Source organism: Danio rerio, chromosome 18 (assembly GCF_049306965.1).
Source record: "Danio rerio strain Tuebingen ecotype United States chromosome 18, GRCz12tu, whole genome shotgun sequence".
NCBI classification, from domain to species: Eukaryota; Metazoa; Chordata; class Actinopteri; order Cypriniformes; family Danionidae; genus Danio; species Danio rerio.
In genome coordinates, this window is record NC_133193.1 from 32,177,031 (window position 1) to 32,249,119 (window position 72,089).

Sequence of the window (72,089 nt, forward strand, 5' to 3'; positions counted from 1 at the left end):
TTAGCTGGCATGTAAATTAACTTTGAGAATAGAAAACAAGAAAATGTAGGCTAACTAAACCCTAATATGATTTTTTTTAACTAAGACAGAGGATCTTGGTCTCTGGATTTGTGACTGGCAGAAGTTGTGAAACTCACATTCTCATCGTACAAGTGTGGATAGCGTTAAGATCTTCTCCTGTTGGTTGAATCGCATGCAGCAACAAACACAATGCTTCTGTGAAAAGGAGCATGTAAAAACACCAATGATAAATGTAAAAACATTAAAGATACTTTTACAATATCTATTAGATATTGTTCTGGGGATATACATTTAAACATTGTAGAAGCTAAGAGTCTGTAAAAAATAATAGCACACACAAACTCCCATGTTCAGTGTTTATAATAAACATATGTAGCGGTAAAAATGCACAAACTTACATTTCAGTGGAATGCACGTACTGTATGGTCTTGACGGCAAACACGCCACATACTGACCTACATATAAAATAAAATATATATATTAATTACTACAATATTACTACTCAATTAATCATTCTAATTACAAGCATTAAAACAATATAATTGTAGCCTACCTCATATAGCTGAATGTTACAGGCCTACAGGAATTTTAATGGAAATCTCACCAAAACAATCTAATATTATTAATTTTATTATGTTTAAAACTGAACACCTAAAAGACTTACACCTTTATTGACAATAAGATGCTAATACACTTTTTTATTTAAAAATTTTCTTAAATTTAATGTCATTTAAAAATTTTGAAAATTAGATGAAACTGTCAACAGTCAACACAACAAAACAAAACAAACTGATTAGCAAGATCTCATTTTGGAACTTATTGTCGTCCACTGCCACCATCTCTGTCTGGAGCGTAACGTAACCATTTTTTTACTACTTCGCTAAAGTCTGTTTTTGATGCTTCTTTCCCCTGGGAAGTATTTCTTAATGCACCTGAAAGTAAAAAAAGAACAAAAACTAACATTGTGTTATTTTTTTCACATTTATCTAATATATTTAATCATGTCTACATTTTTTAGAGATTGTTTGTATAGAAAACCAACTATTACTTACGGAACATTGTCTTTTGCAAATTTGAGGCTTCAAAGCTCCTTTTCTTTCCACGTCCAGCCCAATTAAAATGGGATGCCAACCTGTTTGTTAAAACATGGCTTAACATGCGTCTCACAGTGTCCTGCAAGTTGAGTCCACCAAGTAGTGACAGCTGGCAAATCTAATGAGAATCAACATCAGCATTAACATAAATGTTCATCTAAATCCACACAAAACCAGACAAAACATTCAGTTAAGTTATCTAGATGGAATATTGCAAATTTTGATTGATATCTGAGAGGTTGCTTGACATTTTTATTTTTTATTTTTGGCATTATCTGTTGACTTCAATCATCAATAACTTTTGTTCACAAATTTACCAAAAGAATCTAGATAAACAAACCATAATTTTAATGCAAATATATCAAAACAGGTTTCTTAGATGCTTTATGGTGTAGTAGTGTAGATTATGATGAAGATAAAACTTAGCATTTGATTAAGGATCAAATGGCTATTAAATATAAAATGTTTACTAATCCCATGAGCCTATTAGTTCCTCTGTCCCATGCCACCACATTAACAAAATCCTAAGAGCACTCTTGCTGTAGTGATGAGGAACTAATAGGCTAATGGGATTAGTAAACTTTTGTTTTTACTAATGTAACATTTACTAATGTTATTATATGTTCAAATCTTAAACTATTATTTAAAAATGTATTAACATTTTCAAATAATATTTAAAGATATGAACATCATGTGCAAGGATTACCAATCTCGTTACTGAAGATCCGGTGCCCTGCAGGGTGAGAGGGGTCTGAATGCAGAACTGGTGCAGTGCAATCTGAGCTGCATCAATGCTTTTTAATGTGCTCACCTAACCCCACTCTTAACCCTACCTGTCACAGTGACGTCACTCACTCCATTGAGTGCATTGTGTCTGACATTGCATCGCTAAGTGATGCAATCTCAACTTACATCATAAAAAGCTGCATCCAGATACTATTGTGCAAGGTTTAGCTCCAACTTGCCTCAACACACCTGCCTGGATGTTTCAAGTATACCTAGTAAGACCTTGATTTGCTTGTTCAGGTGTGTTTAATTATAGGGTTGGAGTTCAAATCTGCTGGACACCGGACCTCCAGGAACAAGTTTGGTTATCCCTGATCTAGTGTGTCCTAGACCTAAAAAAAGTGAAACATAATTGTAACTACATTACTAGACATACCAATCTGTTTGTCTCAGCATCATTTTGCAGCATCTTCTCAAGGGCATCAAAGTCATCCAGTGACTGTGCTGGGAAAGCAAAGCTGCTTTCGGCTTGAAGTGGAATGGGTATTGGCGCTCCCTGTAATTGCTGTATCATTGCCCTCTGTTCTCGTTGCTCATTTTTTATTTCCAATAAAATTTTCAAAACGTTCCTTTTAAAAGGAGACAACTCTGCAAAGAAAACAATTAATCAATTAGTTAATAAATATTGTAGAGGGAGAAACTCAAGCTAATTTCTGTCATTAGTAATTGAAAGACTAAGATTAAACAAACAAACCAAAACACTACATACATACACACATATACACACACATATATATATATATATATATACATACAGTTAAAGACAGAATTTTTAGGCCCTTTGATTTTTTTTTCTTTTTTTAAATATTTCCCAAATTATGTTTTACAGATTCAGGATATTTTCACAGTATAATATATAAACAGTATAAAATAATATTTTTTTTATTCTGGAAAAAGTCTTATTTGTTTTATTTGGCTAGAATAAAAGCAGTTTAAAAAAAAAACATTTTAAGGTCAATATTATTAGCCCCTTTAAGCTAATTTTTGATAGTCTACTGAACAAACCATCACACATTAACTTGCCTAATTACCCTAACCTGCCTAGTTAACCTAATTAACCTAGTTAAGCTAGTAAATGTCACTTTAAGCTGTATAGAAGTGTCTTGAAAAATATCTAATGAAAAATGATGAACTGTCATCATGATAAAGATAAAATAAATCAGTTATTAGAAATGAGTTATTAAAACTATTATGATTAGAAATGTGGTGAAACAATCTCTAATAAACTTTGAGGGGTTACACTTAGAAAAACATACCACTGGGAACAAGGGCGGAGGCAGTCTGACTTGAGGTTTGGTCCATGTATCGCTCTTTAAAAATGCAAGGAACATGGATGTCAAGATGTATTAGTGGATACAGTTTAGCCTGTTTAAGTCCAAACTAAATAAAATGCATTACAAAGTGAGGAATGAGCATGAAATTAACATAAAGGTGTAGTGTAGATGTATTTGCTTAAATCATTACCATTAACCAGTTCACTCAGTGTTCCCTGGTGATCTCTGTAGTATGTACTTTGGTGAGCTCTGTACTGTGGGTCCAAGTGAGGACTATATCTTGTGTCCAGCTGAGCTCTATATGTGTCCTGGTGGGATTGGTGGTGTCTGTCCTGGTGTGCTTGATGGTGTCTGTCCTGGTGTCCTTCGTGAGTGTCTTCATGTGCTCGGTAGGCTGTGACCTGGTGTGTTTCATTATATTGTGTGTTCTGGTGTGCAAGGTAGGCTGGGTCCTGGTGAGTTTGGTGCAATTGCAAAGTAATTAGTGACTATAATTATTTCATTTAAAGGCTGAGAAAATGAAGATTACTATTAATTTTGTAGAAATTTTATTGCAGTTACTTATAATATACCTGCCTAAAATATTGCAAATAAATTTGACAGTAGTTTTTTATATAAGTATGCTTCACAGAATTATCTTATTTTCATATGAAAAAACATTTTTATATGAAAAACATAAAAAGTTACAAATTTGATATTGGAAATATAGCAGAGTAAAAACTAAATAATTTTCTTTTTTATTATTTTAAATAAATTAATTTGATTTAGAAATTTAAGAATGAACACACATTTTAAGTATGGAATATGAAGTCATTGTTTCGAAAAAATTTGTTGTTTTGATATATTTATATATAAAAAAAAAATATATATATATACCCTATGTATGTATATATATATATATATATATATATATATATATATATATATATATATATATATATATATATACATACATTATATATATATATATATATATATATATATATATATATATATATATATATATATATATATATACATACATTACTTTTTTGCATAGTAATTCTGTTTGCTAGCTAAATATTGTTATGTGTGCTATTAAAAAAACTTAATTTTTAAAGATATAAGACTATGTTTGACTGAATAATACAATTAATTTCTAATTAATTCATAGAAAATTAATCAAAATAACAACGAAAATAATGTGAAACCAATTTTAATAATGCAATTAGTAATAAAAAATATATACATTTTAAGTAACTTACTTACCCAACACTCTTGGTGTTGTACATGGCTTGTCCCATGGTGCTCAATATGTCCTCTTTTTGGATTGACTAAAAACAAATGAAAGTTTTTTTAGTTCTAAAAAATAAAAATGCATGTTTTTTTCTGGACAAGATCCCACAAATATTAACCAATCATTGATATGTTCCACCCAATAATTTAATCGCATTCAAAATAAAATAATACTCTGTTAACAATTAAGATAAAAAGGTTCCAAAAGGGTTAACCGACGGGAGTACTCCCCTTCCCAAACACTGAGACAATGCGATTGGTTGCTTTTACCTGCCTCAAGTGACTGACGCCAAAACTTCCAGGACATTCATTAGAGCTACTTGTGCAAGACTTGGATGTAGGGAGAAACGTTTCAAAGTGTAAGTCATTTAAAGTTAAGTTAGTTACGACTTCGCCATAATAGCTAATATTACAGGACTGTGCAATTAATCAAAAGTAATTTTCAATTTCGGCCTCCAATGATTATGAAAAATCAATAGGCTAATAGAGAAAATAGGTTAAAAGGTAAAAAAAAAGAGTGTTTAAGGTTTATTGATGGTTTTAAATATCACGAAAGAGAACTTGTGGTGTTCAATGCATGCGCTCATGTTTTAACTTATGGTAGGGGTGCCCAAACCCCTAAAGGGCCGGTGTTCTGCAGATTGTAGCTCCAACTTGCCTCAACACACCTGCACTGATATTTTTAGAAAGCCTTGCTGTGGTCACACTAGAGTTTGAGCATGCAAAATGTTGTCGTACGGCGCTGTGAAAAGGGGCAGTAGCTATTAAACTAGATGATTAGACATTTAAAAAAGCAAGCCATTGGTCAATGTTTAAAATTTATGTTTAGAGAAAAACAATCAAAAGATCAAAGCATGACATCCCTGGACAGAATTTTAAAACATGAAGCAATCGCTCGCTTTTTTTTAAAATGTCTAATAAACTTGTTTAATCCCGTCCCTTTTCGCAGTGCCGCACGACAGAATTTGGCATGCTCAATCTCTAATGTGACCGTAGCTTTAATCCTCGATTGGTCTCACGCAGTCAAGTGATGCGATTTCGCAGGTCAGAGTTCACCAAGCTTGAACTTTGCACCGCAGCAACCTGCGAAACTTAACGCATGACCCTGCGTTTCCGGTCTGACGCATTCGCGTGCGTATGAATGGGAGTCTATGCGAGGAAAAGCCCAATGTGACTGCAGCTTAAAGAGGAAAAGATGCCTAAACTGGGGAATAACTTGTGGAGTATTCAGAAAATTAGTGAATTTACTGGGGGGAATGTGCATTTTTACCATGGCAGCCTGAATCAGTCTGTCCTGAAGCCAGATTTGCTGAAGCATTCATAGCTACAAAAATGTCAGAATGAGCAGGATGTTAAAAAGACTAAAACAGAAATGCTACTATATTATTACTAGCAATGTAACTTTAATGTAACTTTTTCTATTATAATTACTTTATCACCCTTAACAAGATATTGTTACTTCTGAAAAAAGTAACAATTAATAGTTACAATAAAAAAGTTCATTACCTGTAAAATCTATTGGGGGTGCTGCAGCAAGCCTCAATTTATGTGATGTTATGTCCTGATCAGAATCGTTTTCTGAGAAGTCAATAAATCGTGGATTAGGCCTGTGAAGTGAAACACTCAAATTAGTTATCAATAAGACATCACTTTAATAGTTTTTTTAGTATATAAAGTTAACCTTTTCTTTCTTTTTATTTTGTTTCCACTTCCCTCTTCATCAGAAGTTAATTCAGATGTAGGGAGATTGGACTCCACATACATTTTTAGCATCTTCTGTGCTTTCTCTAAGGTATCTAATAATATATAGACAATAAATAATATTTATTTAAAATAAATAAAAATCTTCAGTGAATCTTGAATAGTAACAAGTTCATGGAGATAATAAATAATTTAATATTTGCATACAACTCTTACCACACTTTTTAAGTAGACGAACAGGCTCAAATAGTTTCCATCCGTCTTTGACAGCTTCTTTTTTCTTCACAGCTGTCTTTATTTTTGTAGGATTGTAATTTGGCCAATAACATTTTTGACCCAAAAGCCAATTTTCAGGGACAACATCTGTTCCCTTGTCAGGGAATTCTACCAGTGCATAACACTGGTTATCCATCACTGTTTAGGACAGGAAAAAAAGTAACTAAAAGATCTCTTATCTCTAGATCTCAGTGTGAATCAATATGTGTGGTTTGTTATGGGTTGCTGCGTGTTCAGCTCCCATACCCATTACAAACCTGTGATGTGTGATATGTAAAAGGGATGTGTAAATGCATTTATCTTTATGTAATGTCAGTATGGGAAAATAACAGGAATAGAAAAAAAACTGTTTACATACATACACTTTTAGAAATAAAGGTATGAAAGCTGTCACTGGGGCAGTACCTTTTAAGGTCTGAGGGTATAAATATTATATAAGATCTGTGTATGTGTATATATTTAGTATAATAAACATAACTATTTATATATAAAATATGTATTGTATGTTTAGTATTGTAATAAATTCAATTGATAAAAAATATTGTAATAGTGCAAAATATACATACAGACATACATACAGGTGTGTGTATATATATATATATATATATATAGGCACATGTATGATATGTGTATTATAATGTGCACACACATAAATTACGCAATACAGACTGTTACTTTTGATGCAATTAGTCTGTGGTTAGCATTATTAAAAAAATCCCAAAAGAAGCTGACACTACATGTAAGTATTTACTGTGTTTTCTATGCTTAGGGAACTTTATCTACAATGGATGAGGGGTAGCGCAAAAAAACTGTTTTCATTTTCTGGAAGAAGGACATATTTTTGTTTTACACTAGACAAAGGTACCAAATCAGTCTTTTCTTGCAAGACAGAGACTCTGTGACAGCCATTTGCAGAGGAGTCGCACGGGTAAGTGTAAAAAGATTCCATTTTCTTGAACGTCTGACACACTAAATGGACAGTTTCACCCTGTTTCATTATGTTCTTAATTACAGCAATGCCTGTGTCAATTTGAATGCAGTTGTCTCCTTGGTTTGGTGATAAAACACAATCAGAGAAATGCACCAGCTTTGGGTCTTTTGTACTTGAAGAGAGATGTGATTCTTGATTTGATTTGTGAGATTGTTTTGTGGGCATTTCTGATAGTCTTCTGACAACCTGCTGCAAAGGTTGATCTGGTTTTCTAACCAACCGTTTCAGTGTTCCTAAGTAGTTCTCATATGGAAATGCAGATATGTTGTCAAGAGGGCCAAATGCTTTATACTCTTCTGCAAGATGAATCACTTGGTGAACATTGTAAACAACTTCATCTGTGCCGTAAAGCTGGCTGTAATGTTTTACAAATGATGACAGAATCTTGTTGGCAATTTCTATCATTGAACCAGGAAGGCCAGGGCTGAGGAGCAGAAACATGCCAGCAGAAAAGAGCATAAAATTGTCGTAAATTTCATTTTCGACAAATCCTTTTAAAACAATCGGCCCAGTATAGATCATAAATTGACGGAACTCTGTGGCCTTCCATCTATCCACATCTCTCAACGAACGAGGCTTTCTGGCAAATTCTTTAGGCATAAAAGGACGGAGAGCAACAAGCCTGTCTGAGATCTTTTGAATTTGCTGTGAAGACAACCTTGTTCTGAGCTGTTTGCCTTTCATCCACATTTGAATCAGTCTTCTTGTCACTCCGAGACAGCAGGTGTGCATGTAATCAATTGGAAACTGGGTTATCATTTTTACTACTCCAGTCAAGGGGCCTAAACTGTTACCCAAATGGTGTTCTTCATTTTTCATTTTTTCAAAGTCATCGTCCGTACGTAAAGGTGCGTCAGTTTCAGGATACGTCATTTTATTGGACCAAACTCCAGTCTGGGAACACTTGTCACAGCCATAGTAGCCATTGTGAGACTTGACATGTTTGACAAATGCCCTTGCAGGGGCATCACATATGAAGGAGGAGACTACAACCTTAAACCGAGTTCCATTCCTCACAATACCTTCACGCAGAACTATCCTCAGTTCTGCAATGAAGTCTCTCAAGTATTCCCAGACTGAGCTTGGTTTGCTATTGCCACAAAATAAACCAATTATAAATGGCGATCGTGTTTTGTCACAGTCAATCGTTCCGAGAATTGGCCAAAATTGAGTTTTGGAGCTTTTGAAAAGGGGAATTCCATCAATGTTAAATTGCAAAGCAAGAGTTGTTATTTTTGGCAAACTGGCAATATGGTCCAATGTCTTCAGTAGACAACTGACCAGGCCAAAATGGTAATATTCCCCATTACATATCTTAGTTACAGGTACCTTTGTCTGTGTGCCAAGAAGAGTCCTTGCATCCTTGGGCAAATCAGGAAATTCGGACCTCAAGATTGCCAGTAGTGCTGTTAGAGCTATGAGAGGTATGCAAAAAGATGCTGCCCATGTTTGCAGTTTTTTTTGCAACTGATTAACTGAATCGTTGCTACTGCTGTCAGATTCTGCATTTGGTTGGTCTGTATCAGAGATACTACCACTGTCAGAAAGAGATTCAGAATCAGAATCAAGCCAACATGGGTTATCGTGGTCGGTCGCAAGAGAGGAAACTATATTGCAAGAAGGCAATTCATCTCTATTTTCAAAGTTTTGAGATGCGTTAACTTGTGCAGTAGATTCGGGATTGTTTTCTGTTTGTATTTTGTATTCATTCAAAATCTCCTGTTCTATCTCTTGCACAGTGGCCAAAGTCTTTCTTCTTTTTGTCCAGTAGGACATTGTGATGTGTGTAAATGTGTGCTATTGTCAATATTTTGTACATGTACTGCACATGTATTAAGCTATATTTGTATTTCTATACGAGCTAGGTCTATACATGTTTAGGTTCTAATGTATTGTGTATGTATTATTACTTGGATCTTGTGATGTTGTTGCTTTGGAAATTCTCCTGAAAGACAAAAAAATGTATGAATAAAAGAAGAATTAAAACCACATAGAAAATATATGTAATTGCCTTTAATCTATTATCTCCCTGAATAATTAGTTTACTAATCGCATGCAACCTTTTTTACTTTATTTCAGAATTCAACAACAACAAAAACCTCTTCATTTACACACCCTAAAGGGGTTCCACACCCCTTTGTATTTTTTTTTCACAAATGAAAATATTTTTAAAAAATTTAAACCAGTAGCCATTGATATCCAGTTGAAACTTAAAGTCCTATAGAAGTCAATGGCTTCTGGATTTTCAAATTTTCAAAATATCTTCTTTTGTGTTTAGCAAAAGAAACAAATTTTTGGGGACAATCTCCTAAAATTATCTTATTTTATGTTCAATAGGACAACCACATACATACATACTAAAACACACACACACACACACACACACACACACACACACACACACACACACACACACACACACACACACACACACAGTGTAACCCCCAGTTTATTTTTCCCCCCAATTTCTGTTTAACAGAGAGAAGAATTTTCTAACACATTTCTAATCATAATAGTGTTAATAACTCATTTCTAATAACTGATTTATTTTATCTTTGCTATGATGACAGTAAATAATATTAGACTAGATATATTTTAAGACACTTCTATACAGCTTAAAGTGACATTTACAGGATTAACTAGGTTAATTAGGTTAACTATATGCAGGTTAGGGTAATTAGACAAGTCATTGTATAATGATGGCTAATAATTTTATTTAAAAATATATAGTAGATGTCAGAATTATTTTTATTATTTTTTAAATATTTACCAGCGTTGTTTAACAAAGCAAGGGAATTTTTACTGTATGTCTGATAATGTTTTCTTTTTCTTCTGGAGAAAGTCTTATTTGTTTTATTTTGGCTAGAATAAAAGACATTTCTATTAAAAAAAACATTTTAAGGACAAAATTATTAGCTTCTTTAAGCTATATATATATCTTTTTTTTTTTCGATATTCTACAGTTCGTCGTTATACATCATTATAATCATCGTTATACAATAGCTTGCCTAATTACCCTAACCTGTTAACGTAATTACCTAGTTAAGCCTTTATATGTAACTTTAAGCTGTATAGAAGTGTCTTGAAGAATATCTAGTCTAATATTTTTTACTCTCATCATGACAAAGATAAAATAAATCAGTTAAATGAGGTATTAAAACTATTATGATAACAAATGTGCTGAAAAAATATTTTCTCCGTTAACCAGAAATTGGGGAAGAAATGAACAGGCGGCAAATAATTTAGGGGGGCTAATAATTCTGACTTCAACTGTGTGTGTGTGTGTGTGTGTGTGTGTGTGTGTGTGTGTGTGTGTGTGTGTGTGTGTGTGTGTGTGTATAAGAACATTTTCAACACATTTCTAAACATAATAGTTGTAATATCTATTTTCTAATAACTGATTTATTTTATAACTGATTTATTTTGTCATGATGACAGCACATAATATTCTAATAGATATTTTTCAAGACATAACTCTTTTTTAATAACTGATTTATTTTATCTTTGCCGTGATGACAGTTAATAATATTTATTAACTAATATATGGCTAACACATGGCTAATATATTAAAAAGCAAACTCATGTGCATGTGCATGTGTATGCATTATGACATTGATACTGATAAAGGCATGTTTTGCCAAAGCTTATAGGTGCACATGAGTATTTTCCTGAAGGTACAAAAGTTATATTTAATTTAGCTAGAGTGATATTTTGATTATATCTGTGTTTCCTAAAGTGTACTCTATCCAACACTACTTTTATGTCATCTAAGAATTTTTACATTTTATGTTCAACATAAAGTGATAGAAGACTTGATGCAAACATCTTTCAATCAGTTTAACTTTTAAGCTTTTATCATTGCCTTTATGTACCATGTATTTAAAACTGTGTGACGTGTTTAACTACCAAAAGTTATATATATATATATATATATATATATATATATATATATATATATATATATATAAGACCATCATGGACCAGCCAGGCATTTGTTAAATGCGTTGTTAAAGTCAGAACATGAGACTGGGATGATGGTTGCCGGTTTTTTGTACATACAACATTATGTAGCTTTAATTAATCTAACAGTATTATACAGTTAAAACATACTTACAAAGCTCAGATGTTCTGTGTTCTGCTGAAAAAAAGAAAAACATCACTGAATGCACTAGATATTACATGTCTGCAAATTAAAAATATATTTATTTAATTTTAATATAATTAATATTTATGACAAGTCAGAGATGCAGGATGACTGCGAAAATAGGCATTTAACAATTAAACACAGTTCTTAAACAAATCTTTTGTGTTATATGTTAATATGTAAAATAACATCTGAAATTGCATAAAGATATTAGCAAAGAATGTGAAACACAATGCCAGTGATAAGACCTTCCAATCCAGTAACAAACAAGAAGCCATGAGTAGACTTTACATTTTTATTCTTAAAGATGTTTAATTTCACCTATGACTTTTTTCTTGTATGCTGATTTTTAGCGGGCCAACAGCATCATCGACATTTGCAGTGCCCTCCATAATTATTAACAATCCTGGTTAAGATGTGAAAACTAATATTTGCACCTTTTGTGAAGTTGTTTTGGAGTAATTATGAAAAGTGCTATACAAATAAAATTTTATTGGATTATCATTATTAGGAAGTGTTTATTTAGTTATTTCCTAGGGACACTTTTGGTCTTGGAGTAAATTACCATTTTTCCGTTAGGCGGCGGTATAAACTAGCAGTGTGTCGTTCGCCAAAAACGTGCTAAAGAAAAAATTCCCGCCGAGATTCTCGCATGCTTCGGGGATTCGCAGTATCGTAGTTGCATTTGTTGTGGGCATTGTTAATGTTTTCAAACACCTAAAGGCTGACTAGGTAAGTATTTTATTGTCATTACTATATTCTAATGTGTTACAAATCAAGAAAATATGGACATCATATGAAGTCTGTGTAGGCTAACGTTGGCGAAAATATTTTACTTCATTCTTGCATAGGAATTAGCAATGTCAGTTTCTACATGTCCATGCGCTGGGTATTAGGGTTAAAAGCGAGTGATAAAACGTAAGGAAACGTTAACGTTAGTAAATAAATTTAGCGTTGCGTTGTAGTTTGTCAGATGATGAAGTAACGTTAGGTGGGACACTGAACTGTGGCTTCCGTGAGGCGTCGGTCATGCGCTTGCCATTATAGATTAAAAGAGAAATAAATCATAAGGTGATAAATAAATATTGCATTGTTTGGTGTGTAAATGGTGACAAATAATCAGCCTGACGCAAATTGCGCTCGCATTAGCGGACAGGTGAAAGTTTTATTTAGGGACATTCTATAAAAGTGGGAAAAAATGCTTTACATGGCTTCATGTAACGTTAACTATACATAAACTTAGAAAACCCACATTTGTCAAACTTTCTGCGTTTTCTCTCATCAAATAGTTCTCTGATTTGTGAAAACCTTCTTTTTACACGTGATCACATAATTCATTTCCGCTAAACGGTTTTCAACTTAAAATTAACTTGATAACGTCGACTGAAGCGTCAAATATAGGCCAGACTTTAGTGCATATTATATAAATGATATTTACATGAAGGAGATGGTTTAAGCTTTGGTAACCTGATGGTAACCTGCACACCCCACGGTTCAGTGTCACTGACTATGTCGCGATGCGTCACTTATGTCACATAATGTTCTTCGTGTGTTCAAGCTACATTAAACTTCGACAGGTGTCATAACTGCATGACATTGTAAAACACTTACTGGGTTAATGCATTAATTAAACAGTTAAGGATATTTTCGGTTTTTAATTTAAATAAATGTTTTCTGCATATGCAAAAGTGATCCCAGGCTAGGTTCTACGCAGAGATACATTACATTTAGAGACAGACTATTAAAAATATACAAAGATGTGTTAACTTAAAATGTTATAAAAATGTGAAAAACACATAGTCCAACTTTGCTGCTACTAAGCCTGTCGGATAAATACTGGATGAATCAACAAATTCACTTGACAACTAATTATTTCAAAATGATACCAAGCAACTAAACAGTGTCTCACCACAAACCTTTCAATGTCCTTCCCGGGTTTTGCCTACTTATCTTGATTTAAAAAACGATTTCAATTCATAATCAGTTCAATTTATAATTTATAATAATGATAAACGTTTTAAAAATTATAAAAATATATAAGATTATAATTTTAATTTGATGATAATAATAATTAAAGGTCCCGGGTCAAAACGGGTCTAAATTGTCTAAACCTAAATATTGAGACGTGTAAATATTGTCAGTTAAAACTTACATTTCCAAAGATATTTTTCGGCCCTTAAAAGAGCCTTTGGGGTAGCTGATGTTAACAAAATAAGGGAAAAAACAAGACAAAATTAGGTTTTATTGCAAATGTCTAAATTTAAAGTATTTGTAGTTTTAAATGTTTTTTTTTTAATTGATTAAAGTGTATAAAATCAATGGTACTTACAAGAAGCAGGGGCAGTCGGCACTGAAAAGAAAACAGATTACACAGTTAATAAAGACTGAAAACATAGCCTAAAATTGCACTTATAAGATAAGCAAAACGCAGAGTGCACTCTATCCGACTGAGACCTTACAGCTTATTATATTAATTTAAAAGTGTAACGTTAGCGTTTCTTGGTCTCATAGCCTGGCTGTAATGAATGAATGAGCTGGCGCTCTTTTTACACACACAGACGCACAGGCACTGTAATACACGCACATTGATTCAGTCAAACCAAATGTGGGACAACCTGCTGTTTGTTTGTAGTATTGTTTTGCTTTTTTAATCTAACAAATAATATGACGGACTCTAAATTAAAGTCTCAGTCGGATTTGTGTTACCACTAACGTTAGTTACCGTAAAATGCTTCATACTTGCTAAACGGCTTTTACCGTTTAAACCGTTAGCGGCGTAAGATAGCCTACATATAGCGATTGTAGAGAAAACACGGAAAAAATACGAGAATACTGTTTTTGAATAGTAAATGTAGTACATTTACTAGAAGCGACATTTTTCTGACATTGTATATAACGTTATTGTTATTAACACGAAAACAAGCGCCAAATACCCCTCATCTTTATTAATGAATAACGTACTCGATATAATAACCATTATTCTTGATATTTAAAACACCATTTTATTCGTAGGTACTTGTATGAACAAGTTATAACCAATTTATAATAAAATATAACGATAAAGTTAAAAAAGACGTTTACCTCAGGAAAACTGGCAGTTATGTTCGTTAGGAATGTCCACTTAAATGACCCAGGCTGTGTCCGCGATGGGCACAGACCTCAACTTATATAATGCCCACCGCCTGGTTTCGCGGGCTAGTCACGGAGTAAAAAGTGACAAATTAAAAGGTTTATTAATGAATAATTGAAGATTAAAATGTGTTATTGTTTGTGTTATAATCGTCATTAGATATGAATAAAAAGTGCTGTGTAGGGTTATTAAATTATTATTGATTTTATTATTTAATCGCATTTTTGTATTTGTCTAAATTATTCATATATAGGCCTATTCACTCAATTCCTATATTCAATTCCTAATAAATAATTAAAACAATGATGTTTAAAAAAAATAATAACTGTATTATAATTGTTAAGTAATTAATAAATTAATGTGAATATTACAGTTAAAATAATATACATGTATATTGATTATATTTATATATTCAATTATGTTCTTTGATTTAATGGTGCCTATATCTTTTAAAATGCTCTCAAGTTAATATTTTCCCCATAGAGTGAATTTTAGAAACTCAAAGGTCAAACAAATCTTTTAAAACTTTTCTTTTAAAAACTAGCCAACTCTAAAATGTTGTAATTATTATAAAAAATATATATTTTCATTGCCAATACCTATTTTTACCAAGTAGCATAGGTCCTGTATTTATTCATCTTATGTAATTTTATTTAAATTTGCTTAAGTCTTTTCTTTTAGGCCTCACATAAATTACATCTAAACATTTTATGCTAGTATTAATAAATGTGTATCCAGGAAACGTCTTTATATTTTAAGAGATCATACATTGGGAAAGGAAAGAACAGATTATGATGGATTAATTAATGATGATTGACCTTCGAAAATGTGTGATTTCATGTAAATATGTTCTTTTTGTTTTTTAAATGTATAATACTGATGGTGATGATGATGATAACTGGCATTTTTATTATTAATATGTAATATCTTACCTGTTTCATCATTTTGTTTTGTAGTTTGAGGTACATCCGTTATCTTCAACCAGAATGAAGGCAGTGTTTCATCTTTGTGGCCCTCGCATATGAGCTTATGTAGAATTTGAATTTTCCATAAGCTGTTTGTCTGTCTACTTGGATTCACTCAGGGTTTCAAGATGGCTCTCAAAAAGGAGTGTACTACAAGGTGCAGGCGAAAATCATCGCTTATGCTGTTAGATAGTAGGTAGGTAGGGTTATTTGTCTAGTTTGTATATTTGTTTAGTTGTTATTGATTTGCAGAATTATTTAGCAGGCATCACACCAAACAACATGCCAAAGACAACATGTTCACATTCAACAGTATATAAAATAAATAAATAGAATAAAACACAATAAGCAGTCCAGCTGACTAGTCTGTTTTTGACACCACAGGGAGACAGTAGCCGCATTTCCACTATCAGGCCAGTGCGAGCCAGGGCTTATATCGGGCCAGGCCGGGCCAATCGCCCGGGAGGTTGAGCAGTGAGGCCGAAATCATGTCGCGTTTCCACTGTGGGGCTAGTAGCTCGCAGCGCGTCACGCAAACCCCGCCTCCAGAACATCCCCCGAATCGAACGTCACTCAAACCGCCCACTTCAGCGAGAATCATGCAGATAAAGCCCACCATCACATCATCACGAAACTATTAAAATTAGGACAACCAAAACAAACAAATGACACGTTACTGTACAGCAGTACAACGCATGTCTATACGCACATGCCTGTGTGTTTTCATTCATTTACTCGCCGACCGACTGGCATCGAAATCCAGTGGTCTTGCCACCAACGGAGGGACCCGGAGCGCAGGGAGCGCACACATCCATAATATAACACCACATATATAAAATTCTCAGTTAATAACTCGATATAAAATGTATTTTATAACATCTTCTAGACAGAATCTGTCCAACATTCATCCCAAATGCTCCGGAGAGAACTGAAACATGATTATTTTCCCCCTATAGGCTTTATGACACTAGGTTAGGTGATTTACCCTTTATTTAAAGATGTTGCTTATTATATCTTAAGTAAAGGAAAGTGTTCAGTGTTTCAGCACAGCACGTAATAAAATATTGCCTATATTTCGTTGCGCTCAGCAGCTATGCACTAACAAAGCTCTTTATGTATTTAAAATTCCCTTTTTTAATTTTACCACGTCATATAAAAACATACACACTTGTTTGAGGACACAGAACACATTTTGAACTTGCAGTTTTCCCCGTCAAAAAAGTGCTGCGCAACTGCAGACAGAAAAAAAGTTCGCCTATTTCTGCTTTCACTCACCCCGAAAATGCTCTGTTTGCATGATTTGATTAATTTCATCGTATCCAAATACTTTATAAATAATATTTAAAACATTTTCCGGTGTTTATTTATTTTTATTTTTTTAGAAAATATCTAAAATCTTTTTTTCAAAGAGGCTTTTGAAAAATGAAAGTTTAATATAAATTTGAAACAGTTTGATATAGTACCTAATTGTTATAGCTATAGCTTTTGTTAGTTTTATATTGGTTTATTTATTTAATGTGATTTTATTATAGGCCTATCTAATATTTGTAATTCTTTAAATTATTTCAATATAGGGCTATTTTATCTAGATATGACACTATTGTTTTGAGCCTACAAAAGTGGACATGAAATTTGTAAAGTTTAATGTCCTACTGTTCTATATATAGTGTATTATCCCCGAAATAAATTAAAACAATAAAAATAAAAGAAAAAAGCCGCTCGCGGCATCAACAGAGCTATGAATGGAGCGCTCTTTTTTTCGGTCTCACACACACACACAGGCATCTAAACGCGCAAAAACACACTTACAGTATTAAACTTGACAAAACCTCTTGAAAACCTTTACTGTCTGCTGTGTCTTTAATATGGTGTAAAGATTATTATGCGTTATTGAAACATCAAAGATGCAGCAAAGAAAAGTGACTTATTAAAACTATCATTTTATGCAACAGCCTTACATTTAAAAGAGAAATTAAGGGCGATCATATGCAAAAAAGACCCAGCCTATAATTTGTTCCAGATGTTTTCTTTCCCTTATTTATTTATTTGTTTGGCACATGTACTCGAGTGCGATCGGAAAACTGTGCCCGCCTCTCCTTTCACTCCGCCCCGAAGCCCCGGCTGGCCCTCCTTGGCCCAAGGTATTCGGCGGGCCGAAAAAGGCTGGCCGTTGGCCCCGAGAAAGCCCCGCTTTGGCCCGATTAGGCCCCGGAAGTGACAGTGGAAACGCCACTGGCCTTGGCTCGCCCTGGCTCGCTCGCTTTAGGCGCGATAGTGGAAACGCGGCTAGTATCTCTGCTCAGATGGCAAATAGTCAGATGAGGAACTAAATGGGTGCATTGAATCAGCCACAATACTGATTGCCTTTATGACCACTCCATCTTTGTAAATGTATTCCAGTTTACTAGAAGTGGTGACTATTTTCCTTAAACACTTTTCTTGACTCTCAGTAGCATTGCCATACCAGCAAATACTGCAAACAAGTCAATATACTTTTAATAAAAGCAGAGTAAAATATCTTAAGCATTTTATTGCTGATTCAAAAGGACATCAAAAAACAATGTCTCTGCTTAGCTTGAGTGTTAATACACTTAACCCACGAGTCCTATCTCTAAAACCAGGTCAAAAAACTTTTCTGTATGCTCTCCATTAATGAATGTAGGTGCAATATATTATATTATATTATATTTTATTTTTTTCTCAAGTCTATACACATTTCTTTATGTTTTTTTATTCAACACGTTTAGAATCATTACATCACTTTATGAAAAAAATCCAAGAATGGCCATGTTTCTCTTTTCTGCCATAAAAGAGGCTCATAAAGACTGAATCATCAGCATATTTATTGCCTGTTCCATACGTTTAATAAGATGCTTGTTTTATATTTGGCTTTTTTTTTTTTTTTACCAAAATCTTAAATTCTGCCTTCATTTACTCATCCTTAAATGGTTACAAACCTGTTTAAGTTTGTTTTTGTTCCAAACAAATAAATTTATTTAGAAAAATGTTAAAAACCTTTACCCATTGACTTCCATAAATGATAAGTGGTTACTGTTATTTTTTTTGTCCAACAGATTAACGAAACCCTTGAAGGTTTCTTGAGGGCCGCTGTGGTGCTGAGTTTAGCTCTAACTTGCTTCAACACACCTGCCCTGGGGTTTCTAGTATATCTAGTAAGAACTTGATTAGCTGCTTCAGGTGTGTTTGATTAGGGTGACCCGAGTTTGGACACCCCTGCATTAGAGGGAGAGTAAATAGTGAGTAAATTTCACTTTTTGGTGAACAATCACTTTTTAAATCTATAAAATTAAAGTATATGTGCAGCTTTTACAATGTTAGTGAAGATATTTTTCTTGTTTTCCAGGATGGCCTGATGCCTGTAGTCAGTTGGATGATTATATACACTAGATGCCTTGATTCTGCATGAATGGGGGATTAACCACTAGGTAGGTCTGTCAACCATATGTTCATAATAACAGAATGAGCTTATTACATTTACATAATGAAAATTGAAAAACACAACAAACAGTTTTGTTTTATTATATGTAATACAATGGGCCCTATCATACACTCAGCCCAATAAGGCTCAAGACGCGTTTCTATTTTTAGACCAGTGCAACACTAGTTTTGCCGTTTCCACCATGTTGTTTAAATAGTAAATCCATTTGCATGTGTATATTTGTTTTTTTTTTTAAACAAGCTTAGATTTGTCCACTTGTCAGGTTTTGGACCATATGGGGCATAGCATACGTGTTTGGAAATAACTCAGTTGTTTGAGCACACTTCCTTATAATTGTTCACTTATTCGTTTGCTGGAAATTAGAATTGAATTTAGAAATAGATTTTGAATTTAGAAATAGATTTAGAAATAGATAGAGAACAAATCTTTGCAATCAAACTAAATTAGTTCGGTATAGGCTAATTGATTTGTGTGTACAACATGTTTTCTTATCTACAAAAGATAGTGAAAGTAAAAAATGAGGAGGCTCATTCTCTCATTTTCACACTGCAGATATTTAACTGTTTTCTTGGTAATGAAGCGTTTAGTTTTTCACCTTTAAAGTCCGCCATGTAAATAGCTAATGCGCCAAGGCGCGACACAACAGTCTCTTAAAGTGAATAGGAGATGAAACTCTGATTGGTTTATTCTTAAAACACACCTATAACTCATTAAGAGAATAAGCTCAACCCTGTTAGATCATGCGCTATGAGGCAGAGTGGATTTTTTCGTCCTTAAAATAGCAAAAGTGGATTCAGACACGCCCTTAATGCTTTTGTGCCCTGTGCTTTGAACTTTACGCCTAGATCGTTAAAATAGAGCCCAATGTGTTTGTGTTTAAAGTTCAAACATAAACCGTTGCTCGTCTCTGCCCCTTATTTCTAAAAAGAGCTGCAGCACATTGATGCTCAAACTGGGGTCTGTTTCAGAAAGGTGGTTCAACCAACTCTGAGTTTAATCTTGAACTCAGAAGGGAAACGTATTTGGGGTTTCAGATCAACTGAATAGTGTTAGTTTATCACAGTCTTGTGTAGTTTTATGTGAAATGTAAGGACGGGCAAATGCCTTTCTCTGTTGTAAGGACTTAAAAAAATGATTTTTAAAAAACAAATGATTAATTGGCATAATGCTTTTCAAATGTTTTTACCATAGAGATGTCTGTTATTGTTTTCTTATTCCGGCCATTCTGACCGAATCACATTTCAGACTTTTTTTGTCTAACAGCAACTGACTCTCCTCCTGTCAGTCACTCTTCTAAATACAATTTGAATTTTGACGAGGGAATGCAGGTATTGTGCATTCAATCATTTCTGCAAATGTTGCAAGTAAACAACAAGGCTCTTAAAACACTGCTTCAAAAATTTTAGTGTTGTCATATTTCAAATACAGAAGTCATTTGTTTTTTTTTATTTCATTACTGACAGTGTACTTATTTGTAAAATCATTTTAGTTTAAAATCAAGTGTAAAACAATTTTCATGTGCTGTAAAGCTATATATTCAACAAATTTGCCATATTGCAAAGCAGTGAGCAAATAAGTAAAATAGTGTAAAATGTGTAAATAAAAGACTATTTCAATCTTTTCTTCATATACTTTAATTAAACATTTCAAAGTAGAAAATATTGTTTAATAAAATGGACATCAAATATATCTATGGCCTTATAGTTCTGCCAGTGGTATTGAAAAATTCATTATGGTGAAGGAAAAAGCAACCACACTTCCTTTGGTAGTGCAAATTCCCATATATATAGCCTTGTGATTAAACACTTGAACCATTCTATCAAGTTTACACTTGAAAAGGGCCTTAATGAAAATCAGTTTTTTTATTAAACTAACTAATTGCTTATTTTAAGTATTTTTTTAAAAAAAGAGTACTTTTTTTACTTTTACTTGTACACTTAATATTAGTATTAGTTACTAGTAGTATTACTTTACCAATGTAGTAGTATTTTTACTTGGGTACAAATTTTCAGTTCTCTTTCCATCTTTGAGAGAACATAAACAAATACATTACTTTATTTTTTATTTTACAAGCACATTTATTGTAGGTTTATTATATTTTTATTTATGAATATATTATTAATTACTACATTACTAATGTATTTTATTTGAATAAATTGGAGAGTTCTTATTGAATTTAAAGTGCATTGCTGAGAATACATTTCAGGTGTTCAGTACGCTGCATGTCAGTCTTGAATAAAAAAAATAAGTACTGGAAAAAGTGTTTAAAAATCCTTGTTTTTTTTAAAATCTGGGTTTATACAGTTCTGCCTATATATACCCTGAATGGGGCACCAATATTACGATTCATTTTGAAAAAAGCAACCCAACAAAAAGACACCTGCAATTGAGACAATAAACGTTTAATACTTATCACTTTTATAATATAGCAGGAGAAAGCAGAATGGTATGTTAATGAACTAATAGGCTATTTATTTTTATAGTATGCCATGGGAAAAACGTTTATTTGGAAAATATTAGCCAACAGAATAAGAAAATGGCAATGGCTATTTACATTAAGTGCAAATAGCATATTTTCTTACCATGATCTATTAACAGTAAATGCCAATAGATCTAAATACAATGAATCTAGTTTAATTACTTGTTAGTTCATGTTTGTTTTTACATAAGCTAAATGTGACTAACATAAACTTGTTTTCTTTGTCAGGATGATTTTACTTGGGGCACATTATCCTTAACTCATTTCTAATTATTCTGGAACTCCTGTGTTTAAATGTAATGGTTGATCTAATACGTGTTTACACTGAAAAGCAGTAGAAATGTGTTCCGTTTCCATCAAAATAAACAGTTTAAACAGGAGTTCAAGAGTAGTTGAAAATTGTATTACATTAGCAAACAATGAACTAACAACTAACTAAGGTAGTGATATTCACATATGAACTCATGTGACTCGTATGTTGTTTTTAAAGCTAGTTCATAAACAGCACATGCCTTAAAGAGCATATTGTAGGTTAGACACCCCAGTGAGTCAATGTGCATGAGAGTAAAGTAGGAACTACATTTTCTTTAAAATACACCATAAAGTTTATTTTTAAGCCATCTGTAGTCGTTTTAGTCACATAAATGTTCTTCCGCATGTGAAAAATCACCAGATTGTAAGTGACGTTGAACTAGGAAGATCGCACATATAAACAGTATGAAGACAACTGATCGCGGTGCACGTTTGGATGCCAAAATAAGATATTCTGAGACATTCACACAAACGATGCATCACAGCCATACAATTATGAGCCTGTGGACAGACCAACAGACATAACAGCAGTTAGAGAAGAGTAATTGTGTTGTAATGTGAGGAGAACAGAGCAGTGTGAGACCAATGTTACCTTACAGACAGATATGTTAGATAACGAAATCGTATCAGGCAGTAGCAAAGGTAGTATTGATCATCTAAATATTTATATTTACCAGTAACAGAAACTAAGCATTTAACAGAGTTATGCCACATTGTCACTATTTTTAATTGTAGATAAGTGAATAAGTGACTAATAACATAGTACATCTGTAATAATGCAGAAACATGTGAACAAGGTTCTTGAAAATCTTTTCTCTTAGAGCTTTTGTAATGAAATAAAAAAGCACCAAAATATTAAAACTATTAAAATAAGTTTTAAAATGTTTTTTTATTTGTATTTTTTTTTAACATTTCAAATAACATTTCATTAACAGATCTGGGGTGCAACGACAAACAAGGAAAAAACAAACAATGACATAACTTGCAGCTGCACAATCATAGTACGATGCATTGTTTGGGAAAAAAACGATGTAGTCACGAGTGTTTTCCCAAAACCCGCAGTTTCTCAGTCACAGATCCATCGTCTAAACCATGTCAGTTATAGCGTAAAACGTCCATTATGACGCTCTAAACAGCCATAATCAACTTCTTCAGAGAAGAACCCCATAATTTCTTTGTGCAAATTATATTGTTTTACACAAAACCTGTTAAAAATTCAATTTTAGTTATGGTAAAAACATCCACTCGCTTTCCATATTAATTGAAATGTATGTAAATGGAACATATAGGATTATTAGGAAATTTGAAAAAATCCTACATTAATATTAATAATAATAATGATGATGATGATTATTTAGGATATTGCTTATAAATTTAAATTTTTTGGAAAAGTCTACTTTTATAATTTGACATGCAAACCACTGCAGAAATGTTCTGACCCACAGGCACATGTGTTATACAGTACAGATACTTAATAAATAACCCACTATAAATGAAAATAATTAACGTATGCTATGTGTTTTCTGTTTTTTTTTTTTGGTTTCACAAGCTTTGGAGACGTAACGTAAATTCAGCTTTTTAAATAATAGGTCCCCTATAGCTTTCGTCATGAGGCATAACTGTAAAATGCACTGTGAAGGGAGCACAATTATAAACATGAAGATCGGTAAAACTGAACTGTACGAATACTTTGAAAGCAAATTACACCTAAGAGAGATGACCTTAATGCTTTTTTAAAAATCATTCCAAGTTTAAATGTTAGAATGTTCTAAATGAAAATTAATAGGGCATAGGGGGAATAAGTGGGAATAGAGCACAGTTAGGAACTTTGTTTTTGACTACAGCTCTAGAGGTATAGTTGCAAGCATACAAGTTTGCGACCCTGTTTGAATGTTCCTTGGAATGATGGATTTTATATATGCATACATACATACATACATACATACATACTGTACATACATATACAGTTGAAGTCAGAATTATTAGCCCCCTGAATTATTTGCCACCCTGTTTAATTTTTTCCTCCATTTCTGTTTACTTATCCCTAACTGATTTATATTATCTTTGCCATGATGACAGTAAATAGTAAAAATTTGACTATATATTTTTCAAGATACTAGTATTCTGCTTAAAGTGACATTGAGGGTAATTAGGCAAATTATTGTATAATGATGGATTGTTTTGTAGACAATCAAAAATATTACTTAATAAAAATATTATTATTAAATAATGTTGACCTTGAAATGGTTAAAAAAAATTAACTGTTTTTATTCTAGCTGAAATTAAACAAAAGACTTTTTCCTGAAGAAAGAATATTATAGAAAATACTTTGGAAAAATATACAGTATTGTTAAACATGATTTGGGAATATATACAGTTGCAATGTCAAAATGAATGTATCAAAGACATTGTACTATATATAATATTTGAGACTCTTAAGTTATACATTTTTGTCCTTACTTTTATTCTACAGTTATAACTAATAAATAATAAAAAAACTCATCTTTTGTCTGAAAAAATATATAAATGGAATCTATGTTAATTTGTGTACTTATGCTTTCCTGTTTCTGTCCTAGAAGGTCCATTCAAAGGATTCTAGAAATTGTACCAATTCCAGTCTGGATCCAGCCTACCTGGTGAACACCACAGAAGACATCAAAGCTAATGAGTTTAGATAACTAGAACTGGACAAACAGAGTTGGCAAAAATCAAAGCAAACACCACTACATTACTATATTATTATTAAAACAATAAAAATATAAAAGAGATAGATGGACTTGGTGAGATTTACCTGTTTTGTGATGATTTTGTTTAGCTGTAGATTTAAATATCCATTGAGGAAAAATATTTGCACCATTAAGAACTGATCATATTGATCTCTGTTGCTATCTTATGGCGGAACAATGTAACGCCAAACTGCCAAAGAATTTCCATTAAATATTACTACAATTTATAATCAAATGTCATTTGTTGAACAACAACATGTAACAAACAAGAATATAAAGATGCCAAATAAATAAGTCAAATTGTTAATGGATGGCAACATTTTGTCTGTTTAACTGAGCACAATGCTTTTTATGCATCTGACTCCGCAACAGGAGAGTCATAACACTTATTAAAACATGCTTAAATCTATTAAACTGTTTTGTTGAATTATGTTTGTGTGTGTGTGAGAGAGAGAGAAGGTGTTTATTGGGTTATTCTATAAAATGTTTTTTTTTTTTTTTTTGACTATGTCTGTTAATGTGTCTAATTGAATGTTGAAATATATTGTCTTTCGCATGCTGTGTATGTGTCTAAGGTGTGACAAAAGTAGCCTAAACGCTATTTCTCGAAGAAATACTGAAATGAATTCTTTATTTACCCAAACCATAAAGTATTACATTTTCATGTAATTTCATGTAATGTTGACAAACATTTAAATTAATGTCATGATGTGGGAACATGTTGCAATTATCCATATTTTGGCACGATAAAAATTGCTGCTAAAGCAATTATATTTTTCAACAGAAAGCTATAAATAAACAATAAAAATTTTAATGTACACCTTTTAAATGTATAATACAAGCCGTTTTAAATATGGCAAATTTGATTTACCAAACAAATAAACTTAAAGTGTTAATTATTTTCTAATAAAAATTGTCACGTTTTAGACACGCAGGATAAAAATAAGCTCTTTAAATAATTTCTGGTTCGAGAAATAGCCTAATATGAAAGAAAAAGATGTCACCGAAAAAAATTGTAACCGTTCACACATAAAATTAATTGGTTGTAATTTAATTTAGCTTATACTAGTTTTTAGTTACAAATGCTGGCCTATATCTGATAAAATGTATACTAAAAAAATGTTTCTACAAAGTTGTTACAAACAATTTATATGGGTTGAATTAAAACAAATTAAATGTAGCCTATTTTCAACTTAAATAGTTTAAATTCAGAACTAAATTATTTAGAACTACTTAAAAATCTAATTAATCATCTTGCATGTTTTATATGTTCGCTGATAAATATGTGCCGGTATTAATGAGTAGAAATCTATTCAGTTTGTGTGTGCAGTTATTTTTGTAATAATATAGTGATTGTCGTGGTAAAACAGATTACTGGTGAACATCTATTTATTAGGCCTAAACCATATGGTTATATAGGGGAAGAGATCACATTAACTGAATAAAATGAATTTCAAATATCCAGTTTAGCCTACACCACTGATGTACTTATGAAATATCAAAATGCATTTTTATTGCAAAATAAATGTAAACAGTCCTACTGCCATATATCACGGGATTAAGAAACTTGAATAATATTCCGAAGGAAAACAAGATAATTAAAGTAAAACAAAATAAAAGTGAAATCAAATTCTTGACATACTAGCCTGTGCAAATAACTAACTTGCATATTTGTCTTCCCAAAACAGCTTAAAATACATAGTATAAGGCAAGATTAAGGGCACTCGCTGTTGTATTTCTCTACTTACACTGATGCAAACGGCATTTTACCGACCAAATAATGAATATTGATTCATATTTAAATATTGAAATAATGAACGTTGATTCAATGTCGAAATTTCGACGTTGAATCAATATCTTTTTTTCAACGTAAAATCCTTCCGATGTACCGACCAAATAATGAACGTTGGTTCAATGTTGAAATTTGATCGCCGACTGATACTGACTATTATAACCAATATTCGACGTTGAATCAACATCGGTTTGCTATCTGGGTTGTTTATTTTAAATTTAGAGTTTAAAGAAGCACTTCATTAGAACTACTCACCTTTATCTAATTGACAAAATTAAATTTAATCTTTAGCCTATTAGCATTTTAAACCCCATTCCAGTTAACTTTTGACTTGAGAATAGAACAAATAACTACAGTATTTATATAGGCCTAATCTGTGTGGATCAAAAGAGAATCTATATCAGCAGTATTACGTTACTTGAAAATTTTATCATGATTGCATTAATATTTGGCGTCGTCCTTTTTCTTTAATATCAACAGTTCTTGGATCTTACTGACACAAGCTTCACATCTTTGTTCAATTATTATTTTTTGGGGTTATTGAAATTCGCTTATTTAATTATTAAAATACATGTAAATAATTATTTATATAAAATATGCACCATGCATTTTCCTCACTTGCAATACCCTCTTCATCGAATCAGAAATCAAACCTTTTTGTTTTTGTTTAGTTTGCATTTTTTCCAAAGCTAAGCATGTATTCGGTCAGATTTGTTTAAACCATTTTTTTTTTCTCCCGGCTAGAAGGCTTGCTCGATCCCTCCAGTAGATGGCAGTCTAAGCAACGAAATGAAGTTAAAAAATCCCAGAATAGTATAAAAAAGTTGATTTTATACATTGAGAGAGACTGACCCCTGGAAATAAACTTCATGCTTTTTTTTTGTTTGTAATATTTAGACATTATATGTAATGGTCTCAAAACATAAGAGAGATCTGAAAGTGTTTTACATCATGTTTCAGTGTTAAGTCTTTATAATAATATTGCTGTTGCGTCTGCCCGCTAGTTCTGCTTTTCCTCAAACGGCCTATATTTGGTTACAAATATTCCATACCAAAACGTCACACAACAGTAGAAAACATTTGTTCAATTTAATCTATTGTGGTCGTGTATCAATTTTTTTAAAGCCCACACATTTGAAGACATAGGCTAGCTTATGAGCATTTTTATTACATTTCAGCGTCTGTTACTCTCTTTTTTATTATTATTTTAATTTTGCCGTAAATTACGCTAAATGTGCTTTACACTAATTAGATTTAGATTTTACTTTTAGCAAACATCTTATACATTTATAAACTATTTGATGCAAACAAAATTATAATTAAGTATATAAGTCTAACAATTAAGGTTAATTTGTTAATAAGTTAACTACATTAGTAAACATGTATAATTACCAGTATTTATACATCATTTTAAAGTCTTAAATAATGTTAAAAATATTCATACAGTTGAAGTCAAAAAGATTAGCCCTTCTTTAATTTGTTTTCCAAATTTTTCCCAAACTAGGTTTAACAGAGCAAAACATTATTTCTTATTATATGCAATTTAAGTCAGAATTAATACCCCCCTGAATTCCCCAATTTCTGGTTAACAGAGAGAAGTTTTTTCTTTAACACATTTCTAAACATAATAGTTTTAATAACTCATTTCTTATAATGGATTTATTTTATCTTTGCCAAGATGACAGTAAATAATATACGACAATATTTTTCAAGACACATCTATACAGCTTAAAGTGACATTTAAAGGCTTAACTAGGTTAATTAAGGTAACTAGGCAGGTTAGGGTAATTAGGCAAGTTATTGCAAGGATGGTTTGTTCTGTAGATTATCTAGAAAAAATATAGCTTAAAGGAGCTATGAATTTTGTCCCTAAAATGGTGTTTAAAAAATGAAAAACTGCTTTTATTCTAGCCAAAATAAATCAAATTAGACTTTTTCTAGAAGAAAAAAACATTATAATATATAATAAAATAAAACATTATAATATATATATATATATATATATATATATATATATATATATATATATATATATATATATATATATATATATATATATATATATATATATATATATAGTCCACTTTGGGTTGAATCCTATCTTGAAAAATAACTAGAAACATATAATGTACTGTAATCATGGCAAAGATAAAAGAAATCAGTTATTATAATCAGTTATTATGTTTATAAATGTGTTGAAAAAAAATCACCCTGTTAAACAGAAGTTGGGAAAAATATGACAGAATTAAAAATTAACAGAAGGGCTAATAATTCTGACTTTACATTTGTACAATTGAAATGACTTGCTAACATACTGTAAATTAATTTGCTGTAAACTAAAATAAGCAAGCAACGGACAATTGTGTTTTAACCAACATTAGGTAAAGCCAATAAATGCTATTAAAATACATTGCTCATATTCATTTTAACAACATAAACTTTATTGTAAAGTGTTAACAACATGTGTACATGTAAGTTTTGTTGTTATATGATTACATAGTAAATCAGATAAAAATGATAAAAGTATTACTTGGTCACTTCAAAATTGCTTTGTTCTACTGTATAAATCCTTTATTTAGTATTTGTTATGGAAGAGAAAAGATCTTGCAACATTTGGACAGAATAGGACATTTTATTTAATGTAATAATACCTGCATTTACACATTTATACAGTAAATGCAACTTGAACAAATATTTGTCTGGACACGTTTAAATGATTTATTTTAACACTGATAAGTATGTAAGTACATAAGTAAGTAAGTAAGTAAAATAAACCGTAATCCATAAAAATATTTATAATCATAGATGTAAAATAGTATATTTTTTCAACTTGCGAACAGGAAAGAATTTATAAAAAGCTGCAGAATACAAAATTAATAACAATAATAATATGTTTTATTAAAAATAAATGTGGAAAGCACAACTATTGGTTTTGTTTTTCTCTTAAAAATTTCTAAAAACAAACTCTATAAGACATCAGGAGGGATTACAGAGCAGCAGTTATGACACACTGAACTTTCCCTGGAAACCAGGAGAGAGTCAAGAAACAGCAACAGCACAGGCCACACAGACAACCTGGTGGTCTGGTCACTATCTCAAACACACACACACACACACACACACACACACACACACACACACACACACACACACACACACACACACACACACACACACACACACACACACACACACACACACACACACACACACACACACACACACACACACACACACACACACACACGCACACACACACACACACACGCACACATTAGTATTTTGGTTTACAAGGACTCTCCACAGCCATAATAATTTTTTATCATCAATAATAGGGGTAAATTAGCACAATACCCTAAATACAACTTTCCACCTTTGGAAAATTTTGAATGTGACGATGTTGTTAATTTTGAAGTGTTTCAAATTACACTAGACATGTCCTTGTTAACCACCTAAGTCATACCCATGTCATTATACAAATGAATGTCCTTGTAAACCATTAAACATCAGTACACACACAAACACAGAAAACACATACAGAGCAGAACCTGAGCACTTTTCAGTATTTAAGTGCTAGAAAAAATAATGTAAATAATAAATAAATAATAATGCCATGCTGGATAAAATTGGTTCTGAATCAAACAAATTTGATAACACGAGATCTTCATTAAACCAAAACTTTAAATAAAGATTTCAATACACAAACAAGTGTCTTGTTTTTTTGGTTGCTTTCTTTTTTTTTTTTTTTTTTTTTTGACCATCTTAAGGGAAAACAGTATATTTAAAACAGTATATGCAAAAACATGAAACACAATTCTATGTGAATGCTTTTTAATTTAATCAGATGTGATATGACTTCATTTACAAGGGCAGAGTTAGTTGTAAGTAATACATGGCTCACATGGTGGGATCTGAGCACGTCAATACCCTAAACTTCCTTCTAAAAAGTTTTTGTGATGTAAATACTATTAAAAAATTAAATAAATTAAAATACATTATACTTTAAATATTTGACTTCATTAGTACTCAAATCAAGCTTGCTTTTTCGACTCTGTAGGCATCTCAATATTTAAGTTGTGGATGTGTGCTAGCAATATAGATTGTAACAATATCTACTGTGTTGTTTATTAAAATAAAAGCACATGTTATTTAAGTGCATTGCAAGAAAATTGTACAAACTAGTTTTACAGTGTAATTACGTAGCTTTGTCAATTCCACAGTAATGAACAACATGATTTGGGGTGCAAATGTGTAACTCAGGCATTTAATGCTCATGATATATGGAGGTTACAAGAGAATGAAACCAAGACGTACCCAATCCAGCTCCATCAATCACAGGATTAGCAGTGAACTACCTCCCCTGCACACGCACAATGCCCACCTATAGTGTACATACCACTGGCAAACACACACACACGCACACACGCACGCACGCACGCACACTGAAACTTTTTGAAGCTTAAACTATTTATATATTTATAATGACTAAACAATTATAATCACTAAAATCTACACAATTACATAAATCTTTTTGCATCTTTTTTTAAAAACTTTATTTTGTTGTATTTTTAATATTGTGTTTCCCTCTAGTCAAAATGTCATATTGTACTATTTTAATTGGTCCCCTCAACGTAGAATAAATTGCATTATGAGACCTTCTCCTTTTTAAACAACTTTTAACCTTGAAAACTTTAAAAAAGTGACTTTCATTAAAATTTTTAATAGTTTAAGTGATATATTGTCTTGCTTGTTATTGTAAATTATATATTAAAAACCTCCATTAGTTTACAGATTTATTTTTCTATATAATATTTATTATACATTATATTATTGATATAAATAAATTCTTAATTATTAATACCATTATATGGGTGAAGCAGTGGCACAGTAGGTAGTGCTGTCGTCTCACAGCAAGAAGGTTGCTTGGTCGCTGGTTCAAGCCTCTGCACAGTTGGCGTTTCTGTGTAGAGTTTGAATGTTCTCCCTGCATTTGCGTGAGTTACCTCTGGGTGTTCCGGTTTCCCCATAGTCCAAAGACATGCGGTACAGGGGAATTGGGTTGGCTAAATTGTCTGTAGTGTGAGTGAATGTGTGTGTGGATGTTCCCAGAGATGGGTTGCGGTGGGAAGGGCATCCGCTGCTTAAAAACTTGCTGGATAAGTTGGCGGTTTATTCTGCTGTGGCGACCCCTGATTAATAAAGAGACTAGGCCAACCAGAAATATCATTATATTTTTTATGTCAATAAAAGTCACTTTGTCAAACTATAGGGCTGATTTTTCAACATCAAAAGTCGAAAGAGCAGAGATTAAGGTCCTATGCATTCATAGAAAATATGAAGTAAATGAATGGAAAACACTTGTGTATCACAAACTATGATAACTGTTAAAATGAACAGATTTTTATTTTATTTTATGTTTTACAGTGCAGAGCTAAAATAACTTTCTTCTTATTGATATTAAATAGGTTTTGGAATAGATCTCATGAGAGCAATAGTGATTCAGTGGGTCTGTCTGGTCATTGAAAAATAGCTGAGATTTGCTCAGCGATACAAGCACAAACACACATGCAGCAATGTTTTAGAAACTTTATGTGCAGGCTGAGCTGGACACAAGTGTGGGAGTGAGAAGTGTGTGTTTCATATGTGATGTGTCATTGGAAAGATGAAATGTTATTATGCGTTTGTGCTAGTATGGGGGTACAGTAGCTTGTCCATGCACACGTCCTTCGTCATCAGAAACTTCCAGTTTGACTCAGTGTCTGAGTGTGTTTGCTGAGGGTCAGGGGTGATCATTTCACATTATGGACATAACAATGGAAAGCACTAGCAGTTAATTCACAGACAACATCCTGACTAAGTTTAGTGTCTATGCTTTGTGAGCAGCCAAGGGAGGATTAAGTGCTAGGCTCTAAAACAGACCTGCTGACTCTATACAAGATCAGTCCGTCATTTCTCAATTAAACATTTATATGAAATGGCACAGACGACTGGCATCGTGTTGACAGAGCCAATGAGTCTTTCACAGTTTATCTGTCAAGCTGTCTTCAGGATGAGTGAAAATGTGATTTGCTGTTGAGTTAATGGATTCTGTTTTAAGTAATCACATGGTGGGATCTTAGCACACGGTCAATACCCTGTTAACTCCCTGTTAAAACGTTTTTGTGATGTAAATACTGTTAAAAAATACATCATACTTTAAATAATTGACTTTATTAGTACTCAATTCAAGCTTGCTTTTTGACTCTGTGATTGGTTTGGTATCTCAGTACTTTACACTGTAAAAAAATATAATCACCATTTGTTAAGCACACTGTACTTTTTCTGTCATATATACTAAGCATTGTGAATAACTATTGATCTACATAAAAAAAAACACAGTTGAAGTCAGAAGTATTAACCCCCTGTTTAATTTTAAAATTATTTTTTATTTATATATTTATCAAATGATGTTTAACAAAGCAAGGAAATTTTCACATTATGACTGATAATATCTTTTCTTCTGGAGAAAGTCCTTTTTGTTTTACTATGGCTAAAATAAAAGCAATTTTAAATTTTTTAAGAACCATTTTAAGGTCAAAATTATTAGACCTTTTAAGCTATTTTTTTCTCGATAGTTTACAGAACAAACCACCATTATAAAATAACTTGCCTAATTACCGGTTCCTGCCTATTAAACATAATTAACCTAGTTAAGCCTTTAAATGTAACTTTAATCTGTATAGAAGTGTCTTAAAAATATCTAGTCAAATATTATTTACTGCCATCATGCCAAAGAGAAATTAAATCAGTTATTAAAAATGAGTTATTAAAACTATTATGTTTAGAAATGCGTGGAAAAAATGTTTATGTTAAATGGAAATTGGGGGAAAAAATAAACAGGGGGGCCAATAATTCTGACTTTAACTGTATATATGTCAACAATATTTGCTAAAATGTTATGTCTAAATGATTAACAGAGTTTTCTGGATAAACATTTTTGTGTCGAACACACTGAAAAAAATTATTCAAAGATGATTCTTTGTATTTACAAGAATTATTTTATGTTAAGTGGTTGTAAACAATTTGATTGTGTTTAATTTAAACAAACAAATTAAACATTATTCAATTTAATTTGATTGTTTAAATTCAACACAAATAAATTGTTTGCAACAGTTCTGCATGCAACACTTTTTCAGTGCAGGAATATTGATATTTAAATAATTTAAAAATGATGCAACAATCAAAAAGTAACAGTCACATCACAGCAAGAAGTCGCTGGTTCGAGTTCGAGCCCTGGCTTGGTCAGTTGGCATCCCTGTGTTCATGTGGGTTTCTTCCGGGTGCTCTGGTTTCCCCCATAGTCCAAAGACATGCTGTCCAGGTGTCTGAGTGTGAATTGGTGTTTCCCAGTACTGGGTTGCTGCTGGAAGGGCATCTGCTGTGTAAAACATATGCTGGATAAGTTGGATGTTCATTATGCTTTGGCAGAATGATGAATAAAGGGACTAAGCCAAAGGAAAAAGAATGAAGCAATACGTTTGTGTTTGTCATTTTTAAGTAAAATGATTTAAACAGGATGGTATGCTAACTAGTACTAACTAGTATTACTTATTTTGCAAATTTGAAAAAAAAAAAAAATCCACTAAATAGAAAAGAATGAATTAACTTCAGCTTCAGTTGCTATGACAAGAATATCTTTATTAGTAAAACACAATAATAAACATCGCATGAATAAACAAAATTATGTTAACTGAACAAAATATTGTTACTGAGAAGAACTAAAAACAGTTGTTGAGACAATTCAAAGTTCCTACTGCATCAAGTTGCCTGTTTTTTTTTTTATGTTTTTCTTAACAATTTATTACAGTGTAATTCAGTAGCTTTGTCAATTCCACAGCAATGCACAACTATGACCTTAACAATAACATCAAAAAAGCTAGGAATAATACTATTAGTGACTGGTTGCATTAAACAAAATAAATGCTAAATAAGTCCAACAGTTACTTTTGTCTAAATCTACATCAATTATGTAAGGTCATTCAGTAGTTATTATCTAACAAATTATTTGTAAAATTTCAGTCAAAACATTTGGGAATAGAGAGATTATGTTGTACTGTTTGACAGTTTTTATGTTTTTTTTTAAAAACAGTAATGTAAAAATATATATAAAAGAGGCATAAATGATTTCCTTCACATGCTTTAATATGGACAGTTCAAAAGAATACATATCGAATTAAAAAAAAAAATCAGTTCCATCTTAAGTTATTGTCAAACTAGAGGTTTTTGTTATATTGCAGTTTTGGTGTGGTCACCATAAAGAAAGAAGAGCCTATTGGAAATGAAAAGGTTTTTACCAACAATCGTATAGTTTACGTTCTTAGAGTGCACTCAGACTGGCTCAAAATCTCTTTCCAGATGACGGTGAGTCGAGGTAAAAATGCTTCCTTAACCTCCTGTAGGACACACACGCACACACAAACACAACTCTGTTTTATTTCCATCCTTCTCGGCACTGGATGACGCATGTTCAGAACAGTTGAGAAAATAATCATCATTTTATTACACTGGTGTCATCACAACATGAAAAATCCCACACAGAAGTAATCACTGGCTTTTGCCAGAGTTAGCAGCGTGAGTTTGAGCACCTTTATTCCAAACACAACCAGCCCAGTGAAGAGCTAAAACACATCTGACATCTGAAACGGCTGCTTTGCTCGCTTCAATGTACAGTAATTGCCCTTGGTAAAGCAAAGGGTTAATACGTTCCCCTAATGCAGTTTCTCTGAAAACAACACTGACACTCAATCTGAGTTGCAGGGAGGGAACGGGGGTACAGTGTCTGCATGCTCACATGTTTCCCCTCGTGGACATCTCGATTAGAGCTCAGATAAGCTGCAGATCCATTTACAATCACAGCTTCTGTGATTCCCCCCTTTTTTTCTCTAAATAAGTAAATTACCTCTAATACCCTCTCTCCAGTGCTCAGACTTTTTAGACCTTATGTAAACCAGATGTTACACACACATACAAGGACTGTGATGTGTGTCATCAATAAAGGTTACATTAAAATAAACATTCTATGCATTGATAATGTCAGCGAGATACTGTACGAATGTGAAGGCACACCAACATACTAATCGTACAAGTTGTTGTTTCTTTATGTTATAAGAGATAAGGCCATTTTTATTTGACAGCAAATAACGTAATGGGGTTTTGGACTTGCTGTCACATTAATTTTAACATTTATTGTCTACTGAATTAAATTGTTTTTGTAAATACAGGTTCTATTAATTTAGTTTCTATATAAAATCAGATGGTTTTACTGTAAATATTTTATGCTTTATGTATTTTCTCAAAATGTGTTCTCATCCCTTACTCCCTGTCTAACATCAACAGTCTAACATGCATGCAAGGTCAAAAAAACACTTTCATGGTCTCATAATCTGCATTTATTTTTACCTAATTATCCCAGCGACTCCCAAATGAATCGTTCAGCAATTCATTTGTTCCCAAACCCCTCCTTAGCGTGAAGCTAATCTGCGCTAATTGGACCGTAGACAACTTGCTGCGATTGGTCAACACTAACAGCCTTCAGCGCGAGACAGAGTGAAATGCCCAGCAGATAAGTAACAATATAGAAGTTATCACAGTGCATACACACTTCATAGAGTAAGGTGCCAGTGGGTGAATGTAAATAAAGAAGATGGACTTGAAAATACCGATGACTAACTATTTTATTGAGCAAAAACTCCAAGAACTGGAGAGGAAAAGCTTATTCATGCTTTCATGACCTCTTGGTTAGACTATTTTAATGTGTTACTAGGTGTTTGCTCTGTTGGCCTAACAAACTTCAGCTAGTTCAAAATGCAGCTGCTAGTGAGCTTTCTAGAACAAAAATATAATCATATTATTCTTTCATCATTGCATTGGCTCCTTATTTAATAATAAGAATATCAAAATCTACTGTAAGCGGCAGATCCTTCTCATATCTGGCACCATAAAGGAGCAGAGAAGTGGAGTGCGGGGGACTGATTCCTGACAGACTAGTCTTCCCATTGATCCTGTGGGCTCACCTGAACACTTGGCGGTGACCTACTTATACCTGCAGCTTCTCTAGAGATCCAGTGTTCTCCAGTCTCTGGTGCCTGGACTGCACAAGAAGTTTGGCCAGAGAAGAAATGGTCATGCCAAACTGAGCCTGGTTTCTCTTGAGGTTTTTTTCCTTCACTTTCGTTAATTGGTGAAGTTTGCTCCTCACCACTGTTGTCACTAGCTTACATGGTTTAAGACTTGTGAAGCTGCCCATTGATGGATTTGCTCTGCAGTGTTTAAACTTTCAGCAGTGAAAATTAAACTAAACTGAAATGAACTAAACTGAACTAAAAACTGGACTAAAACAGTTTTAATTTACTAGAACTTCTAAGTTAAGCTGCTTTGACACAATCTACATTGTAAAAACGCTATAGAAATAAACATGAATTGAAAATTTTTATATATGTTTATATATATATATATATATATATATATATATATATATATATATATATATATATATATATATATATATATATATATATATATAATTTTTAATAATTGATTACATTGCTTATTCAAAAATACAAAAATAACAGTATTAACAGGATTTTACCATTACAAATTATTTATTTTTCATTCAAAAATGTATGATAGATTATACAGCAAATCTAAACAATGTAAATGATGTACAAATTTAAGATTAAACATATGCATTCTTTACAGAGATCAATGTAGGCCTGTTGCTGTATTCCCTCTTAACACACATATTAACACTATAGCAAGGACCAAGAGCTATCATCAGACTCTATCATCAATCAATGAGCAAAGAGGGATTACTTCAAATGAAATTTTCAATCTTTGGAAACATCCTTCATTGATAGCCTTAATGTACAATCTATTTGAATTTGAATACAAATCAGCTGCGTCCCAAATGGCACACTATACACTATGCACTGATGCACTATTTACTTATGCACTTACACACTCAACAGGATAGTATATGTATGTAGTGTCGTCCCAAATGGCACACTAATTTTTTTTACTAAGCGGAAATTCAAACCGTTTCCCTGATGACGTTTGACGGTTGCCAAATCATTGAAGTAAACAACCGAATTATCAAATAATACCTGCCGTGAGTGTTGCCGCAATCACTATAGGAAGGCGCTATAATCACTCTCGTAGAAGAATTTTGCTTTCACCATCCAAAATAAATAAAGTTATTCAACATGTGTGTCCGATAGCTCCGCCCCTTCCGCTATGTACGCAAACTTGCGGTCGTTGAGTGCGTGAAGTGTCCATCGTTACACACTTCATTTTACCGGCTGAATGAGTGCATCATCCGGGTAATTAAAGTGCACTTATTATTTTTAGAGTTTTCAGTGTGAACGCACTACTTACACTATTTATACTACAAAATGGCGTAAAATAGTGCATAAGTATGCGATTTGGGACGCAGCTCATATGTTTATTTCCTATCATTTTTTTCTTCTTCTCAAAAAAGTCTTCTTTCTTTAATTTTGACTGGAATAAAACCAGTTTTAAATTCAACAGATCAATATTATTAACACCATCAAGAATTATTTATTATATGATGGGCTATAGAACAAACCACTGTTGTCCCAATGACTTTATGATAAAGCTGTAATTTGTCTAGTCATCCTAATTAAGTTGTGCACTTTAAGCTGAATACTAGGATCTTGCAAAGTATCTAATAAAATGTTATTTACTATCAATTTGTCAAAGTCTTTTTATTAGCAATTAGTTATTAAAACTGTTTTAAACTAAATTTTCTCCATTAAACAGGAGTTAATGTAACAATAATTGCCAATAATTCAAAACCATCTGACCCAAGGTAAAGGAATGTTGAAGATGGTCTACATTAGGGCTTTCAAGTTTTTAACAAGTTTCAAATCAGGTTGATAATGCAAGGTCTTTCAAAAGTTGAATATTCAGTGTAATACAGAGTAGCAATCTTAACACTGTTTTGTTTATAGTTGAAAAATTAATATATCACTTTCAATATATGATCCGGGCATCATTTTAACAGCAAGAAGTTTGTTGACTTCTTCAAAAAATATTTTATGAAGGCTGTATACATTTACGGTACAACACACACACACACACACACACACACACACACACACACACACACACACACACACACACACACACACACACACACACACACACACACGCACACACACACACAATATATCTGTTGCTCTAACCTTTATGAATACTGACTTGCTAAACTTTTTACACTTATGCAGGTGCCTTTAACATTAGATAATATATCCTTTTGTTTCCCACTGATTAAACATTGCTGAAATACTCCACAGGGATGAAGGAAAAACCTAAACATTCAATTTGTGTTGAAGATGAGGTTGTTTCGTCATGCAAACGATGCAATAGATTTGAGGATTTAAATTAAATGCATCTCCTTTATTTTGGAGGTTTAGTGAAGGCAGGTAAATTTTGACCCAAACTACAATTCGTTACCTTGGAATTATAAGGTTCTATCTGTGTTCTATATGATTTTGAGATATTGAGCTTCAAAGTTCATTCCATATAGTATAGTGCATTCCATATAGTAAACCATATGTGTGTAACAGTTCTCTTTCATACATTAACATGACAGAGACCTTTAATGATCAAAAATCTCTTAAATTTGTAAGTTGGGGTAAAATAACGGGGCAGATGCAGATAGAACCTTCTACTTTAAAAAAGTAATTTTCTGCTTGAAATTATGAGGCTCTATCTGGCAGATCATTAATTAAAACATTACTTTTTCCACAAATACAATCAGTCAGCTTATTCATTTAGTTAAAAAATGTTGGTGTCGTAACAACATGCTGTTTAAGAAAGTTAAATCTTTGCTTTCTCTAACATTTATTTAATGTTTTAGGATGAATGTATGAATTCAAGGCTGTGCTAAATATTTGTCCAGAGCAGATGTTGATTTTATGTAATTAATATTGTAATATTTATAGAATTACATGAACTATTGAATTATATTTATTGAATTATATGAATTAATTAAATTAAGTATTTGCCCTTCAAGGCTTAATATCAAATTTAAAGACTTAAAAAAAACAGACAATGAACAAATGAATTAACAGTTTATTAAAGTTTTCGATCCTCGAAATCATGATCAGCAATGCAACGATTGGCTGACGAAACAGCAGCGTAATGACATCATCTGATTAATATTCAATTATCCATGTGAGCAAAATCACATCAAATTAGCAGTAAACGGCTTGTTAAATATGACACGCAATAACTTTCCACATTTGTTGTGAGCTGCAGGCTTTACACTTTCATGTGTCAAGAGTATTCATCATGTATTTCAATGCATATCAATGTATTTAGTTCTATATTTAGAAAAAATTTTCTTTATTACAGTAGCCGTTTTTTTAATCGCTGTATGGAATAACTGGATGTTTACAAAAGCATATTGGTAAAGGCGTCTGCAACTTTTGTGAAGCATAATCACTGGCATATTTACTGTCAAAACATGCTCATGACTGCATTAATGTATTATTTCTTTTTTTTTTAAAGTCACATATTCTGCATTTCTATTATCATACACAAATTGTACTAAAGCGATCCAAAAAGTTCATATCAATACATTTTCTCTTTGTACTTTCATTTCGAGGGTGCAGATTGCATAAGTTTTGTTAATATAACTTTATTTATTTTATTAATAACTATAACTTTATATATATAGTTAATTTTTTAAAACTATTTTCCCAAGTGTATATAACTACTACTGTAAGAAAATATCATAATTCGGTACTTTCTCTATTATCTTTGCTTGAACTGACCCGATCTAATCCTGTTTATATGAATTGAACCTGCTTCCGATCAGGTTTGAGCTAGCAGAACTGTTGCCATGACAACAACTCTCAGATCAGCTTTGAAGAACGAAACGATCCTGGATCATGTTAAATCGTCAATATCCAAATCCAGCTAACTAAGTAATCCACGTACGAAGAACAGACCCCTGGTCTTTCCGGCTGTCAACAGAGCAGTCCAGTGGAATGACAAAGAAAGCTGATTGGTCCTTCTGCATGCAATTGAAATGCTGATTGGCTCACAGAAAAAAAAAACTTACCGAGCCAAACAAGAGTTCAACTAGGTAGAAAAAACCTTTTTAGTTTTTTTAAATAAAAAGTCTTAAAATGTAAACAACTTATAAAAAACATTACATAAAGTAAATAAGTTGTCATTTAACAATGTAAATAACTCAATGTTGACAAAAAATGTCAGATAGAACATTATAATTCTATGGTGATGAATTTACATATACAGAATTCTAGGACAACAACAAGAGTTAAATTCAAATTATTGAACAATTGTAAAGAAAGCAAAAGTCTAAACAACATGATCCTAAGTATTTGCTATAATTAAGGAGTGAAGAATGTTCCTCTACACATTGTTGAGGACTGTAGTTGTTTGACTGCAGCTAGAATGACTTAAGTAAAATCATTCTTAAATCTAAGAATGATTTAAGTAAATGATAAAGATTAAGATCACCTTTGTAGCAGTACCCATTTCAATATATTCTACTATATCATTTAAAAATATTTTTACACTGTAAGAAAACCATGCCTTGATTATAACTTAGCAGTTTCTCCAGAAATATTCCTTTTTAACCACCTTTGACTGACAAACATTCTGTGGCACATCTTCAAAATAAAACACAAGGCGACTTCTTAAATTCCACTATGACAGCTTCTGTAAATCGTAGTGTAAATCTGTTATGGGTTCAAGAGCTATACAGTTGGACAGCAGTAATGTAGACATTGGAGGATGTGAGGCAACAGTAATGAAAGTGTTGAAATGTGGCGCCGTGTCTCTCTGCTCTTCCTGTCACTCTCTCTGGGGTAAGGTGAGAGTCAGAGACTAAAAATAAGACCTTCACCACATTCAACCAACAACCATTGAGACAGACTGATACTCAATTTAAATTCACACACATATACACACCTTCACCCACCCACACATCCACACGCACACACAAGTCCTCCTGTGCATCCACACACACACACACACACACACACACACACGCACGCACGCACGCACACACACACACACACACACACACACACACACACACACACACACACAGAACGGGAGAGACAGAGGGTGTGTCATTTGCTGTGACCCGTGTTGCAGCGGCTGGTTTTATTGGCTGTCTCATTTGCTGGTGTTCAGCATGGCCACGCTGACGCATCTGAACACTGCTGCTATTGTACCGCAAAAGCCAGGCGTGGGAAGAGCTGAGCATCAGGGAGGGAAACCTGAGGGGTAGAGGAAGGAGGTAGGATGCCATCCAAAAGCATACACACATAGGCTGTGTGTGTGTGTCTTCTATGTCCAGCAGCAGTGAGATGCAGGCGGTGTAATTAACTAGCATCTGGAAGCCATTGCTGAGTAAATGACCCTGCAGCCTCTAACTTCTGTGTCTCCGCCAGAGAAACTTACCATCTTCCGAGACACACATTTGCATTCTCCAAAGAACAATAATTTGATATGTAATGTAATAATATATTTATGATAACATAACTTTAAAAATGGGAGTGTTAATAATCAATAGGAAATATTCTCCACAACTTTTCTGTTTAGATGATTATAGGCTGAGATTGGCCCATGAAGGCCACGAAAAAGAGGGGAAGATGGTGCATCCTTTAATTAAAGGCACACGCACAGCACATTCCACCTAGAGCAACCCCTATCCCGGCTGGGCAGAAAAAATATGCCAATATGTTCCTTAGATGTAATTTATATTTAATATATACATATGACTTGTTAACTTTTAAATTATTGTGTTCACATGATGTTTTTCTTTTAAGATCTCTGATTACTTAGCTCAAACTGATTCAAATGCAATCTATGAAGTCATTTTCTGTCATGAATTTTTTTTTGTTATTTCAAATTTTCTGTAACAAATTTAGAGCTTGCAAAAATTGACTTAAGGTGATATCTCTTTAATGTATTGACGTATTCACACCAAACGTGATGTTTGTTATCACAACCATGGTCAAGTTAGATGTAGCGTTTCAGCGCACTGCCTCCTAGTGGTCTGGAGATACAAAAATGGCTTGTTTTGCTTTTAACTTCTCAACCCTTTGTCCAAAGTTAATAAAATTGGTATCATTACATATGATGGAGCATGTTGACTCAAATGATTTTCCTAGTTATATAGGTATAGAATAATGTCCAAAATTGGTGTATTTTACGGACGCATTAGCGAATTGTTATGAAAGTCTGTATGTGTCTTTGAGACTATACCCTTGTCACCGACTCGGTCTCAGTCATTCCCCTCGCTGGCCAGCAGAGGCCGCCATCTCCGGACTTCTAGCATTACATCATCCACTTACACTGATCGTGCACACCTGATCCAGATTTCAGTTAACGACCCACGTACCCTTTATAAGCCGCACTCAAACACTCAGTCAGTGCGAAGTCTTGTTTAGCCCCGGCCAGCATTACTGAGTGTTATTTCCTGCCTGATCTCCTGTGTATTACTCCAGCCCGTTTCTGACTCTGCTTCGCCTTCTGCCTGCCCACGACCCAAGCCTGATACACGGACTCTGATACTCGCTGCCTGCCCACGACCCAAGCCTGATACACGGACTCTGATACTCGCTGCCTGCCTTCAACCCTAGCCTGATACACGGACTCTGAATCACGCCGCCTGCCTTTGACCCATGCCTGGTAAATCACTCTGTGTCTGTCTGCCGCCAGCCTTGAGACCATTACTACTACTACTGTTGATGTGTGTTTGCACCTTTGTGCATATTGTGTGTTTGAGTAAGAGTGTGATTTTAATAAATACTGCATAATGGATCCCTCCATGTCAGTCTCCTCGTTACAACCCTGAAGGTACTCAAAAATTTTTGACACAGTGCCACCTTTTGGTCAAACATTATTCTGAAAATGCTAACAACTTTTTACTAATTTTGCCTATAGTTATAAAACACACCTGCACCTTCTCCATGATGGACGTTCAGTTTTCTCCAGCCTCTGGCACCCAGACTGCAGCTCTGCACAAGAAGTTTGACCAAAGAAGAAATGGTCATGCCCAACTGAGCCTGATTTTTCTTGAGGTTTTTTTTTTCTCTTCACTTTCGTCAATTGGTGAAGTTTGTTCCGTGCTGCTGTCACCACTGGCTTGCATGGTTCGGGACTGTGGAGCTGCGCATTGATGGCTTTGCTCTTCAGTGTAAACTGAACTTCAACTTTGAAAACTGGACTGACACTGTTACAATTTACTGTACTCTTATATGTGGAGCTGTTTTGACACAATCTACATTGTAAAGCGCTATAGGAATAAAGATTTTAAGTCTGCCATTGTCACCTCACACTGACCAAATCATAAAAATTTGGTCACAGTGCTACCTATTGGTCAAGAGTTCCATTCATTAGCCATTATTAATGAAACTTGCAAATTTGATATTAACTTTTGCCTGTATATGCTTATTTTAATGAAATTGGTCTCAAATTATTCCTTGGATCATGCCGACCACACCAGTATTTGCTATAATCTACCATTCTTTGGTCCAATCTTCACCAAATTTGACTCAGATCATCTTTAGACCCTGTAGACCAAAAGTTACAGCATTCAAGTCGATATACAAAACTGTTGTCATTTAGCATATGCACAAACTTTATGTAAAACTGCCAGATGACATTACAGGCTGCAAAGGTTTGAAGTATTGAAACCAAACTTGAAGTTTGTGATCTAGACATTGTACAATAAAATAAAATTTTATCAATAGAAATCTTACAAAATGTTTTAACTTTTCAATAGTTTTGTCTATTGTCATGGTCTTGCAGATTCCTTGTATCATTGATATGTGAACATTAATATAATATATTACCTAATTTACATGACTTCCTTTCCCCCATATTGAATATGTTTGAAAATCTGTTGTTTTGAACTTTCCATAGATCGTTAGCCCAAGTTTCACTAAATTTGGCTCAGAACATGAAAACAACATGCCAAAAGTTAAAGTATTTTCCAGTTGCTCTGTAACTTGCTGCTGTGCTTGTTTATGAAGTAGCCGCTAGGCTGCTTGGCCCCGATAAATGGTGCTTGCAGCTTTATTTATTATTTTTTTTTATTATTATTAATACTATTATTAATAATGGTAATAGTAATAAAGCAATAATGACTGGACTAATAATTTTATTTGAAAATACATTCAAGAAATACATGAATATTTAATTAGAATTAAGTATTTAACAATTTAACATTTAAAAAAAAAACATTAAAAACATTTAAAAAACAAAAAAACAATCCCAAACCTTTGACCGGTATTGTATATACCATTTTTTTCTTTTAATAATATTATTATTATGTAAAACTTTATTACATCTTGTATAGGGTGGGGAGATTACATTATTAGCCCATCATAACAGAACAATATGTCAAAAAAAAAAAAAACACACACACACACACAAAAAAAAACATATGTGTATTGTAATTACTCTGTCAGAAACTCTGAGATCCAGCAGGCTTATTCTGCACAGGTTAATCACTCTGAACGTGCTTCCACTAGATCTGTGACAGTGATACATGGAGCTCACAGCCAGAGGTGATTGCAAAGTCACCAGCATCAGACCACCCAGACCACTGGGGCAATTGAGACGTTGTGAGTCTCATATTTATTTTCCAAATAATGGTAATTGTGATATTATAAAAAAGAAAAGTCTTATGAATAATAACCGGGTTGCATGGTTACATGGATCAAAAACAAAAGTGGCACATGGTCCAGGGTATTTACACACAGTTATTATTTTTTGACAGTTAATTATTTGCTATTATTATTATTATTATTATTATTAGTAATAGTAGTAGTAGTAGTATGTCTAATTTGAAAGTAGGGTTCATTTTGATTAATGTTCATTCTTAGTTTTACTAAACCAAGTCTATGATTTGAATTCCTTACTCTTACACACAACAAGAAAGAGAGAGTGTAGTGTGGTCAAGTATAAAAAGTTAGTGATACAACAGTGTACTCATCTCTGAATGCTACTGTTGTACCAGGGGTCTCAGTGTGCTAGTCAAATGTTTGACCCTGACAGGTCTAGTGTGGTCATTTGCACCATATCTCACTCAATTGCCACCATAGAGATTTTCAGAGAGGGACAATGTTGTGATTTCACCCAGCCTTTCCAACCACCGTCAACAGTTCACTTCTGCTCAGACTTTATAAAGAGACTTCCTTTCTGACACTGAATGGCCACCCACACTCACTCACGCACGCACGCACGCACGCACACTCACACACACACACACACACACACACACACACACACACACACACACACACACACACACACACACACACACACACACAAACATGCTTATGTATGCTTTTTAAAATGGTACATTTTCGTATGACTTAACATGTACGAATTAGCCACTAAACTGACAAAATGTAAAAGACTTACGTTTCCTAGAGAGATCAGGCTAAAATATCAGCTTAATCTTAACCCACTTCCTTCCTGCAATATCATTTATACATATTTTTAACAAATAAAGAGATCCCCGAAAGGACGTTTTGTCAAATTTAGCTTGGTTCTGTACAACTTGATCCTCTAAAAAAGAAATTTTTATTTAGTAGTATTAGTTAGGTAATTTTTTTGACATCTGTAATTTTCGTAGGTTTATGATATTTGTACACTGTTAAAGAAAAATAATTATTAAAATATGCAAAAATAAATTAGTAAAAATAAATGAGTAAATAAATACCTTTCTTACTGTACTTACTTCTTTTTTTTTTTTTTGTCACCTGATGAAATTTTGGAATTCTTGCACTGTCATATTAAAATTGTTTCCCGGAGATCTAAAAGACACTTTGACAGCAACTGTACCGAATTTTACACTGAACTAAATAAGTAAATGATGACACTACTACTTGAACAGATATTGAATTTAAAATTTGCCTTCCTGATTTTGTTACTTGCTTGTTTAATTCTGTGATGCTGCTTTGAATTAATCTATTGTAACAAATGCACATCACACACAAGCCATTAAAAAGAAACTCGCTGACAGAATTAGTTTGTGTTTGAGAGACAGTGTATAGAGTTTATAGTGATCCACGCTAAAAGATTTAAGCAAAACCAAGAGTCTTCTAACATGACAGGGTCCAATCAGAAACCCCCTCCCGTGCCTGCACCCTCAAACTCACCATGTCTCCCAGACTCATCTCTGGTTTTAATCAGCATGACCCCGGTTATGCTCTTTAAAAGCCCTGCTGCAGACGTTAAAAGAGACAGGGTTACACCCGCTGGGGTCTGTGAGGGTTCTAATCCCTCTCTGGACTATTATCTGCTTAGACCTGAGTGAGCCAAGGCAATATTCCCTCTGGTATTTTGTTTTCTATCATTCTGATTGACATGACAGCCAAACCGCTATCAATAAATAGTGTTTTTTTTTTGTTTTGTTTGTTTGTTTTTTTTTAAGTTTTATTCTCAGATTGACATGATTTCAGGATTTATAAGGAATATTCTTACTTTTGTAATCAGATTGCTGCAACCATTATTACCATTCATGCACCTTTAGTTTGGTTTAAGATACCCTGAATAACAAGTCCAAACATAGCAACAAATGTTAATTTTCACAATCCGAGGCAAGGAACATTTTTGATCTTTAAATCACTGTTAAAATGTACTGGTTCAGGACATTTCATTCAGGACATGTCAAAGTCCATAGAGTTGTGCTAGATTGACTCATAGTGAAACATCCTTGGTCCAAAAGAAAGGATTACACATTACTATAATCTTTGCTATTAAGAAAATTTTCAATGGTCTCTTTTATTTGATCAAAATGTAATTCAAACCGCAATACTGTGAAATATTATATTAGTTTGTATATATTTAAAATAATTGTATTCCTGTGATGTAAAGCTGTATTTCTAGCATGCAAACTTCATTACTGAATTGTATGCATGCCGTGCTTAAAAGCTATTGCATGTTGTATTATTGCAGCTTTAGTCTTAAGAGACAATTATTTTCTGGTTAGCACACTATGAAATGTCATTTTAAGTGTTTAATATAAATGAAATCAAAAAAAGTTTTTCATTCATCATTTCCTAAGATTTATGTAGACACATGTTAAGAAACCTCTGCGATCAGGACAGTGCTTTCTCTCTTTCTGGCTGTCTGTCTCCAGCGTTAAGAACAGAACACATTTTAACCCAGAGCACTGTGTGGCAGATCGCTCTGGCAGTCATTTGGTAAATATTGTATTTCCTGTCTCCACCTTAACTGTTTTGGTAATTGGCTTGTGTTAACCTTGTGACCCGCTGATGGAGAGGGTTTGTTTCTAGGACTGGTCGGGTGACTCAGGAAGCCAGGAACTGAGACCCTGGGCCCCACAATGCCCTGTGCTGTTACCCCACAAGCCCAAAACCTGCTCATGGTCCTGATCCTGTGGGGTGAACAACCGGACAGCCTGTACATCACTTTAAGAGAGATAAATGTGAAGGCTGTAACAACACAAAACACACACACACACACACACACACACAAACAGGTTAAAGGCATGCACGCACACACATACACTTCAGCATTTACAGATGGCCATATGTATTTACTTCACAATCAGTGTTTTTCTTCAGTTATAAGGGGCCATATGACAAAACACTTGACAGGTGTGTTAATGTGTTAATGTGTGAGAGAGATTGACACAGTGAAATTAGATTAGATGTGCCTGTGATGTGTGAACAGACAGAGCAATAAACCATGTGTTCACACACATTTCGTCACCTTAGAATTGTAATGTTCTAGCTGACATTTTTGTCAAAACTGAGTTATTTATATTATTTTTAAATGCCAACTTGGTAACACTTTATAATACCTACACACTATAAATCATTTATTAAGCATTAGCAAATAGTGAATTAATTTTCTGTTAAGCATTAACTCTACAGTAATAAATGTTAGTAAGCAGTTTATAACTGCGGCTAAAAATGCTCTATTCTTGACTTATAACCATATTTATAATGTGCTTAATAATTGTACTTTTATACTTTGTTAATGATTTATCTTTCATTACTATATTAAGTATTGCATTATCTACAAACCAGTTGTATTTAAGAGTAGTTGAGGGTTTTTAGGATCATTCAGAATGAGTTAGTAAATGATTAATAAACTATTAAAATTAACGTTTATACGTCTTATTATTCAGGCATATACTAATAGTTAACTAATATGTTAATAAATGCTTTATTAACTCAACTTCATGCAGTTTTGTGACCTAATCTAAAGTGAGGACTATTCATGCTTTATAAATCCCTTATAAATGACAAATAAAGGTTTAGAATCAAATGAACTCTTGCAACCAAATGCAATCTTTTCTAAAATGTAAAAATTACTGTAAAGTTTAAACATTGCTGAATAACAGGAGTGTCAAAATACAACAAAACTGGATAAAACAACAACATAATAATTAAACAATCTAATAAAATGTAATGTTTAAACTCTACAGTGATTTTATTTTAGATCAGAATGCAAATATTTATTTTTTATTTGAAGTACAGTTTCATTTGTGTATCTTTAATTGAATAGGAATGAATAATGTCATTTTTCCTGTTTAAAATTTACCTGAGCCTTTATTTGTCATTTATAAAGGATTTATAAAGCATGAATAGTCCTCACTTTAGATTAGGTCACAAAACTGGGCGAAGTTGAGTTAATAAAGTATTTATTAATGTACATGGTAACCATTGATATATGCCTAAATAATAAGACATATAAACGTTAATTTCAATAGTTTATTAATCATAACTCATTCTGAATGATCCTAAAAACCCTCAACTACTCTTAAATACAACTGGTTTGTAAATAATGCGATACTTAATTTAGTAATGAAAAATAAATCATTAACAAAGTATAAAAGTACAATTATTAAGCACATTATAAATATGGTTATAAGTCAAGAATAGAGCATTTGTAGCTGCAGTTATAAACTGCTTACCAACGTTTATTAATGCAGAGTTAATGCTTAACGGATAATGAATTCACTATTTGCTAATGCTTAATAAATGATTTATAGTTTGTAGTTATTATAAAGTGTTACCAAAAGGTTTTATCTACAAAGCTGAACACTAGCTTGGCTGTATATTGTTCTTTCTGTGAGCCAATCGGCATTTCGATACCATGCACAAAGACCAATCAGGATTAGCTTTTTTGTCATTCAGCCGGAGTGCTACATTGACACTGGGAAAAACCATGACTAAATGTTGCACTACACAAAATTAAAAAAAAAAACTGAAACTAAAATTATGTGTATAAATGTAATGAATTAGAAGCATTTTTGACAATTATACATGGTTGAAAAAGAAACAGTTATTTAAAAAATGTAATATATTACATGTAAAACATTTTATTTGTGTATATATAGTCACTGAAACATTTTTCAGTGTTTATTAAACTTTGTCAAACATCTCATTTGCTCATAGTCTGTTTTCATTTTAAAGTATTTAAATTTGATATTAAGCTATGAAGCCCCTTCACTTTAATTTATGGGGAATATAATTCAATAAATATAATTCATATAAAGCATATACTTAATAATAATTACTATGTTAATACATAAAATAACATCTACTCTGGACAAAATATTTAGCACAGCCTTGTATGCTTAATTTGAACAAGAAAAAATATGCATCCTAAAACATTTAATAAATGGTATAGAAAACAAAAAATGTATCATTCTCAAACACGAAAATATTGCTACAACACCAATTTTTATTTATTTTTTAAATTAAATTAATAGGCAGACTGATTGGATTTGTTGAAAAGTAATGCTTCAATTAATGATCTGCCAAATAGAACCTTATAATTGCAAGTGGAAAATGACTTTTTTGTGTTTTTTGTGTTTGCCGCCATTGCAGCACAACCCTAATTTCCCTGTTTTTTTGCCAGGTTGTTTAAATAGCAAATTTAAACAATTTGCACCACTTTGTGGACTCATGGGTGTGCTGAATGGAGGTTTGTTGAGGTGCATTGTTGGCGCGTTGCTATTTTGAGGAACTAAAATAGACTGTGCAATTGACCAGCCGAAAGCAAGTCTAAAGTCCAGCACATGTGCCTTAAACACATATGCCTTTCTTAATACACACAGGATGTACAGCAATACGTAAAAATTTTTACAAATGAAAAAAATAAATAAAGGATTAAAATATTACAAAAATATATTTTTTACATAAATATAAAAACCACTGCCTCCGTGCCTTTTTTCAGTTGATTCATGACAACTTGCTTTTGTATAATTGTATTATTATTATTATTATTATTTTTATATATGCATATTTATATTTATTTTATTAAAAAGAGGTTAGATTTGTCCACCAGTCATGTTTTGGACCATATAGGGCATAGGACGTGTGTTTAGATATAACTCATTTACTCATTAACTTAATTTATTTGCTAGCTGGAAATTAGAACTTAAAATTAAATATTTGCGCTTAACAAACAAAATTAATTATGTAAGCTAATAAATGTATTCAGTGCAATGTGTTCAGCACTGTTTCCTGTGAAGGAGTAAGTAAAGAGAAAGTGGAAGGAGGCTCATTCTTTATTCTTTATGCTCGCACTGCAGGTGCTCTGTTTAAGTGTTTTTTGCTCATTAAGTATTTCAATATTTGGTTGGTTTAATGCATTGGTTTAATGAATGGTATTCTCAAAACACGCCCACAACTCATTAGGAGAATAAGCACAACACTGTTAGACCCTACACTGTGGCGCAAACTATATTTTTCCATCCTTAAAATAGCAAAAGAGGATTCTGACACACCCTTAATGCTTTTGCGCCATGTGCTTTAGGGCGTACTCACATTACGCTATCCGAACTGTGCCCAGGCCCGTTTCCTGGATCGTTTGAGAAGTGTGAGTGCGCTGAATCGGGCTCAGGCACGATTCACTTGGCCGGCCCTGGCCCGGTTGGAAAAGGTGGGCCTGAGCGTGGTTCCCCTTCGGATGGGGAATTTCAATGCTATGTGGAAAACCTTCCACTTATGAGGGTTTACGTCAGAAACCAATCATCTGAAAGAATATAAAATCGGGCCAATTGAATGCCAAATGAATTGGCAGCGTCAGCGTGCACAGCTGGCGTCAATGACAATCAGTCAAGTATATAAGACGCGGCTAGTGCAATGCTCGACATCCTTTTCGCTTTCAGAGCCTTTCACTAGCTTCTGAGAGAGTCTTTGAGGGTTCTCCTACTTGTGTCTACAGAGAGAGATCGAGAAGCAGCTTCTCCCGGTCCAGAGCGCGTATACGCAGTGGCAGATGGTCGAGCTGGGTTTTTCTCCCTTGCCTGGCGTTCTTTGGGTCCGGTCCTCTAAGAGCGGTTTGTATATAGGGAAAAAGTTTTCCTAAAAGAGCAATACGGTTTTGCAGTGCGTCTTTTAAGACGTCGCTCAGACCGTGCAATTCTGGATGCGGTGGTTTCCTATCCCTGGATGATGGGCATGAGCACTGCGTTTCATGTCTGGGGATCCAGCATGTTAATTCTGTGCTTGCGGGCAGTGCATGCCCTCTCTTTGATGTCATGTCTGCTGCATAGTTAAGATCGCGGCTCGCTCTTGCAAAAGAGCGACCCACCCCAGTTGTCCCCCGCACTGCGGTTGGCACTCGGGCAGATCTGAGGATTTCAGTAGGAGTAAATCCGCTGTCTTCGGGCTGCAGACCTCTCGCTCTTCCAAGCGCTCCATCCAAGCTTCAGGTGAGAGTAGCGCTCCCTCTTCGGATGGTCGCTATCTTACTTGACACCGAGGATCAGATGTCCATCACTGCATCGGAGGATGGGCTGTCATTGTCTGATGAGGATGCAAACCCGCTCGCTCCCTTCCTCCGGGGTGGAGAGTATGGCGTTGGCATCTAAAAAGCAGGCATGATGGCCGTGCTTTCCTGGGCTGCTTCGGCCGTGGGCCTGGTGATGGTTTATCCCCCAGCCCCGCGACCGGACCAACTAGATGGGTGTTATGTGGAGGATTCAAAGCCTTTTGTCCCCTTTTTCCCGGACGTGCACAGTAAGCTCACACAGTTTTGAGGGCACTTTTTTCTGCCTGATCTGCGTGCGCTTCCATCCTCACCATCCTTGGAGGGTGGGCTGTCAATGTCTGATGAGGATTCGAACCCGCTCCTCTCTCCGGGTTGATGAGCGCGGTGTCGAATCTAGAAGCAGACTTTGTGGCCGTGCTTCCCCAGGCTGCTTCGGCCGTGGCTCTGGTGATGGTTTATGCCCCAGCCGAAGATGGTTCCAACCCAGGACTGGGCATGAGGTCCGCACCCTGGGAAGGACGATGACCACTTTAGTGGCCAGGAACGCCACCTCAGGGTAAATCTGGTGATGTGTGTGATATTGACAAAGTTTGCTTTCTTAACTCACCCATATCCTGGGCTGGCCTGTTCGGCGACACCGTCAGTGAACTCGCCGGTGATGGAGCAGTCGGAGACAATGGCTTATAATCTATCAGCGGGATTGTAAGACCGCTCCGTCTCACCGAGCCATCCACATCCACTGCTTTTCGTCGAAGGTGCTCGTCTGTAGCTTTCTGCTCCGCCGCCCCTCCTGTGCCTCCGGCCAAGCGGCTGCGCTGAGCATCTTGCAGGCAATCAGCGCCCCCCGCCCCAGGGTGCCGCTAAGTCCGGTAAACGGAGCGCGAAGCATCCCTGAGACAGGCCATCTGGAGAGGTGGGAATTTGCTCTTTCCCCACTGGAGGGTGGGGCTCTTCATTTAACGGCGTAAAAAAAAAAGAAACTCAGAGCTTTAGATGCTCTGACCGGCTCTTTGTCTGTTACGGTGGTCGGCAGAAGGGAAGTGCCGTATCTAAATGAAGGTTTGCCCACGGGAGAGTGGATGCCATCTCCCTCGCTCTTCTGAGCCAGGGTGAGCCGTGTCCCCCAAGGGTGAGAGCGCACTCCACACAGAGCATCGCATCCTCTTGGGCGTTAGCATGCGGCGCCTCTCTGACAGACATTTGCAGAGCTGCGGGCTGGGCAACACCTAATACATTTTCTAGGTTTTACAATCTGCGAATGGAGCCGGATCCCTCAAGGGTATTAGGTAAACCTTGGTGATTAAGGAAACAATTCGGTTGGGGTGTTAAACACGCTAGCTGCGCCATTCTCCCTAACACGGAGGTACGTGCGCTTTTTCAGCTTTGTCAGTTCAGTTCCTTGTTCGGTGAACCCTACAGAGTTCCTCCAAGGCCCCCAGCATCTGACTCAGCGGAGGAGTCAGACGTTGGCCCGTTACGTTGTTGGCATGCCCTCCGGTCAGCCCGCGTTCTGGGTATAGGTGCCTGCTATGCGTGATCCCCTGCGACATTTGTTCGGTTCATGATGGAGATGTTTTTCTAATATTAACAATTTCCCTTCATATCTAAGTTTGTCCTCTTACAGATCTTAAAACTAGACAAATTGTTTAAACTTATGAGGCTATGCCTTGTTAATTTTGAACAAGTTAATTTTACTCAACTTCATAAGGCTAAAAGTGCCCGTAGTTGAAGAATTGCCCAAATACCTACAGTAATATTTGCAAATTAAGGATTTTCTAAACATGCAGACTGCCTATTATTGCAGACACAGATCAATATTTGGCAATTTGTTTTTCAATAAAAGATCCCTTATAATAAAAGTTTTAGTTTAGTTTCCGGAGAACTGTTAGTTCACTATATACTGCTGCTGGCTTCTATTATTTTGGAAAATAAACATGATCCAAAACTCATTGTGTTTTATGCTGTAATAGAGCTATTATTGGAAAACAGTATGTTATTGTCAGAATTTGGTATTTTTGGACAGTGTTTTACTTTCGTCTATACTCTCCCATCTGCGTGTTCATCATTTGTCTGGGGAAAACTGTAAACTAAAAAAAAAAAAAAAAAAAAAAAACAATCTTTAGCTACTATCTGCTTGTTAAATCATGATGTATCGATGAGGTACTCCGCTACTCGAGCAGCTACTCATTTATATTGAGAAAATATTTGTTTAAGGCCACTTTTTAGTCATATCACACATCAAAGTGAATTTTATAAAAAATCATAGTGTACACATCAGTCTCTGGATTTGCTGCAGCACAAATAATTTTAACAATTTATAAAGAATGAATCTCTTACTGGCCATGGGATATATACATTGTGATTGTGATTTTCGAAAGTATTACATCGCTTTGTAAACATTTAATATTACCATTTGACGAGTCTCCCATTACAGTTTGATGTAGCACTTGGACCCGGAAGCCGCTTGCCGTGACATCACACTTAACACGCAGATACCCACCATCATAATCATATTCATTATCATTGTGAATTGCTTAATTTAGTAACAATTAAAACCAAATCTGAATCTGAATGTCAAAGCAAGTAGTTTAGATTTTTCAGTTATAGTTATTCATTCATTCATTCATTTTCTTGTCGGCTTAGTCCCTTTATTAATCCTGGGTCGCCACAACGGAATGAACCGCCAACTTATCCAGCAAGTTTTTACACAGCAGATGCCCTTCCAGCCACAATCCATCTCTGGGAAACATCCACACACACACTCATACACTACAGACAATTTGCCTATCCAGTTCACCTGTACCGCATGTCTTTGGACAGTGGGGGAAACCAGAGCACCCAGAGGAAACCCACGCGAAGGCAGGGAGAACATGCAAACTCCACACAGAAATGCCAACTGAACCGAGGTTCCAACTAGTGACCCAGCGACCTTCTTGCTGTGAGGCGACAGCACTACCTACTGCGCCACTGCCACACCCCCAGTGTGGGACAGCAGTGGGAGAAATATGAAGAGAACAGAGCAGAACCTTAAAACACACAGCTAAATCCACAAAGCTGCGACTCAAACCAAAGCAAACACTATTTAAACACATTACTCTACTCATAACTCTTAAAAAATAATATATTTTTTATTTTGTTTATTTAATCAATTTTAAACTGCATTCTGTAATCTGCAAATTAAAGTTTCACAGTCATTCTGGCACTGTTGTAATAAAAGGTTTGAGTTAAATTTTTTTTTCTGTTGAATCGTTTCTAATAGTCTAGATATACTCTACTTACATAAAAATAAATATATTTTTGTTCAGCGTTCAGAATAATATAGAAGATATACTGAAGATTTCACACTATGTAAATCTCAGACAAATCAATAGAACCGTTTCAGAAAAGATCAGGGTTCATAAATTCTGGTTTGAACATGACCTCAAGTGTTTATAAATAACAAGAACGTCAAGATGTGCTGAAAGGTCACATGGTGATACACAGTCCCTGCATTTCCTGCATTACTGGAGCACTTACACAACCATAATAATTACCTACAAATGTAATGTTGATAAATGCAGGAATGTGTAGACATTCGTGAAATGACTTATGAGTGTTTGAAATTGGCATTAAGACAACAGCTAAACAGCTTTAAGATACTTGTGAGCAGCTCAATAAATCACTTTGTCAGATTAGCGTGCAAACGAAAGGCACTGACATTAAAACAGCATATTAGTTAAAAAAAAAAGAGACTTCACTGAAGATGTAAACACTAGTACAGTAGGAGACAACAGTTTTTGAGTAGCAGTTTTTTATTGAAATGCCTGCGCTTCTTTTATTCTAGACATGAAAAGTACGTTCCTAAAAAATAAGAAATGCAGTTGCCAAGAAAGCAGCAACAGTGTGACGCAAAAACTGCAGTGGCTCATGGCAAAGAAAGAGAGAGCACTGGTCTGCCGGGGGAAGGACGATGTGACTTATATCTGTAATTTCAGAGTTCAGGAACCCTGTAGAGTAAACAGAGAATCAGTGGTAAGACAGGACATGGAGCAGCCCCCTGCCAAAAAAGTTTTCTGGGCAAAGGCTGCGATTCTGTGACCCAAACTGAGAGTGAGGAAGAAAGAGAGATAGAGTGAGCGAGAGAGAGAGAGAGAGAGAGTGAGCGAGAGAGAGAGAGAGAGAGAGAGAGAGAGAGAGAGAGAGATTCTCCTGGGTGGCCTCTGTTGAAATGCAAGCATAAAAGGCAAACAAATCGTAGGATTACACAGAGGAAAGCCAACTCATCACCATCACTCTGTCTGAGCCAAATCCACAGCAGACGCCTCCCTGAGGTCACTATCTGTCCAAGGAGAGAGAGAGGGAGAGAGAGATTTTATGAGACCTTTCAGTGTGCTTTGGTCAAAACACTAATACCATACATCTCTAGACAACAGGACATCACAGTTTAATAGACATGCTGTGTGTGAGTGTGTTTATGGGAATAACACAACCTGAAACCTATTCAATAGTTATTGAAGTTTGGTTTAAAAAAGAGATCAGAAAAAAATAAATATATAAAAGGTCTGAGTTCAGTTTAATTTTAATATATCATAATCATTCTAGGTATATGAATGATAAGGGTATATGGGTAAATGAAACCAGACCTTTTATGTATTTAATACAAAAAATAAATAAATAAAACAGGTTGCCCCCTGTTCGCGTAGATTTCCTCCGGGTGCTCTGGTTTACCCCACAGTGCAAAGACATGCGCTATAGGTGAATTGAATAAACTAAATTGGTTGTAAGTGTGTGTATGTGTGTATGTGTGTGTGTGAATGAGTGTATGGGTGTTTCCCAGTACTGGGTTGCAGCTGCAAAGGCACCCTCAGCCTAAAACATTTGGAGAATAAGTTGGTCGTTCATTCCACTGGCGACCCCTGATTAATAAATGGACTAAGCCACAAATTATAAATCTAAGCAAAAAATGATGAATCACGTCATGTAAATTTGAATTAGGGTTTCAAGTCTACAGTGGATTACCTACAAAAACATGCAGGTACTTCAATTGAAATGATCATGATGTGATATGATATACTCTCTTTTTTGTTTCAGTTTTAAAACACTAATGCCTCCATTTACTTTTTGGTTAATTGTATTGAATATTTTATTCTTCTATAAAGATGTATACAATTACAAAGTTTTAATCATATACTACATTTTTAACAACCGAATAAAAAATATTTTTTGTTGTTGTGGAGCTTCATATTAATTTAACAAACATTTTTACAGCTTTCAGGTAGTAGATTTGTTGTTTAAGCAAATCAATTTTATTTCATACTGTACTAATAAAATGTTTTTTAAAAATGCTGTCATTTGAACAATTTACTATTGTTCAAATGACAGCATTTATATATATATATACAGCATTTATATATATATATATATATATAATGACAGCACTAATATATATATATATATACAATTGAAGTCAGAATTATTAGCCCCCCCTTTGAATTTTTTTCTCTTTTTTAAATATTTCCCAAATGTTTAACAGAGCAAAGGGTTTTCACAGTATGTATGATAGTATTTTTTCCCTCTGGATAAATTCTTATTTGTTTTGTTTTGACTAGAATGAAAGAAGTTTTACATTTTTTAAACTCCTTTTTAAGGACAAAATTTTTAGCCCCTTTAGGCTATTTTTTTCTTCTTCGATAGTCTATAGAACAAACCATCGTTATACAATAAACTTGCCTAATTACCCTAAACTGCCTAGTTAACCTAATTAATCTAGTAAAGGCTTTAAATGTTACATTAGCTGTATAGAAGTGACTTGAAAATATATAGTAAAATATTATTTACTGTCATCATGCCAATAATAAAATAAAACTGTTAATAAAATCTTCTCTCCGTTAAACAGAAAATGGGGGGAAATAAACAGGAGGGCTAGTATAGCATTTATTGTTTACACAAGTGTCTTAAGAGATCAATAAATATTGGAAAAACGTTTGGAATTTTTCAATCACAACATATGAAAACATTAAATATTATCACCAACTGCCTTTTTATTTGAAATTAATCTAAAAAAAAGCAATGATATTGGACCTTTAAAAAATTTAACAAATAAACATTTTACTCTGATCGAATAAATCAAGTAAATTCTGTGAAATTTAGAGTTTGATGTAGCCTTTTTTCATTATGAAACAGTATGTGATGAACTCTTGTTGTCATGCAAATTCTAAAATATTTTTTACAACAGGTTCACTCACAATTATAAGACAACATAAAACAGTCAAGACTTTTAAAATTCTCACACAAAAAGTATTTAAAATAACCACAACAACAACAATAACAATAATACTTATAGAAAAAAATCTTTTAAAGAAGCTCTGTTATGCTGTGACAATTTAAATAACATTAGCTATTTTTCAAAAAGTGATAAATCATTTATCATATTCTGTCCTTGCTGCACTTATATTATTATAAATATATAACTTAAATTATATAAATACATTGAATAATGCAGTGCATTTAATTGGACTTTAGCCATAAGGAGAAAACAACTGAGAGCAAACCACCATTACTATAAAAGATGAGAGCAGCAAATAGGAGAAAAGCAGCTAGAGCAGTGAACAAGATGTGTTGAGTGGTGAGACAAACACCCTCATTTCATTTCCAAAGGCCACAGCTCTTTTATCATCAAAGATATAAAGCAGATAAAAAAGTGGAATTGATTTTATAAAGTCATGTTCAGTTGTTCATTATGAGAACTTCGACACTCATGAGTTCATTTCCTATATTTAATTCATTGTAGAGATCTTATTTCCTTTGTTTAATTTTTACATGTTTATATGCACTCTAAGTTATTTTAATCTAACAAGCAAAACAAAAAATATAACCATGCATGCTTTGTGTCAATAAAATCAATATTTTTCATTCAATTATGTTTTTAAGACTAAATATTAATGTTCATAATAACATATTGGACATTATAATTCCATAGGGATATACTTTATCGACCTTAAAAGTATTTAACAATTAATGTCCACTTAAAACACCTTAAGGGAGATTTTTTCTTGAAAACATTAAGCAAGAGTTGAGAACAGTGTAAACGTGCAAAAGAGCACCATATACCAGATGAGAAATAAAGCAGAGGGATGAAAGCTCCACAAGCTAAAGTATGTATGAGTGAGATGTTGTTTGCTCTCAGATGACAGTGTCATAAATTCTCTCACTGGACCAACGTCAGCAGAGATGAAGAAATACACCCCACCTTCCTTTGCTTAAATATTCTCCCATCAGCACCAGTGCCTTCTCTTCTCTGCAGCTGGCAAGCTGTTTTGGCATCATCGAGAAGGCAAGGAATTATTTGACGTTGATTGCTGCAAAGCAACAAATAATGAAGTGGATAGCCCCTGCCTTTACTCATAGAGGAGTTCAGCCCCATTTAGCTGCTGCTGCATTGGTTAGCCACGCAGTCACCATAATTAGGCAAGAGCAGATGTGTGTGTGTGTTTCAGTGCATTAGCCAAATGTGTCCTCATCCTCCTCCAGGGGGCTCTGGTTACAGCCGCGTCAGAGGCCAGACAAGCTGGGGATTCTGTCAACAAGCTAATTAAAAGCAATTACAGAGTGAAAAAAGCATAACATTGAAAGAGCTGAAGAGGAGGGTGGTATTGGGGTCAACACAAGTGCTCGATATTACTGACAGGACCTCTTTGACACATGGTCAGTGGTCAACCTGTGGAAACACTGCTTTTCCAACTTTCATAAGCAGTCTGACCTCTGCCCCGGTCCACACAGAGTCCTGCCAGTCTTGCATGTAACCCCTTGGCCAGCAGGACACATGATGAATCAATCAGCGTGATGATGAGTGTGAGAGACATTTCTCATCTAGAGCTCTGATTGGATGGCTTTCTGATGTGTGAGATGGATTGAGTGCTGACAGGACAGATGTAAATAGCATGTTCAACGACTTGGCAGAGAAACACAAGCAATGGGATCAGATATTCATATTGATCAATCTAATGAACCTTCTTACTGCATGTGTGTGTTCGTGTGTCTCAAGACACCTACGCACTCATTTACCACCACAGAGGAACATACACAAACAAGTGGGAGAGTTGCATACCTTCAAACACACAAACACACACACACACACTCGCATACAAAGCAATGCATATACAAATGTGTTTACAAATCACGCCTACGCCACAGTCACCTATTTAATGGACTGCTGCTCGCCAGATCATTTGCACGCAAACTTCACTGCAATGATCAATTAATCTGAATGACTGTTTATGTCTGCTATTTTCACCAACTTGCCATTTATGTCAGATGAAGACGGTTAGTCGTTGACCTACTTCAAAACTCTCCTAATGAGACCAAAACAAAGTGACTCCAGTGAAACAAAGTGATGGAAACTCCAACAGCCCAAAACTGAGTTCAGTGTCATTATAGCTGAACTTCTGTATGTCTAGGGTTTGCCATGTAAAAAAAAGCCTGAGCCGAACTCAAATAGGGGGCAAAACTTACAATATTTCAAAACCCATTACAATAAATAGAGTATTGTGCATTGCTGCAGAGCTTATGTACTTTATCATCTGAAGCAAAAAAATAAAACAATAAAAAAATCATGAAGTTAATGAAAGATGTAAAATGGAAACAAAAGCGTAATTGATTGTGATGGTGGGAGGTTAGTGTGTTGGTGTGCAATAGCATTGACTAGCATCTATTTTGATAGATTGTTCTATTGATTGACTTACAATGGGATGGGGTGATAAATTAATAAACATAAATAAAACATTTGGATTCAATAAATCTATTCTGCCTTACAAACTCCATACTTTAAAATACATATTGCTTTAAACAACACAGCAAAATGTATTTACTTATGTTATTATATGAGATGAAAAAGATACATTAAAGCAATCTATTTCAGCACATGCAAGTAATATTATGTGTATGTGTGTGTTCTCACTCTGTGGGTGAGACAGCTGTGCATTTAGACTAAATGCTTAGGAGCCAAGACCATATCACTCTAATCATGACTTGATCACAAAATGGATTTTGTCAGAGCATGCCAAGTTTAGTAAGAGCTGCCTGTGCAAGATGCTGCACAGCTGCACTCATGCATAAGTGGAGAGCCGAGGGGAGATGGGATATGAATGAGATGGAGTGATGTTTGTGAGTGTGTGTGAGAGAGAGACAGAGAAAAAGAGAGAGATGAATGAATTCAGAACTTTAGTTGGCTCTTCTGCCATGGACCTACAGTAGAATAGCCTCAGTGCTCAGCCTCAGTATTTCTCTCAGTCTCTCTGTTCTTTACTGTAAGGTTTGGAATGTACCAGAATCTGAATTTGGTTTCAATACTAGCTCAAATCACCAGTACAAGCAACACCCCATCAGTGATCTGGCACACACCTCAACCATGTAACTATCTCCAATCTGGCTCTGCCCACTAAGAATGCCAAGAATGTCTCTGGATCTGCGGCGTGGAGGAGATGGTGGAGGGGGAGGCAGGTGGGGGCGTGTGGCAGCTCTAACATTAACCAGAGCATGTGCGTCCCCAGCCAAGTATGGCACGGGCCACCCTTGCAGCCCAGTGGTGCAGTTTATTTATGTAGTTCCTTCTTGTTTCAGCAGAACATTGGCAAGATGGGGTCCTTTTCTCTTTTTCCTCCATGTCACAGCTGTGGTCTTTCTTCAAAAGAAATCTGCTCATGAAAAGTTGAAAAAAGGAAGAAGCTAAACAATTTTATTTAAGTTTTTATTTAAGTTTTTTTTTTTTTTTTTTACCTTTTTCAAGGAAAACTGTTCACTAATATTAATATTACAACCAAAAAGATTATTAGGAATACATTTTTTTGTGTACCAATATACAAATACGTATAAATAATGGAAATGTAATACCCTTATTTGGCAAGACTGGATTTCTACAAAACCAAATAGCTATTTTTGCTGAAAAAAAAAAAAATAAAAATAAAAAATCTTAAGAATCAGGTTTTGAAATTAGGCAATACCCTCAAAAAGTTACATAACAAACTAATTGGGTAAAATATATTTATATATAATATAACTTTAAATATATATATATATATATATATATATATATATATATATATATATATATATATATATATATATATATATATATATATATATATATATATATGTTTTTTAATTATATTTTAAAGTTGTTTTAAAATATCTCCCCAGAGTTAAACTTTTTAATTAATTTCAAACAAATAAATCATACATGCATACATCTCAACAATGAATTATACTTCTATAATACTTAAAGTGCATATTTACTAATAATACATTTGATCATAAAAACATCAATTAGATTTGAAAAAGTCTTAAAGAGCTTTTTACTTAAATATGAATGTTGGTGCATATTATAAACATTATAAACACATTTTTTTTGCTCAAAATAAAAGCACAAACTTTAGAGCTAAGAAAAGCTGACCTGTAAATTCTGAAAAATAAGTCAACTCTAGCCCTAATTCCTATCACTAAGCTTTCATTACAGTTCAAGTTCAAGGTCAACATACAGTATGGACAACCAGTTTGAACTGTACACACCATCTGGACTAACTGGGATGTTAGTGCCAGTGCTTATTTGTCCGATGTGGGCTTCCTGTCTAGACTGGAGGAGATAGGGTTAATGAAAACTCAGAACCGTCACAGAACGCTGTCTGAAGTATCAGTCTATAAAACAGACCCTCACCAACATTGATGTGACACTCTAGAGACATACACACATCTACAATCTACACAACGGCTTACGGCTTTCCTATGCAGAATTTCAGCTCCCATCCTCCAACATCAGATGCACTTCGAAGAACAGCCATTTATGAGACGTTCATAGAATAAATGGTGGTTAACAGTTCAGAGTGTTGGCCTGCGGAGTTCTGTAAATATAGATGACTGCAGCCAGCCACAGACAAAATGTGTGAGTGTCTGAAGCAGCAGCAGCAGTCGCCATGGCCAAAAGAGCACCTGGACGGTGTTAATCACAGACTAATATAAACATTTCCTGGGCTGAACATTCGGCAGAGCTATTTGCCTCAACACAGCTCACTATCCCTCACCATAATCCTACGCACACACTCTAACACTAAATGTACACATTGCACCTCAAGCCATTAATCTTGCCAACATGTTCCAAACTAGTGTCTGTGGGTTTCAGTACAGCCGGTCAAACAGTTAATCATAGAGGTAGTTACTGGACATCTGTTCTAATACCTTGCACAGTACGCTTCGCAAATATTCTTATTATGCAGTCTGTCTAAGATACTACAAAAGCATTTAGACAAAGGTGTATAATAGTTGTAGTTTTGTAGTGCTCAACAACTACAAAAGCTGCTACTACACTGTAAGAAATATCTGTTAATTAACAGTTTCTGTATTGTGTGTTTTCCATTTATTTACGTTTGTGAATTGCATTATGGGACGTTGATCTCTGCTCTGTTGATTTATGAAGTTGCAAATTTAACTCTGCACTTTAACAAAGTGACTTTTATTGACATTTTAGTAGTTTGAGACAATATATTGTTTAAGAAATAATGTATGGAGAATTTAAATTACAGAAAATGTATTGGCAGCTTATAACCAGTTTTTTGCAGTGTAATATACAACACCAATCCAGACAAAATAACACTACAAACTATTAAAAATCATTTAAAAAAGTTGTTAAGGTTAAAAGTTGGGTCCCAAAATGCTTCTCAGAAGTATAAATAAGTGAATAAAAAATAACATGAATTATAAAATAAATAAAACTCAAAACAAAAAACAATAAAGTTTTTCATCTCATTATAAGGTTCTCAAAAATGAGTTATTCACATATTCTTTATTAGACAACTTATTATATTATGTGATGTTTTTTTATAAGTTATTAATATTTAAGGACTTTTTATTTAAAAAACAAAAAATGTTTTATCTACAAAGTCGAACTCTAGCTTGGCTCTATAAGGTTCTTTCTTTGAGTCAATCAGCATGCAGGCATGAGGACCGATCAGGATCAGCTTTCTTTGTCATTTTGCTGGACTGCTCTGTTGACAGCGGAAAAGACCAGAAAGAAACACAAAATCAGTTGACTGAATGTCGCACCCAACAAACTAGAGAAGAAACCTGAAATTCATTCATTTTCTTTTCAGCTTAGTCTCTTTATTAATCTGGGGTCGACACAGCAGAATGGACCGCTAACTTTTCCAGCATATATTTGACGGAGTGGATGCCCTTCAAATTGCAACCCATCACTGGAAAATGTATGCTTAATTTGAACAAGGAAAAATATTCATCCTAAAACATTAAATAAATGTTATAGAAAGCAAAATTGTAACTTTCTCAAGCATCAATATGTTGTTACAACACTTTTTTTTTAAATTGTATTTCTTGATTAGTAATGCTTCAATTAATGATCTGCCAGATAACACCTTATAATCAGTGGTGTAAAGTACACATTACAAATACTCAAACTTCTGTAATTGAGTAGTTTTTCTCAGGAATGGTACTTTACTAAGTAGTTTTGCAAATTTTTACTTTTACTTTTCTTGGAGTACATTTTTTTGTGCAGTATCAGTACTTTTACTCTGCTACTTTCCTTCAACCTGCAGTCACTACTTTTTTTGTCCTGTCTAGGGAGATTACAAAAATCAGTCTTGTGATTACTGTCCAATCAAATGGCATCATAATGAACTACCTCAAGACATGGGTGATTTTTAAATGCAGCAAACTGTTTGGAAGATGGATGTTTACTGTATGATGACTAAAATGGCCTTAAAAACGCAGCAGGCACAAGACGTCAACATGACGTAAGATTGACGTTGTACAACAAAGTCATGGGGATGTTGAATTTTGTTTGGAAATGAAAATTGGATTGACGTCAGAACTCAATGCCGGACCGACATCAGGGTCCAACAGCCAACCTTAAATCAACAAAATATCAACCTCTAATGATGTTACAGCTGGAGGTTTTGTGGAAGTTACCACTATGGTGTTTATTTGATGTTGGATTTTGCTTGCCATAACTGATGAATAAATGTCAGTATTTGACATCAATATGACGTTGGTTTAAGATGTTGGCTCAACGTTGGATTTTGGTTAGTTTCTAACACAACCTAAATCAACCAAATATCAATGTCATTTCACGTTATTATAGGACATCCTAATAATGTTTTCCTTAGACGCTGAATAGGCATTGAATTTTGGTCACCTGACATCACAACCTAAATTTAACCAAATATTAACTTCTTATGTTATGTGCCTGCTGGGCAGTAACTAGATGCACAACAGAATGTTACGTTTACACACATCCACAATTTACATGTGAATGCATCAGCTTGTTACAGCGTATTACTCACTACTCACAAGTACTTTTGAAAGGTCTACTCCATATTTTGAGTAATATTTACAACAGATACTTTCACTCTACTTGCACAGCAGTTTTAGGCAAATAATGGTACTTTTACTTAAGAATGATTTTTCAGGACTCTTTCCACCACTGCTTATAATTCTGAGAGGTATATAACTTTTTAGAATTAGAAGGTTCTTTCTGCATTTGTCCTGTTTGTTTTACCCCAATTTGCAAATGTAAGAGAGTTTTGATAATTTACATTTACAGTACAAGGGTCTCTGTAATGTTAATGTATGAAAGAGAACTGCAACACATATTGTTTGCTGTACAAAAACTTTAAAAGTGCAATATCTCAAAATAATTTAGAATGCAGATAGAACCTTATAATTCCAAGGTGATGAATTTAGAGATTTTTCAGTGAATCTCACAAGATTACACACTTAAAGCAAAGTAACATCCCAAAACCCATGCTGATTTTTATAAAGATATTATTGTATAAATAAAAGAGCAAAATGAAGAAAAGACACACAATGACACAATGATAAAAAGTCTCTCACTCTCTCTCTCTCTCTCTCTCTCTCTCTCTCTTTATATATATATATATATATATATATATATATATATATATATATATATATATATATATATATATATATATATATATATATATATATAAAACATCTATGGGCTGCTAGAGCTGACTTTGGGTCTGAGTCAGAAGAGACCTCTGGGGCTGCAAGAATTAACTTGGGGTCTGGATCTGAAGAGACCTTACTGGGACAGGACCAGGACAAAGTTCAAGGAAAATTACTGGATCAGGGACAGGAACAGGACAGACTTCAGGGGTTGGAGCTGACGCTGGAAAGAGCCCTTTTGTCGACGTCTTCATTACATAGTGCTTAGGGACTGGAGCCAGCTCTGGAAGACACTCAGGGGCTGAAGTCAACACTGCACTTTGTTTAGCGGTTGAAATCTTCATGTAACAGTGTTTAGAGACTAAAGCCCTCTTCTGAATACCCTCAGGGGCTGAAGTCAACATTTTGCTGTGCTCAGGGGCTACTCTCTCTGGCATAAAAAGAGGCCCTGGGGCTGCTCTCTCTGGAGCAGGTTCTGCAACGGCTCTGGAGCAGAAGTGGGCTCTGGGAGGGCTCCCTCAGGGACGTGAGCCAGCTTTGGGGCTGAAGTCTTCCTCTCACAGTGCTTGGGGACTGGAGCTTTTCTCTGAATACATTTAGCGACTGAAGTCAGCACTGCACTGTGCTCATGGCAGAAGTCTTCATTTCACAGCGGTTGGCAACTGGAGCCCTCTTCTGAATACAATTGGGGGCTGTAGTTGGTACTATGCTGTGCTCAGGGGCTATTCTCTCTAGAGCAGGTTCTGCAGTGTCTCTCTCTGAAGAAGAGGCGGATTCCTGAGTTCACAGCGCTTAAGGACTGGAGCCATCTCTGGAAAATACTCAGGGGCTGAGGTCGGCTTTGCGTTGTGCTCAGGGACTGCACTCTCTGGAATAGGAGCAAGCCCAGGAAGTGCTCTCTCACGAGCAAGAGCAGGGGAAACCCTTTCCGGAGGAGATACAGGACATTGACTATTGATTGCATGGGTAAGGAGTAACAAGATCTCTTCAATAAACTTTGCAAGGCTGGCATAGAACTCTGATAAAGCCTCTGCTGCGGAGTCAAAGGACTGCTAAGGACTGACCTCATCTGTTGTAACAGGGAGAGCAGGGTACTCCTTGCTTGCCTCTGTGGCCATACTAGGCAGACTGAGAGCCCCATGGATGGCCTCCATGGCCAGGAAATTGTGAGCAGGCTGCTCAGATACAGCTTCCAGGAAGTCAGACACTGCAGGTGACTTTAAAATGACCTAAACAGGAACAGAAAATAGGGAAGGGTCAATTATACCTACATCAGCGAGGACACACAAACTAGGGAGTTGAGGAACAGCTACCTGTAGGGCATGCTTCCTTTTTCTTCGCTTACAATGGGTAGAAACAGCACACTCCACCTCTGTAGCATCTGCAACAAACTTAAATTCAGGTAAAGTGGCCAGAAATTCAGCAGACTCAGAAACATGCACAGTAGGCTGTCACAAAGAAACATGTTTAGACAGAGGGGTAGTGATAGATTTAACAGTCTTGAGGATAACAACAGGATATTCAGAAGTTTCAGAGTTGACTATGGTGGACTTGTGGTTGACTGGCTTTGTGGAAACTTTCTTAAATGCAGCTTTTACAAAGATGATTGGGTCAAACAGGGATGCAGCTAGCTGAACTACCTGTTCTCTGACAGCCTGTGGTCTCAGCGTAGAAAAGGGAGAAAAGTCTTGGTCTTGACTAGACTGGGAAGAGAGGGTGGGTAGGTAGCTGATGCAGATGCTACCTGATGCATCCTGCTGATGCAGGTTGTTAAGGCATTCCCCACCATTGCTCTCGCAGTTTTGCCAGTCTCTCTGGAGCAATGGGGAATGGGAAAGTGAGGCTCATTCTGCTGCGTTCAGGTTCTGGTCTGATCATTCTGTCACGGTTAGAGAAGGGAGAACCAAAATGCACAATGCGTGCTTTATTGACAATTATGTGATATGTAGTAGGGGTTAGGTGAAACACAGTCCAACTGCAACAGTAATGAACAGGGAAGTGCTGGTTGGAGCAGACAGACATAGGCCCTGGACGGAGTAATCAGTGGCCACAGAATCTCAGCTGAACAGAAAACTCAGCCAGGATGCTGCCAGGCAGGAGGTGGTGAAGGCCTTGGATGATGTACTCCTGGAGAGTTGTGGTCTCACCATTAGCCTGACAGAGGACACCAGCAGCCAGGGACTCACAGCGGGCAGGGCTAGACAAAGACGAGACTCACTGTTAATCTATAGTAATTTATTAATTAAACACTGGAAAACATCCATAATACACACTCTTTCACTCACACACACACTATAGACAATTTAGCTTACCCAGTTTGACTATAGCGCATGTCTTTGGACTCTGGGGGAAACCGGAGCACCCACGGCAACACTGGGGAGAAAATGCAAACTCCACACAGATACGCCAACTGACCCAGCCAAGGCTCGATCCAGCGACCTTCTTGCTGTGATGCGAATGTGCTACCCACTGCACCACCATGCAGCCACAGGTAAACTAAACAAAGAAAATAATAAACTAAAATAAAACAAAAGGAAAATTAAAGCAGTCAAAAATGAAAACAGAGAGAAATAAAATAGGATTTAATTTACTGAAATAAAACGAGAAATAAATGCAATAAAGGAAATTAAACACTTAAAGCGACTATTAAAACAAGTGAGATAAATATAATAAACAAACAAACTTGAAAATGATAAACCAGATGGGGATGACACTGAAGGCCTAATGAAAAAAAAACTAACAAACGTTAGACAAAGACAACTCAATCACACAAACAACAGCACAGAGAAACCAGCACTCAAGAAACAAGGAACACAAGATGCAACAATGAACAGACAAATACATGAGGGTAGAGAGCACATTATAAAGGGAGGAAAAAACATGAGAACCAGGCGTAAACAGGTCTATGAGTTCGAACAATGAGTTCAGATGGGATAATAGGTTCAGGATCTATGGAAGTGTTGTCGGGACCTTGCATGCAGGACAGGAGACTGGCTTTTGTATTCTATTTTTCTGGAAATAGAGAAGTTAAAGCATGTGAAGAATAGACACAATCTAGCTTGCCAGGGATTTAGCTAGGCTTCTCTGAAGCACTGCAAGATCTTATGGTCTGTGAATATAGTAAATGGGTGTCTGAACCCCTTCAACTAGGGTTGGGCCAATAAACGATACCATTGTCCGATGGCCAATAGACAACACGATGCTGGGCCGGCATCGCCAAACCTCCGCCCCGCCCCCGTCGCAAACCAGATCGCGAAAAATACACACCCAGGCCCCGTTTACATTAAATCGTCTTAGTGTTAAAATGACATTTTAAAACGAAAATTATCCACATCCACACCGTTCACATTAGACATCGTACGATGCAAAATTGGTCAACATCGCCCAACCCTACCTCCAACTAATGGCTCCGTTCTTCCAGAGCCAACTTGATGACTAGGCATTTCCTGTTTCCCACATCACAGTTGGCTTCTGCCAGGTTGAACTTATGGGAGAAGGTGCATGGATGAAGCCTTGGTGGTAACCCCTGCCACTGTAAGAGGATGGCCCCCACTCCAGTGGTGGACGCATCTACTTCTACAAAGAAGGGCAGTTAAGGATTGGGATGCACCAACAGGGGGGGCTGTGTAAATGCATTCTTTAGCACGTGAAAGGCTTTGGTTGCTTCTTTGAACCAGACTTGGGTTTTCCGTTAAGGAGACATGACAGCTGGCTAGAGATTTGACTAGAATTCTTACATTTTCTATAGAAATTAGCAAATCCTAAGAAACATTGCAATTCGTTGATGGAAGTGTGTTGTGACCAATAAGAGATTGCTTCCACCTTTCCCTAATCCATCTTTACTCTGTTTTTACTGATGATATACCCCAGGAAGTGGATAATGGTCTTGTGAAATAAGCATTTCGCTGCCTTGGGGAAAAGATGGTGTTTGCAGAGTCGAGCCAGGACCTCCACAACATGGCAATGTTCGGCCAGGAAAACAAAATTAAGATATTATCAATATAGACTAGGACTGTTTTATATAGAAACTCACAGTACCTCATTCATGAAATTTTGAAACACTGAAGGGGCATTGGCTAAACCATAGGGCATCACTCTTTACTCATAGTATTCACTAGGGGTGATAAAAGCTGTCTTCCCCTCGTCTTCTTCTCTGATACTTATGAGGTTGTATGCGCTGCGAAGGACCAATTTGGTGAACAGACTGATGAACCGATCTCCACACAGATGTTCCAGGGCAGGTGGGACAAGGGAAAGAGGGTATCTATTTTGACTGTGATTTTATTCAGGGAACAATATTCTATACAAAGACGTAACCTTCCATTCTTCTTGGTCACAAAGAAGACGCTGGAAGTGGCAGGGGACACAGATGTGTGGATGTGCAATATTTTAGTGAATAGTTTTGTATTGTCATTGCACTTTGTTTCAGATGGTATAGGTGTGCACCAGCTGATGCTTCTTCTGCTCAGCGACCAAAGACTGCTCGAAAATGTTCCATAAACAGCTTAATCGACCGAGGTACTGCATTTGTCTGGGTCCATAAGGTTTCTGCTTACCACAGAGCCTTGCCTGTAAGCAGAGAAGTCATATACACAATTTTGGAAGAATCAGTTGGGTAAAGGTTGCATCTCAAACATTAGCGAACACTGGAGCAAGAAACCGATAAACTCCATATTCAAACCTGAATATAATGTTGATCAGGCCATGAGACTGGTATTGACTGCTGGTAAGGGAAGACGGGGTAAAGGTGGAAGTGCTCAGTAAAGTGGGTGGTGGTGTCCGCAACACCTTGTTTGAGGGAATCCACGAGGGCTTGGAAAGGGTCATGGTTGCTCATCCTGGCTGTATTTGGTTTGACCTTCTGATAGAGAAGGACAGGGACATAGATGGTAAGTTGAGACAAACTGTTTATTTACAGGATGGCAGTAATACCATATAATGACAAAGGTCTTATTTGTCATTATGGTATGACTGCCATCCTGTAAATCAGATTCCCTCTTGCATTAAATCAACGTTCTATTGGCTAGAGTAGTTATACTCTGTTAAACATTTATTTTCATGCACAACTATTTGTGTTTGCTATGGAAAAAAATACCAAATGCCTGTTGCAATTATAACTGCGATGTAGGAGCCATATTTCGTATATTTGCCACAAGCTGTCAGTACCATACTATATAACTGTGGCTTCACTGCTTGGAGGAAGAGAGCGTTGGTAGGAAGCACACAGTTTTTGACCGTAACGTAACTTAAGGAAACGAGAGTAGTGTAATATAGATGAAAGAATATTGATTTGAGGAAAAGTGATTGAGAAATTCTGTTGATTGAAATTTTTTTCAATTGCATCTATTTTGCCTACAGGCTGTGACTTTTACGCCTAAAAAACTTGCTTGCTCTACCAACAATAGCGGCAATGGAATGCCGCTACATGCGATATGATCATTTAAATGATGTGCATGCTTTTGTTTTCCTTTTCACTGCTAAGTGCAGTTCATACTTCCCGCGCAACTCCCAAACAATCTCTCTGTGCCACAAACTGAATGTTATTTACAACTTTATTACTTTTTATTCACAGCCTCTAAAGTAGACTTCATTCACAGTCGTGGCCCGCCCTCTCTGTGGTAACAGCTCACGGTCAGCTCAGTGTGATGTCGCGGCTGCGAATACATCATTACGTTAAGACAGAAATTACATTTTGGGGTGAATTATACCTTATAAATACAATATGTGACACTTTCAACACCATTTGGAGGTGTACATGTTGCTAAGCTACGTATATGAAACAATATAAATATAACAATTTAAAGTCACTGTGTCACTGCCTTTGCATCTCTCCTGAACTTAAATATGATTGGCAGAATTGTAGAAATGCTGGATTAAGATCGTCTAGGGCAGGGGTCT

At 34.8% G+C, this 72,089-nt stretch overlaps 1 protein-coding gene and 1 long non-coding RNA gene across 7 annotated transcripts; one reads left to right on the plus strand and one right to left on the minus strand.

Annotated features, from left to right (window-relative positions):
- Window positions 1-638: 638 nt before the first annotated feature.
- On the minus strand, window positions 639-14,859 carry LOC110440019 (uncharacterized). Of its 4 annotated transcripts, XM_073930365.1 has the most exons (15): window positions 14,644-14,859; window positions 13,892-13,912; window positions 13,715-13,759; window positions 11,533-11,556; window positions 9,329-9,363; window positions 6,368-6,565; window positions 6,132-6,246; window positions 5,957-6,057; window positions 5,721-5,774; window positions 4,424-4,488; window positions 3,366-3,627; window positions 3,158-3,211; window positions 2,278-2,489; window positions 1,074-1,233; window positions 639-953 (listed from the first exon to the last, which is right to left on the minus strand). In XM_073930365.1, coding segments are annotated over exons 5-15 (1,338 nt in total). In that variant the 5' UTR covers window positions 9,330-9,363; window positions 11,533-11,556; window positions 13,715-13,759; window positions 13,892-13,912; window positions 14,644-14,859; the 3' UTR covers window positions 639-837. The 4 variants fall into 4 exon arrangements, with proteins under 4 accessions (XP_073786466.1, XP_073786468.1, XP_073786467.1 ...); XM_073930367.1 differs by lacking the exons at window positions 6,132-6,246; window positions 6,368-6,565 and having other exon boundaries at window positions 11,533-11,553; window positions 14,644-14,752; XM_073930366.1 differs by lacking the exons at window positions 6,132-6,246; window positions 6,368-6,565 and having other exon boundaries at window positions 14,644-14,732.
- Window positions 12,204-26,630, plus strand: LOC101885907 (uncharacterized). 3 transcript variants are annotated; one of them, XR_012394363.1, is made up of 6 exons: window positions 12,204-12,294; window positions 15,649-15,853; window positions 18,732-18,914; window positions 19,022-19,103; window positions 24,485-25,811; window positions 26,031-26,630. It is a non-coding gene; the product is annotated as an uncharacterized lncRNA (long non-coding RNA). The 3 variants fall into 3 exon arrangements; XR_012394365.1 differs by lacking the exon at window positions 26,031-26,630 and adding an exon at window positions 20,381-20,445 and having other exon boundaries at window positions 24,485-25,048; XR_012394364.1 differs by lacking the exon at window positions 26,031-26,630 and having other exon boundaries at window positions 24,488-25,048.
- Window positions 26,631-72,089: the final 45,459 nt, after the last annotated feature.

Excerpts from the sequence above, each read along its gene's own strand:
- LOC110440019 (XM_073930365.1), bottom strand. Across the intron at positions 5,775-5,956 it reads ACCCCCAATAGATTTTACAG|CTATGAATGCTTCAGCAAAT; the intron begins GTAATGAACTTT and ends ACATTTTTGTAG. Across the intron at positions 2,490-3,157 it reads CTCCGCCCTTGTTCCCAGTG|AGTTGTCTCCTTTTAAAAGG; the intron begins GTATGTTTTTCT and ends TTTTCTTTGCAG.